Raw genomic sequence first — 72089 nt, 5'->3', positions numbered from 1 at the left:
ATAGTACAAAATTTTTTGACGCGTTCAGACATGTTGAAAAAAATTTTTATTTATTTATCAAAAAAATATTTTAACATTAGAAATATCCACATAAGTATATCCACATATAGTTTCTGGTTCCTCAATAACTGCTTATTACCGAACAGCTGATGTAATTTTCAATACGCATGTGCAGTCAAAAAAAACGTCATAGCATCGGCCAAGGATCGGCTGAGGATCGCGAATTATTTACAGTGTGTATAGTACGGCGGACGATGATAAGCCAGCCATAGGCCGTTAAAAAATGCCAATGCATTGGCCGAGCGTTAAAACCGTACTTTGGCCGATCATCGGAGAATAGTTGACCTTGTCGCGTAACCGAGAGATCTGGGTTCGATTCCCAGTCTGGGCTGTCTGATTATTTTTTCAATTACGGAAAAATTCCCACTGAGTAGGTCCCCCCTTTCCCCTATCCGTTCTTTCCCAACTCCCTTAAAATTTGCTTTAATATGGCTCTTTACCGTAAGATGGACGGTGGCGTTGTTTGCTCGGTGGGTCTTATATACGTGACTGAATAAAGTAGTCAGTACTTGTCTCGGATAGCTTAACTGGCAGAGCCCTTGGCGCGTAACCGAGAGATCTGGGTTCGATTCCCAGTCTGGGCTGTCTGATTATTTTTTCAATTACGGAAAAATTCCCACTGAGTAGGTCCCCCCCTTTCCCCTATCCGTTCTTTCCCAACTCCCTTAAAATTTGCTTTAATATGGCTTTGTATGGGAACATCAAAAGAAAGTAGGCTTTTGAGGCTCAAATTAGTGTTTTAATTTTGACTCGGGATAAAAATTTTTAACACAAAATTTTTTTGCCGCAATGAGGCGAAATTTTTTACTGTGTATAATTAATTATTAATAATTAATAAATTAAGTATAGAACTCCGTTAACTATAAGGATAAGTCATGTTTAAAATTTAAATTACTTAAACTAGTTTGAAAGGTACAGTAGAATTAAGATAGGTCATTGGGTCAACAGGTAAAGTATCAGTCTGAAGAGCGCAGCGTACATGGTTCGAATCCCCGTCGGCACCAATCTTTTTTTTTTCTTTTATGGACCTGATCGAGTCAGACATGAACATGCCTGGCCAGGTCTGATCAGACCCGGTCATTTTTCATATCTGATCAGACCTGAAGACTCATGCCTGTTCATATCTGATCAGATCTGATCATTTTTTCCCGGGATGCGTTAAGAAAATAAAAAATTGTGTCATGCGTTAAGCCTGACTTTTAGATTATGTCTAAAAAATGAATAAAAGTTGAAATTAATTTATTATTTAATATTTTCACGTCGTGCATTTGATTTCTAAATACTAAAAATTATAATATTATGTATCTGCATAACTTTAACTTGTATAGAAAATGCAAAAAACAAAAAAAAATTTTTTTTGAAATTCAAAAATTTTTTTTTGAAATTCAAAAATTCATATTTTTGAAAAAAAAAACCCTATCCAAAAATTTCAGGATCTTTTAAGATCATTACAAGGTATCATACAAAAAATATTGAGCCAAAATTTTAATGGCAGTCTTCATTTTTGACGATTTTCAAAAATTCAAAATTTGACAAATTTGGCATTTTTCAAAATTTTTTTCCAAAATATTTTTTTTTCAATAGCTCCAAATGTCCCCTTTTAAACAAACGAAAGACCATTCCTGTATCTATAATAGCATTCGAGATATTGCAAAAACAAAATTGAAAAACTGGAAAAATCGCGAAATTTTGAATTTGCATATCTTTCGAAAAAAATTTTTTTATGTTTTTTTCTTTGGCAGAACTTCGTTTTATGATAAAAGAAAACTTCTGACCAAAATTCATCCAAATCGAAAGGGGTCGATTCCAACTATTGGTCGATTTGACATGGAATGACCCAAATACATAAGTAAATGAGAGTTTTATTGTTCTCTACATTGACTAGCAGTACTGACAAGGACTTTGGAAATTTTTAACGTTTGAATAAAATAAAACTTTTAAAATAAAATATTTTTAAGAGCCGAAAATAATAATAAATATTAGAAATAAATTATTAAATAATGTTAAAATAACTAGGAAAATTATTTAACTAATTATTGAAAGAAAATAATAATTGAAACAATAGGAAATATTTGAATAATTAAAAAATAACAATAATATCGTAAGGATAGTAACTAGTTATTGAAAATGGATATTATTAACGATAAATAATTAAATAAATAAATAAATTAGTAATAACTATGGTAAAATAAAAGATTTAGTTAAATAAGGGAACCATGTGTTTGTGTGCACGTAAATGTACTTGCGAGTACACCAATACATAGATACACATATAATCTATAATTAAAAGAGAGAGGCACATCGTGCCTTCTGGGCCCAAAGAAGGGAGTTCAAGCGAACATCTTCAGAAAACTCGGAAGAGAGGGTAGAATCTAAGGGAAACAGACAGTTAATTGGATACTGTTTTCCCTCAAATAGTAATTTGGAAACGCCCGAAAATTCGAGGCCCAGAAGATCTTCGTATGAACTCGCTCTCGTCATCCTGACCCTGCTCTCTAAAATAAAAATAGTGAAAATTCACTATTTGGTAGTGAATATTCACTATTTAAAATACTTAAAAGTATACCACTACTAAATAGTGAATATTCACTAATCGAAATAGTGAACAAATCACTCTTTTGAAATAGTGACTACATTCACTTATTAAAACAGTGAATAAACCACTAATTGAAATAGTGACCTATTCAGTATTGGAATAGCTGTTTGATCACTCATTGAAATAGTAGAATTTTTATAAACAGATTAATTAAAATGACATTTTTAATGATTCAGGAATTTTAGAATATTTATTTTTGTTCAATTTATAAAAAAACCAGGTTTTATAAAAATTGTTAAATATAATTTAAAAACACACGAAAAAGCATTTACTTATGCATTATTATTCGCTTTCCAAACATAAATCAGTGCTAAAATTAAAAATATTTGTGTGAACCGAAGACACAATGTTGTACGGCTTCACATCCATGTCGTAAACATAAGATTCTAAGAAATTATAAAAGTTACGCAAGCTTTCTGGCCACTCCAAATTCATAACATAATAAAACTTGAATAATAAGTCAAAACATAATAAAGCTTGAAGTATAAGTCAAATATTCATCGAATATTTGACTTATACTGGGGTTTTCAGCCAATATCCAGTTTCTTCGATACATACGAGTCGTACCCATGTACTCCTCAATTATTTGTTTATTTTTGGCAGGAGGTAACTTGAATTTTAAGGCTGTAATCTGAAAAAAAAAAATTTTATATTTATTACCTACAATAATTCTTAGTAAAAATTTATTTAGACATACCATTCGTTCCATATTATCATCAGTAACATGTATTCCTTTGGTTAAATTGGATTTCGATGATTCATGTAGCTGTTTCTGTGTTTTTACAGTATATTTTTTTTTTTGTCGGGCTGAGTAATTTCCTGATTGTCAAAAGACGGTTCTCAATAAAACCCCGATCATTACCAGATTTTGGATTAAAATAGTGTTCCTGGAAATAATAAAGACCTACCAATTTAATATTGTTCATTTTATAGTGAATATAAATCATTAACGCTAATCCAAGATCGATTGTTTTAATAAAAATAAAAACCAATTGCTTTTTATCAAAATTTTAATTTAATTACAGACAAGGACACAATTTATTGAATTTTTTCAAGGCACATATTTTGTGAAATTGTTATTTCCAAGGGCGTTTTTTGAGCGGTAGCGTAAACGGTGGAGGTTTGGACTAACAGTTTAAAGAATACGCAACGGAGGTTTTAATTCCGTTGTTTTAATTATTTTTGTGGGACGTTTTCGATGTACGAATTTACCACGCCTTCGTTTGAGACTGTACACGGATTTCTATTAGGAGTAGATGTACTTACTGCTTGCTAGATTATTTCTTAGGGTCGGATCCGTGGTTCCGGGGCTGATCGTAGTGCCTTTTCTTTGATTGGACCCTCTGTTGGTATTTGCAGCGAATGGATGGATTCGGGCTGCTTATTCTAAGGGGTCCTTATTTTACGAAATTAACTTATTCGAAACAGATTTCACTTTTCAAGATTTATTTAACAAACACCAAAACCTTTACACTTTCACAATTTTTATTAGATCGAAATTATTTATTAATGAATTTTTATTTATTTTGAGCTAACGTCCTCCAGTCCCCCGTAGGGTAAAGTGCGCAAAACTAGCTTTTAGGAAATTTTGAATAAACTTAATGACCGAATTCTCGCCTAAGTGCAGGGCAAATTAGAACTTTGAGAATACGGTTCTCTATGATTTACTTACTGGCCGAATTCTCGCCTAAGTGCAGGGCAAATTAGAACTTTGAGAATACGACTCTCTAAGATACTTAAAATTAATACGTGGCCTGCTGGTTGAAACCGCGTCCAAACTTCCTTTAAGTGCAGTGCAAATTAAAGCAAAGGACTCTACAAGGCACGGGCCCGTCAATTAAACGCGGAAGTCGAATTAATCAACAAAGACCTGGTTTACACTTAAAACTAATACGTGGCCTGCCGGTTGAAACCGCGTCCAAACTTCCTTTAAGTGCGGAGCAAATTAAAGCAAAGGACTCTACAAGGCACGGGCCCGTCAGTTAAACGCGGAAGTCGAATTAACCAACTAAGACCTGGTTTACACTTAAAACTAATACGTGGCCTGCCGGTTGAAACCGCGTCCAAACTTCCTTTAAGTGCGGAGCAAATTAAAGCAAAGGACTCTACAAGGCACGGGCCCGTCAGTTAAACGCGGAAGTCGAATTAACCAACTAAGACATGGATTTGGCTGTTGATCACCTTTTTAAAAGCTCGCGGTGCTGAGATTGCAGAAGTCCCCGCTAGTCAACCAGCAGTCACGTAGCTTACATTTTATTGTGGCTTTCGCGCATGGAGAAGTCTTCCATCTGCGCGGGTGATTTAAATTAAGAAAAATGAGAAGAGAGAAAAAAAATTTGCGGGTGGACATAACAAAATTAACAAAAAAAATTTTTTTTTAATCGTTTTTTGTCATACTTTTTTGAGAATATCTTGAAAAATTATCGTTTACTAAAATAAAACAAGTAATTGATCGTTTCATTTTCATACTATAGGCTAAAAATAACATTGATCTTAGATAGTTTTTCATTTAATATAAATAATTTCCCGAGAGAAAATCCTAGGCTCACATGAAATGTTTGTAGAATGAAAAACTTATAGCTGACTTTTAAATTGAGATAGATATCAAAAACCTTGACAACCTTTATTTTTTAAGGCTAAACAGATCTGTTGATGTCGTCTGTAAGTCTAAATAGTGTCATTTCAAGCTCATAAAACTATTCAAGCCGAAACAAGTAAGATGTATAAACTTCTCAAAGTCATCACAGTTTGATATATGCCTAGAATTTCAATTTAAAGCAATATTTTTTTACTTACGTAGCCATTAGGTTGCTTCTTATCTTTAAGTTTTGGGAATTCTTTAATGATCGCTTTGGCCAAAGCGATTTTTGCTTCTTTTGGAGGGTAGCTAATTTAACATCAAAAAACAAAAATTTTTTTAAGAAAGAAATTCTCAAATAACCTTAATTTTTTTAGTTTGATTTATAATGGAAAATTAATATTTTACCAACTATCGTTGTGAGTCTTGACTAGTTCACCGACTAGGATTCGAACAAAACATTTTCGATCTCCTTCACTGCATGTTCCACGAATGGCTGATAGAATTTCTTTTCCTTGTTGATGCTCTTTTAATGTATTTTCAACGGTACCATGTCTCTGTAAATATAATAAGTGTAAACATTAATTTTTTTATTAAAAAATTTAATAAATTTGCGAAAAATAAAATATTTTCTGAAAAAGTATTTGACGATACGACACTTGTTGAAAGTGTACATGAAGCTGGAGTAGGTTTAGGACTGGATTGGTTTAGGACTGGATAGTGATGATGTTACGCCGGACGTTGATGCTCTTGACAAACTTACATTTATCGGAGGAGTTGAACAAACAGTCTCATTTTCTGTCTGTTTTTCCAGTACTCCACTTGAGTCAATAATGTAAGATCCTGTGATTTTTTCTTGATTCAATGAATCAATTAAAGCTAATAACTTTTTTTTGGGTCCCATTTTTATCTTTAATTGAGACAAATCTTGATTTGTTAGCTGAAAAAACGCCGCACCATCGATATCTTCATCTAAAATTTTTAATATTATTAATTTTAAGAATAAAAACACATTCGTACTGATAAAAAAATATACTGAATATTTTTATTTGCACGAACAAGTCCGTAAGATAGAAAATGGCATTTTTAAGCAAATACGTCTATTGCATTGTTTGTTTATAAAAGAATTGTTGCAATGCATACGTTTATACACAGAAAAAAAAATGTTCTTGAATCAAGTATATAATTTTGAAGAACTTAATTTTCTTAATTTGAGTAGAAAAATTCTGAACTAATAAATTAGTGCTTGAGAGTGTTTGAAAATTTGTATAAATAATTATTAAAATTTTTGAAAATTGAAGTACTCAAGCACATAACATGGATGTTCGAAAACTCTGAGTATTGAAGAATAAAGCTACATTTACAAGGAAAGAAAAAACTGATATTTCAGTTGAAAAATTAAGCCTGAACGAATTATTTTGAAGAAGGAGTAACAAAGTAATATTCAATAAAGAGTATTTGGATCTTTTAGTATATCTCACCCCAAACCAGCAGTAAGTTATTCTGAATAAATTGTCATAGAATAATAAGTCGAAGACTGATGTACAAGTTATCTGAACTTTGTTTAGTCCAACAACAGATTGGCTTGAAATGAGCAAGTATAGAGGTTTTTATAAAAATTTCATCTGCGTCATTATCATTGTGAGTAATGTGATATGCATTGACTGCTTCATCAAACTCTGTTGTCGTATATTTTGAAATAAATAAATAAACATCAGTATTCCTCAAAATAATAATTTCTTTTATGCATCCGAATGAAGGTAAGTTATCATCTCGAAGGTGTGAAGCTTCTAAGCATACTTCTAAGCATCACTTTGTTCAGATTGACATAAACGTATCAGAGTTTTAGGCAAATTTTTATGGTTGTGTACGACTTGACTACGAGCTTTGACTCCACCATGCTTAGCTTCATATCTCATGCACCAGTAATTAACTGCAGGACCAGCCCACCGAATAAATTCTTCATAATGATATAAATGGTGAAATTTATTAATTGGATTCTCATTCGAAAAAAGAGCGTGAAATTTAACATTAAAATCCCTGTTAAGATTTCTTAAACGTATCAAATAATTTTCATTAACACGTGGAGCAAAAATAATTTCCATTATTTGCAATAAATTTATTACAGGTGCCATATGTGGATCACCGATAGGAACTTCATTTGAAATCAAAAAAGGAAAAGCTCGAATCAGACACCAAATCTGCATTGCTTTTTGGCTTAATGTATGATCATTTTTGCGGAGCATTGAATCAGTGAAATTTGCAGAAGGTTTGTTCGTCATTTCTACATAACCATATTGAAAAGATGTTACTTTCCCATTAAAATCCTCACAAGTAAATTTTTTTTGTATCACAATATATTCGTGGAGTACCAGTGTTCGGTGAACAAGGCCCAGTAGCGATTAACTCGCTCCTGGGGGACTCCAAAATTCAAGAGACGCACCTGTCCACCGCTAGTTCCCGCAAAATCGAACCGCCAATGGAAAATCAGCCTCTCGATCACGCCATGAATCGACCGCTTTATTGGCTGATCGCTCCCGCTAGCCATGCGCAATAGGCTTCTTCCCCAAGTCAACGAGGAAGAAGACGAACTATTATTATTATCTTTCGCTTCCACACTTTCGTTGCAACAAGTCGCCATTAATTCCGCTTTACTTTCGCTTATTGTTAATTAACCGCATTTCGCTATTTAATAATTTAATTCGCTTAAATTAATTGTTAATAATTCGCTTTAGTTTGTTTCAGATAAGTTGTGTTATTTGTGTATTATTTTCACCGCTTTTTCAGTGCCGGTAAAGTGTTCAACCACGTGTCAACCGGCTTCGCTTTTGCAAACCACGCTGTAATTTATAAATCCGCTTTTATCTTAACAATCCGCTATTAAACATATTAAATATTGAGTGTATTTAATGTAAATAAATTCCTAGTGTTATTTTTGATAATAATTTACGCGTTTTAATTGAGATATCCAGACCTAAACCTGATCCCCGCTTTTCCGCTCTTTCAGTAATTATTCAACCAGTTTCAGTATCATCGGACATATTCCACACAAAAAATCATGCATTGGATCAAAAATTTTATTTGAAGTGATGTGAAAATATTTAGAATCATTTAAACAGCATTCTCCCCGGATCCCAGTAGCTGTTTTTGATTCAGCTGAAAAGTTAGTTTGCTTAAGATGAGCCAAATGTTGATCATAGAGAGCTTTTGTTCTTTCCTGACCTGGTTGCAAACTTCCCGAATGTAAATCATTCCTAGAATACATACCCATTCGACAAAAATAGTTAGCCGATGGAGAAAGAAAGTTGAAAACATCGTGTACCGCTAGTCCATCTCCACAAAATGCTGCTATGGATGCACGAATTACCCTCATCAGTTTCGATTACAACGCCATCATCACTTTCTAATTTTTTCAAATCTTCTAAAAATGGAGCAAGAATTTTTTTAAATCCATATTTTTTTACATCAGCATCTGAACACATAACGAGAACGTCTATTGAACTTAGTTCTGAATTTATATGAGGCGGTAAATTTTGAATCGTGTAATAAAATACTCCTAATTTGTGGACACCTGTTTTTGATCCCAGAGGATTTACTGTTTCCAATTCGTCATAATATATTTGTAATCTTAATGCATTTGGGTATTGTAAAAATAGAGGATGCACTTGAGCATGCTCTCCATCTGAAAATGAAGCTAAAATACCATCTGGTGACCTCTGTTCTGCATGAACCGCCTCTCGAACTTCTGGACTTGACATAACCAAAGTTAAAGTACTAACAATAGGTACGTATTGACAAGTTTCCATTACCATTTTTGGTTTATATGTACTGCTTTTTCGATCAAGTACACTATCAGGTCTGTACCCTAAAGGAATTTCTATAGGTTCTATAGACTAACTAAAGTACTGCTTTAAGGTATCAATTTGTTGTTCTGATGTTTTTAATCCATCGAAAGGGCCGTCAAATTTGAAAGCTTTTAAGACATTCTGTGCTTCATTATCGTCTTGCAACTCTTGCATATCAAAAAATCGCTCAACTTTATGCTTTAGAAAATTACATGTGTTCACCAGAAGTTGTTCACATTCATCTACAACTTCAGTTAATAAACTTGACGTCATTGAAGGCTTGCATTGAAATCTGGCAATCATTCGAATCGCATATTTTTTCAAGTCAAAGTCCATGTTATTATTGTCTACATCACCAGCTACTGATTCTCTATCACTGTCTTGTTAATTTTGCTTGTCATGTATACCTTCATAATTCACTTCAAGATCACCGAATTGTTGTTCTCGAATATTATTATCAACTTCAATATCCTCATTTCCAGCTTCATCGTTATCATCCACATTATTCAAATGATTTTTTTGAATATGTCTCCTCAATAAATAAAAAAATCTAAAACGACGCCGACAACCATTTTGACCACACTGGAAACCTGAATCACCCATGCCCCGATTAATCGACAAGACATGATCGTTAACTAGATGCCTACTTAAACCATTTAATGCTCCAGGAACTGATTGATTGCATAAGGAACAGTTTAATCTTTGCATATTTTTCAAATTTTTTATGCTTATAAACCTAGAAAAACATTAATTTTGTTGAATTAAATCAGTTAAAAAATATAAATAATTATCTTTATTATTTACCATCTAAAATATGGTGTTAAAAAGATAAGGTTAATTTCCTTGAGCCAATAAAAGAATATTTCAACGTTTGATAGCTACATGTAAATAAATTAATAAAATACTGCATTTAAAATCTTAAAATTTGTTGATCAATATTCACACTATTTTTTAATAGATTATGAATGTAATTCTAGCAAACATTAATTTTTAAAATAATAATAAAAATGCAAATTTTATATTTGTTAAAAAACAAAAAAAAATGCACTATTAGAAGATTAAAATATTTTCGAGTCAATTTTTTAAAATTAATAATTGTCAATTATTTATTAATTTTTTTAAGCTCTTAAAATCCATTTAATCTCAGAAAAAATTATGAAATAAGCATTTTTCGTCATGTAAGGCTTATCACATAAGTTATTTACTTCGTGACATGAACCGTTACTTGGACAAGTGAGCAGCGTTCCAGACTTCGATACGTGAGGACCCAAGTTCGAGCCCAGCATATATCAGGATTTTTTCATCAAGTATCAACATATAACTAGTGTTTCAAACTTTGTAATAAGTCCACAACACTATAATTAATTTCAAAATTGCCATCTTTTTATTTTTGAGAAATTTTTTTTTTTATATTTTTTCTGAGGTACAATTCTTACATCACTTACATCACTTTTACGTCATAATGACATCATTATCATGATATAGACATCACAGGTATGTCATATTGACGTCATAAATGTCATTGAGACATAATACTGACGTCATGACTACGTCATATTTTTACGTCAGAATCTTACGTCAAGAAGTGTGAAATAATGAGTCATATATGACTCATTCGTGACTTGTATCTTACGTAAATCCTGACATAGCCCAATGTCATTTTGACGTCACATTGACGTAAACGTGTTTACTGGGAATGGCTTCAGTAAAAAAAAAAAATTTTTTTTTCGATTTTTGGCAAAATTTCGACTGATTCATTCGAAATAGACGGAAAATAAAGGAATTTGATGGTTAAAAGCCACAAAAAGGGAAAACTGGCTTAAGGGGGCCGCTCTGCCCCACCCTCCCTTACACGTCCAACTATTGTTACAAACCTTGATAATTCAATTTTTACAAAAAATTATTAAATCGAAACAAAAAACCAAGTACAAAAAATTTTGTTGATTAAAAAAACGCTAAAGACAGTAAATATTAAGGAAAATAATTAAATGTACTTGGTGTGCATTATAATTATACTACTCGTATCAATTTGCAAAACTGCGGATAATGAAAGTATTCGAATGAATACAAGGTTTGTAACAATAGTTGGACGTGTACTTGGAGCAACGGTTTACAGTGAAACATTTTTTTGTGGTATTTTGTAATCAAAAGACTTACCTTACTGATGTTTCAGGATAAATTTTTCGCATTCTTTTACACTTTATATAAACACTTGAAACTATTTATTATCACTTTAAACTATTTAAGTTACATGCTACACACTTATTATATTTTTGCAGTGCAGTTTTAAAAACGTTTGCACATGCGTTTTGTTGTTGCTCGTTTCTTAAACCAACAATGATATCCATGAGGGTTTGTATTAATATAAATAAAATACATTACTTACAAAATTATATTCATTAATATTATTTTTTTCACGTTTAATTTTGTACTTGAAGTTTTTTTCCCAAGCCAAAAATTAATGAGGAAAAAAAAATCGACCGAAATTCATGTATAACAGTCGATTTAGAATTTTGCGACGATAATTTTTGTTGTATAATCGAAATGACTTTTTTTTTTTTTTTTTTTTAGCGTGATGTGTGAATTTTTTCAAGTGCTAAAGGTAAATTTGTGATAAAAAAAATAGTTACCGTACGCTGATAGAAGAATTTCTTTGAGAGTAAGAAATTGATTCCTTAAAAATTTTTTAAGATGGCTTTACACCGACTTGTCTATGTTTTTATGCCTTTATATATTACGATTAGTAAGGGCTGTGCGATACACATTTGGATATGCATGACCAAGTCGCCATATTAATTGTTTACTCCGCGCCAATTTACGCATTGAATTTGTATGTTTGTTATAAAAATTTATTTTATTGATTTGTAATTGATATGATATGAAAATAAAATATGGACGAGTTGTTGAGATCGTAGAAATTGAGTGATTATATGAAACTTTTTGTAGTTAAGTTTTTTAATATTTAATAAATAATTTCTCTTTAGTCAATATACAATTTTTAATATTAAACAAACTTTTTTTAATATTTAATATTCATTCATTAACATAAATAATATAAATAATTTTCAATAAAAATGATTTTTTAATTTCAGTCATATAAATTAGCCCTTGTTCACTATTACAAACTGAACCAAAATAACGAGTAAATAAGTTAAAAACAAGCTTAAAAAATGTACACCAAACCATTTCTGTATCTAACGTCATTGAAACACTCGCGTAATAAAATTGCATCCTTTATTACATTTGATACATGAAAGTTTGTAGTATATGCGGGCACAAATATTTTCTTTCTTATCGACCGTAAATCGTCAAACTATTCGTAGCAAATTATACTTTTACCTTTTGTAACTACCCTGATAGCCAAGTCGGTCGCAACTTTCCGTCGATTTACTGCCGCAACTTGTCACCAACTTGGCGGCAAGTCGTGGAAATGAACTCGGTTGTTCACCAAGTTGTCACCAAGTTGTCGGCAAAAATTGCTTTCGAAACTCTTTCGCACCAAGTTGACGACAAGTTTCTCAAGAAATTTGGCGACATATTGCGGCAGTATATTGGTCTTGTTTTTCTCAGAAACTTGTAGCCAACTTGACACCAACAGTTACAAATTCGGAAGTTGACCGCAAGTTGTCGCTAAGTTGGTGGCAACTATCTGACACCAACTTGGTTGGTCTGAAACTGTGGCTATCAGGGTATATTTCTAATCCATTATAACCCTTTGTTATCAAAACATAATATCAAGTTAAAAAAAAAAAACTACATATACATCTGTGAATTTACAGAATTTTCAATAATGGCGGAATGTTTCTTAATCCATGCAATTGATCGTTCAGCATACTTGACAGCACTTCTGGCTTGTTCCATACCATCCAAGTTACTAATATCGTTCTCCACCAATGAAGAAAACTGTAATGTTATCTGTTTATTTTATACATGCATATTAATTGTAACAAGTATCAATTTTATCTTTTACTAACCTGTGTTAGAATCTCTATTGACGTTACTCTAACTTTGACTAAATTCAGCACATCTATCAAAAATTTACTGCCTCGCATTTTGATTATTTTTTCAAAGTTTTTTGCTATAAATTCCAGCGTGTAGTTGATATTTTCTCGATTACCATTTATTATTCCACTAACTATCAATGTTCGGTACTGTTTCTGTATTTCGGGCTCATGAGTCGTTATCGAAAAATTTAAAAATCTAAAAAAACCATTCCTATAAAATAATTTTCCAATGGTGTATAAAAATAATTAGTGGAACTTTACATACTTGTCAATCAATATTTTATTATTTGAACATCCCAGTGCTTTCATCAATAGTTCCTTTTCAGTATGCAAATCAGCCTGAATGAATCTGCTAAAGACTTCTTTCCAGTCTTCATCACTCCCGAATCGAATCCCACTGCAGTAGATAGAGCTCTTTAAATCTGGATCAACACTGCGCAAATGAATAAATAAATGACCTATCTTTGTGTTTAAACGACCGAAATAAAAGTAAATTTACATTTCTGAAGAATCGTTGATCCACTTAGTAAATTTAAATCTAGCTTGCTTCAGACAATGTGGATGATTCATTTCACATGCTGCGGAAAGTATCAACTGGCGTAGAAGTTTTTCTCTCAAAGAATCTTGAGTCTTGACAAAAGAAAACGATTGGTAGATAGTTTTTAAAAGCCGGATGGTGTAACTCTGAAAGTATTTAAGAAGAATTAAAACTCTTAACAGCAGTAGCGCTACAAAATGAAGTTATCCTACAGCTTTAATCTATTGAACAAACTAAGACAATATTGAGAAACTTTGATTACTTGGAGTGAAACACGGAGAGTTGGTAAGTCTTGGAAAATCTGGTTCAGAAAATAGAGGGATTTGAGTGAAGCAAACCAAGGCTCATATTCTGTTTCTTTGCCAAGATAATTGATGAGACGGAACGAAATGTTGTAGGAAATATAACCGCCTTGGGCAAGATTGAAAGCGTCGTCGATGAGCGTGGCTCGTGTTATCGGCTTAATTGTATCAAATTCATCGGTACCCAGATGTTCAATCAACATGTTCCAGTTATAAGAGTCATAGTTTACGCGATAATACCCTATCTTGTCGATATCACAGAGGATCCAGTCTTGAGGATCACTATTTATCTTCATTAAGCCCTTATCTTTGGGCGCCAACCAGGTGGAACCAAATTGTGATGAGATTGTTGAGCTTGCTAGAGATTTAGAAACAAAGCTCAAAGGCACCCACCATAGTGGTTGCTTTGGATTGCTCCAGTTTGAATGCAGATTGAAACGTTCCTGCAAAATCTCTATCCAACCAGATGAATAATTTCTTTTGATGGTTATCAATGGGTACCCGGGTTGGTTTGCGTAACTTTCAATAACTTCACGCATATTTATGTCTTTCATCAACTTTCCTCCTCCATTTGCGTAATTTTGTAAGTGCTCGTAAAGAATTTCAGGTGTTATGTAGCTGTATAGACTGAAAAAATGTTTTGTTTTTTATTAAGGAAGTACGAGCACCAAGACAACTTTCGATAGAAGGCTTGATTTTTTTTTAATATGAAGTTTAAATATGTCTAAACAAATTCCGAAAATTTGAAAGAGATTGCCCGATTATTTAAATAAATAATTAACTTCAAAGTTGAGCAATTTAACATTGGTCTTATGGGGTAACCTTCAAACATTGATACATTTCTGTATTTTTCTCGTAAAACTGTCGGTGAATATTTTTAAAAAACTTATGGGTGAAAGTAAATATATTAGTGATAAATTTAATTAAAAAAAATTGACACTTGCCCGACTAATTAAAGTGTATTAATTAAAAGAAAAATAAATGCCGCCATTAGCCAATGTTAAATGTATATCTCTATATTGAGAAAAATCATATGGTTACTGCTCTCCCCTTACCGCGCTAGAGTCGATACCTATTCCACCCCGCCTAACGCTCATACTTCCTTAAACAAGAAGACTATTAAAGTATGCATTGAGATATAGTGAATCATCAAATGTTAAAGAGATATTTTCTTTTGAGAATTTTTCCAAAGATAATCTCAAGTATCTAACTTACTTGCTTCTTAAAAATGATGTTATTGCTTGTAAAAATGACTCAGACCCCATTAACCGAGAAATCATTCGGACTATCGATGAACCTGAGAAAATAAGACATGAAAGAAAAAATATTAAATCTATTTGATAGATGCTTCTTTAAATATATTTGATAAAATTTTGAACTAAGAAGACAGTTTTTGATTCAAGTAAAAGATAATTGTTTAGTTTAATAAACAATTATGAAATAATTAAAATAATGTTTAGAATTTTTAACTTCCCGCTAAGAAAATCGAAGATTTTCAAAAATCGGAAAGTTATTGTTTTCACCCCGTTTTGCAAAAATATAGTTTTCATCAGATCTCGATGTTTCAAGGTCATAGGAAGCTTCCCTGACTACCCCCGCGATGTTGTCACTATGTCTGTATGTGTGCGTGTGTGTGTGCGTGTGTGTGTGCGTGTGTGTGTGCGTGTGTGTGTGCGTGTGTGTGTGTGTGTGTGTGTGTGTGTGTGACTCGTTTATAACTTTTGAACGACTAAACCGATCGGAATCTATTAAACGGCGTTCTAAAGAGTTCCCTCAAACTTAGATTTCCTGTGAATTTGAACCGATTCAGACCGATAGATTTTGAGAAATTTTGAAAAATCTCAAAAAAATAAGAAAAAAATTTTTTTTTGAAAGTGGTTTTTTTGGAACAACTTTCAAACGGCTTTATCGATCAATTTCAAAAACTGATCCGCCCTTAAGCTTGAAAACCCACGTCGATCGCTACCAAGCTGGTCGAAATCGGTTGATTCGTTCGAGAGATAGGATAGTAAATTCTGCGACGAGTGTAGGGAGAATGGGTTAGGAGAAAGGGTCGACAACGTGGAGCACTTAATGCTCGAATGCCATGAGTATGAGCCTCAACGCGAGGTGCTCAAGGACATATGGGGTGGGAACGCGGAGTGAGCGAGCGTTGCGCGTGCGATTGCCACATCCCAAAGTAACTTCAAGCTTTTAAGGGGGTATTCTAGTGTAGAATTTCAAAAAAATCGATTTTTTTTTATATTTTCAAAGTTTAACTATTTAAGAATATGTCTACGAGAGGATTTTTGAAAATTTAAATTATTTTCGGAGCTATAGACATTTTACTGACCCGGCCTCCAAACTGGTTCGGTTGGGTCTAGTCAAACAAAAGACATTAGGGATTCTCCGTCTACCTGAATCTATATTTCTCAGTTAAACCTTTTGTCCTTTATATATATGTATATAAAGGATATATATATATATATATATATATATATATATATATATATATATATATATATATATATATATATATATATATATATATATATTGTGATGCCTTTTCCGGCACTGGCGTCGACAGGACCGGATCAGGTCAACAAAAATTAATTGGCCTACCTGGTTCGTAGATTTGGTTGGGCGCCAGGAACTCAATGTTCCACGGGTCGATCTCGCTGTTGATCTTCGTTGGGCGGCGAGTCGGTGTTGAAGAGATTAAAAAATCGAATAACGGCAATTGACGGACAAAGAAATCGAAATTGGACGATTACAAAGTCTTTTCTTTCAAAAAATAAAAAAAAGAAATATTAATTAATTCAACTCGCCGAATTTATTCAAAAATTTTCAAAACAAATAATTAATTCAACTCGCCAAATTTATTCAAAAATTTTCAAAACAAATAATTAATTCAACTCGCCAAATTTATTCAAAAATTTTTAAAACAAATAATTAATTCAACTCGCAAAATTTATTCCAAAATTTTCAAAACAAATAATTAATTCAACTCGCAAAATTTATTCCAAGATATTCAAAACAAATAATTAATTCAACTCGCCAAATTTATTAAAAAGGAAATAATTATTTCAATCGCAAAATTTTATCAAAACTTTCCATCGCAAAATTTTATCAAAAATTTCAATCGCCAAATTTAATAACAAAATCTCAATCGCAAAACTTTATCAAAATCGCAACCGCAAAATTTATTTACTAAGTTTTCTCTTTTTTTTTTTTTTATTAAAGAAAAATAATAATCTCAATCGCAAAATTCAACCAATAATTTTAATCGCAAAATTTTTTTTTTTTTTAATACACAAATTTCTAGAGAATATAATAAATTCAATCGCAAAAACCTAATAAAGATCTCAAAATTATCCAAAATAATTCAAATCGCCAAATGGTTCAACAGTGACAAGAAAAAAAAACAAATTATGCGAAGTATTCGAATTAGTCAACTTATTTTACAAAGCAATTTACTAAGCCGCTTTGTCGGGTATTTGAAGCTCGAGGTAGGTAAACAGTACTTATAATCCCGACCAAAAATTCCACACACACAAACACGTGACTCACCGGTACTGTGCCGCAGAGTGTCGTCACTAAGCTTCAAAAATACCGCACGGAATTTATTTAATTCCGTGCAACTCAAATTATAAACAAATTATTTTAACACGACGAAATTCGCGGTGATGACACCCTGGGGCTAATTAAGACAGCGACCAGACTTACCCTGCAGCTACCGTAGACGTCTCGGGCGATGCTGACCAAGTAGGCGAAGTTGGCGGCAAAACTGACGGAAGAGCGTCGATATCTCGGCGATGGCGTGTCCGGGGTCGTAGTGTCCAAAACAATTCGGCGAAATATTTCACAATAATGTACACAATTGTACTCACGTCAGCGACAAATTTAAAAAAAAAATTAAACAGCAAAAATAATCAAAAAGAGAACTGCACGATGCTACAGTCACGGCGTCCAGATCAGAATTCATTGTTAATAAGGCTGCCTCCTCGGCAACACATGCTCTTTTCCTTTCGGTTCGTTCCAAAAACTCGCATCCAATCAGCTCACAGCTTCTTCTAGCCGGCCGTTGTATTACGGGATGCGTCCAGTATTCCGTTGCGATCGATGATTGGTCGATACTTCGATTAGTGATCAGCCTCGTGTTCAGATGGCGCCTCGCATACTTGTTGTTGATCGCTCTCCGTCGTCATTGGTCCATTCAAATTTTCTCGTCGTTCCATCCTCGCGGCCAGATGTCGCGTTGATCGTCGATGGCTCGTAGAAATTCGCGGGTCGTCTGATCGCTATAGTCTAGTCTCACTCACTCATGCATTCAACAATAGTTCACACTCATTCCGGTATTCTTTTTATTTGAATTTTTAATTTAAATTCGGCGCGTTTTCTTTTACTAATTTTACCTCGAGCTTGTCATTCTGATCGGGAGGCTGCTTGGGGCGACACAGGCGCGTCGAATCTCTGCTTTTCCTCAGCTTAGCCAACCTAATAATTTAAAAACTCGGAATTTCAAATTTTAGAAAATCTTCTCATGTCACAATATATATATATATATATATATATATATATATATATATATATATATATATATATATATATATATATATATATATATATATATATATATATATATATATATGTGTGTGTATGTATTTAGTGTAATATAATAACCTGTTGATTTGGACTTTCGCGCCGAAACATATTCATTCTGGACCTAAGATAATTGAAATAGCAACATTTCTCGCTGTTTGCATTTTTAATGAAGGTTTCATTCCAATTTTAAAAATGATGACCCTTATGGGAATGAAAATTGGGCCGGAAGCTCATTCATTTGCTGTGAGACGAGACAACGCCCGGATTGAACGCTCCGAAATACGTACATCCAACGCTTCAAAGGAGGCCAGAACTGCTCGATTGGAAGAGAGAAACGCAGAAAATAGTTTTTTTGAAGTAGAAGAAGGTCTGATGTATGAAGCAGGAATGGCAGATTGAATAAAAGTAAGTATAATATATCATTTCATGACTTTGACAGCGAAAAACTTTACGCGAAACTTTAAATGCGTTTTTCTCAGAACAGACTTTTTCAATATATTTGTCACGATTTCTCGAGTTCTACTGGACCGATTCACTTGAAATTTCCAGAGAATCTTCTTTATAGACCTCTCAAGAATTAGAACTAGCCTCATCCCCAAATTTCAATTTTGACTATTTTTAAAAAATTCGAGAAACTCAAAAAAATGGTAAAAAAATCGTCTTTTTTTCAAACAGTCGCCATTTTGTCAAAAAATTTTTTTTTCACTCATCGCTAGTTCTGATTCTTGCAACACCATTGCAGATTATTAATCTTTTTTATTTTTTCATTTCAGATGACTAGGAGGGTTGAAATCAGGTCAAAACTCATCTGCCAATTTTTTGACGCCCCCCACTTCATCGGCTGCCAGTTTCTTAAATTTTTGACTTTTTTTATTTTTTTCTGTACTCTTGAAACATTAATAAATAACTGATAAAAAAATGGATGGTAAAAATATTGGTTGCTTTTTTTTTACGACACATTAAAAATGACCTAAAATTCATGTCTCTACACTAGAATACCCCCTTAAAAGGTTTCAGTAAAGTAGTAATGTGCTGCAAACTCTGAACCCAACTAGCTAACGAAAACGTGACTAGGGACGAGACTCAACAGACATCCACCTAGGTAGAGTCGGAGCGCCTAGGCACAAGCGATATGCTCCACACGATTGTAAGGACAGTATAAAGCTTTGGATAACTGCCGTAGAATAAGTGAGGGAAAATGACCACAAACAACACAAGTGCCCGGGCACCCCACACACGCAAACACTTACACGTAGAATCATATTTTACACACAACACATTACACAAACAATATGGTCTTCTATCGACTCCGCCTCCCCGTGGTCCCCGCTGGATACTACTCATATTCTGTGGGTACATCTCGATGTGCCCACAGGGGATGAATTGCCAAAGGAGTCGATGAGAGTTGCACACACTTACAATTGTACGCAACTCTTGCAGCTGTTCAATGAATGTGTATAAACACAAGAGAGCAGCGGTTTTTCCTTGTCCGCGATCTTGGCTGTGTTTTCGTTATGGTGAGGGTAGGACAAATATACGTGCGTGTATAGCTCTTTTGAGCCTAGGAAACGGCCTCTTTGGAGGTAGGCGAAAGCCTCGCCATATATTCTTCGTTCGAGAGATATCGTGAACGAAAGAAAACCGAAAAAAGTGTTTTTTCGGGATTACTCCGAAATTTTTGGTTCAATCAATTAAAACCTGAAAATAACTTATGAGAATAATAAAACTGGGTCGAATGCCGCCAACCGCTTGAAAATTGATTGATCTATTCAAAAGTTATTGCGGTTTGAAAATTCCAAAAATAGTGTTCTATGAAACTTCTATCGGACTTTTGAGCTGGGAGAGCTCAAATGCATAGAAATATTATTTTTTTGAACTCAACGAGCTTAAAATATCACATAAATTATATTTTGAACTCAAAAATCTCAAAAATGTCATAAGTACAATTTTAAGCGCCCAGGAATGGAATTAGCGGGAAGTTGCAGGGATGGCCTTTAGGGTGAACTGTTTTTCTAATTTTTTTTAAAGAAAATCATATTTTTTTCTGAAAATTTATCAAAAAAATAAATAACTTAAGAAAATTTTTTGGAAACGTCAACTTGTCGATAAAAAAATGTTTTTAAATAAAAATTCCGAAAATATAAAAGTTCATGCCTCATAACGCTCACTTAATTGTTAAGAGAACAAATTAAACCGTATTACTGACTAAAAATAAACTGAAAAATAAATAAATTTCTTTGTAATAATCGAAATAAAAATAAAAACAGAAAAATTATAAAGAAAAATTAGGAAAACGGTTGACCCTACAGGCCATCCCTGCAACTTCCCGCTAATTCCGTTAATACCTGGGCGCTTAAAATTGCACCTATGAAGTTTTTGAGCTCTTCGAGCTCAAAAATACAATCTATGTGTTGTTTTGAGCTCTCCAAGCTCAAAAAGATACCTTTTCTATGCTTTTGAGCTCTTTGAGCTCAAAAGTCTGATAAAAGTTTCATAGAACACTATTTTTTGAATTTTCAAACCGCAATAACTTTTGAATGAATGAACCAATTTTTACGCGGTTGACGGCATTCTACGCAGTTTTTTAAGCCTCATAAAGAATTTTTAAGTTTCAATTAGTCAAACTAGAAATTTCGGAGTAATTCCGAAAAAACACTGTAACAGGGTAAATTACCCTTAATCGATAAGTCACCAGAGATCGATAACTTTTCGACTAGCATTTGAGCGCATCGATCTTCGGGCCTAGAGAGAGAGCAGGAGGGGGTATTTTTGGGGTCGTTATATAGACGAGCCATGCGTGGTGTCCGGAGAAGTAGTAAAGTGTTGGAACGAGTAACATCAAGAAGTCCAAAGAAGGAAGCGAGTATCAACCATAGAGTTTCTTCAACCAAATTTACACCAGGTATTGGACTTTGGTAATGATGAGCCTTGGGGCCATATACCCGGCTCATCAAACACACCACTTCTCATTTTATTTATTCAAGTTTGGATAATTCAATTGTTTAATAATTTTGCTTAATAATAATTAATCATTTTAATCAATTTAATTTGTTAGCTTGTGAACAATTCCTCCTGGGGATTTTACACCCGAGGAATGTTCTAGACCTCCTGGGTTTAGGTCGTGAGTATCTAAATTGTTAATTCAGCTGGTTAATAATTATTAACATCTTAAGATTGGCTAAATTAAATTCATCTTTTGATTAATCAAATTTAATTAATTTCTGAACATCGAGAAATATTCGAGTCGGCAGCTCACGACCAGTCAAACATTAGTACCCGAGGTCAAGCCAATAACGAACAACGTCGTCCATTTTTTTGAGCGCGCAAATTCCTTGAGAATTTGATGACGCAGTAAATTTATAAAATCAATGCGTGGACTATTTTATAATTTATAGCAATTGAATTACCACGTAATTAATTATTTTTACATTAATCATTTTTTATTGATTTATATTTTTATCATTTATTGAAAATCACTTAATTATTTATTGGAAACAATTTTAATTACCGGAAATTGAATCATTGAGAAAACTGCGACGCATTTAGTAATTGAACGTCGTGGATAATTTTCTGTAATTACTTTACACCGAGGCGAATTATTCATTATCCAATCGTCATTCTCAAATTACTAGGAAATAATTATTCCACGTGTTATTAATTATTGAGAATTAATTTACTAAATTTCGGAGCAGATAAGACTGATGTACCCGTAGATAAACTTTCGGCAAATAATTTGTATATTGAGAAATTACTAATTAATTATCTAATTTGATTGCCAATTTCTACTTGGGTTGTCTTATATATTGAAGTCATGTACTGGAAAATTGTCAATAATTTAATATCATTGTTCCGGTAGAAATTGTTATGGAACTATTTATTGTGTGGATTACGTCCGAGTAAAAATTTAGTTAATTTTATAAAGAATGTTCTTCGAAAGAATTTAAGTTAATGCGCAGAGTTAAGCTCGTATTAAATTTGGAATAAAAGAAGCGTCGGTTTTAAGCCGGGATTTTAAGAAGTAAATTTTGTTAATTCGTGAGAATAATTTATGGTTTTATTGTAAGCTAATGACTGAACAATTTTAGTGAAAATTAACGTTGTAAAATTTTGGAGTAATTTTGTAATCCAGAAAATAAAGTAAAGTAGAGTCAGTGTGTGTGAGACGCGTGGGATATGTGTGTGGAGATTGTGCGGGTTAAGAGTGTGCGATTGTACGGGTTCTCTGCTTGTTGATGGTTTGCCGAATAGAGCAATTCGTACAGTCCTAGAAGCCGTTGTATAGTCGCCAAGTGGGGTACAACGGTAGTAAGATAGAAACTGCAGTATAGTCGCTCCATATGAGGGTACTGTGGGATTAAGAATTTTCTTGGACGACCCCTACTTGTTGATGGTTTGCCGAGTAGGGTAATCAAATCTTAGTGCGACGTTTTCTACTTGTTGATGGTTTGCCGAGTGGAAGACTAGCGTTAAGTCGGAGTAGCCGGTTTTAGCCCGAAATCCTCCGGTAGTTGTAAGTGAAGTAGTTGTAAGTGAGTACGTGCAAGGGCACGAGTTGTGAATTAGTTGTTAATTTTGTTGTTGAATAAAAACCGGTTAATTTGTTAAATAAAAATTTATTCATTTTCAGAACAACCTTCCTCCACTCTCTCTCCCTGTAGATTAATAGAATCAGCTCTGGTATCCGGTTCCAGGAACCGAGAAAATAATCCTGGTGGCGCCCTGGTAAATCTTAGAGTCAATTGTTGAATATATTGTTGTTGTTAAATTTTACTAAGGGCCAAATGAGCGGGAATTAAACCACCCGTTACAACACTTTTTTGGGTTTTCTTTCCTGCACGATATCTCTCGAACGAATCAACCGATTTTGACCAGATTAGCGGCAATCGACGTGGTTTTTTATGCTAAGAGCTGATTAGTTTTTGGAGTTGATTGATCAAGCCGTTTAAAAGTTATCCCAAAATGACCACTTTTAAAAAAATTTTTTTTCACAGTTTTTTTTAGATTTGTCAAAATCCATCGGTCCGAATCAGTCCAAATTTTATTCAAAATCTAAGTTTGGCCAAGCCCTTTCGAATGGCATCAACCGCGATGAAATCGGTTTAACCGTTCAAAAGTTATAAGAAGTTTACATACTTACACACACACACACACACACACACACACACACACACACACACACACACACACACACACACACACACACACACACACACACACCGCGCTGTTTCCGCAGCAACGCGAGCTTCACTACCAGCTAGCTCAAGGAGAACTGGAGGACATTCCAACTGTCACGGAAGAAGAACTGACGGAGGCTTGCAACCGCGTAGGGAATAATAAAGCACCGGGATTAGACGGAATCCCTAACATTGCCTTAAAAACAGCTATAAAGGCAGCACCGGCATTATTCCTGGATGTTTACAACACCTGCCTCAAAGAAGGGATTTTTCCTCGAAAGTGGAAACAGCAACGGTTAGTGCTGCTTCCTAAAGGGAAAAAGCCACCGGATGAACCGTCATCTTACCGCCCACTTTGCATGCTAGATACAGCGGGTAAGATATTCGAACGCATAATTCACCAGAGAATTGAAGCAGTAGTCGACCCACTCCTGGCAGACAATCAGTATGGATTCCGGAAAGGACGATCAACCCTGGACGCAATCAAACTGGTTGTTGATACGGCCAAGGAAGCAATCGCAGGAACCAGATGGAAGGGTGGAACGAAGAAGTATTGCCTGGTGGCGACCCTAGACATCAGAAATGCCTTCAACTCCGCCAATTGGGAATGCATCATGCAGGCCCTCCAAGAGAAGAATGTACCAGAATACCTTTCTTAAGATCGTAGCAAGCTACTTTGAAAACAGGGTCCTGAAGTATGACACGAAGAACGGTCCAAGGGAATATGCTATTTCTGGAGGTGTACCACAAGGTTCAGTTCTAGGCCCGCTCCTGTGGAATATTATGTATGACGGCCTATTAAGACTAACTCTGCCAAGAAACGTCAAACTCGTAGCATATGCAGACGACGTAGCCGTAGTGATCGTTGCCAAACATCTTGACGAGATAAACCATGTGTTCGATCTCACTTTCGAGCGCGTTAACCGGTGGATGGACGCAGTGAACCTGCAACTGGCGCAACACAAAACTGAGGCAGTGCTTATTACCAGCAGGAAAGTGGTAGAGACAATTAAGCTGAAAGTCGCCGAACAAGAAATCACATCACAACCTTATATTCGATATTTAGGAGTGATGCTTGATGCCCGACTCAACTTTAAGCAGCAGGTAGAACACGTCAGTGCCAAGGCGTCAGCAGTGGGAACAAGTCTAGCACGACTGATGCCGAACATCGGAGGGCCAAAGCAGAGCAGAAGGGTACTGTTATCATCTGTAGTCACATCGGTGCTTACATATGGTATATCTATTTGGACCAACGCTCTCGAGATGCAAGAATCATGGAGGAAGGCTGGACCAGTATACCGACGGTGTGCCTTAAGAGTCGCCAGCGCCTTCCGCACAATATCCGAGGAAGCAGTGTGCGTTATTTCCGGAACTCTGCCTCTCAGAGTCCTCGCTGAGGAAAGACGGAACCTTTATCATCGTAAAAGGTCAACTACACTAAGCGCTGAAGAGCTCAGAACTGAAGAACGGCAAAACAGCTTGACCGATGGCAGCTCCAGTGGGACGCTGCAGAAAAAGGAAGATGGACGTATCGTCTTATAACGAGGATCGACGACTGGCTGAACCGGAGTCATGGAGAGGTTAACTACTACCTTACGCAGATGTTGTCAGGACACGGCTGCTTCCGAGCCTATCTTCACCGCTTTAAGCACGACGATTCTCCGGAGTGCCCATCCTGCCCAGGTGTCGCTGAAGACGTGGAGCACGTGATCTTTGCATGTCCTCGTTTTAACCAACAGCGCGATGAATTAGAGAAGATTCTAAAAAGAGAATTCAACCGGAGACAATAGTAGAAGAAATGCTGTCATCAGAAGCTGTCTGGAACGCCACGAGCACCTTTGCCACTGAAGTGCTTGCTTACAGAGTTGCGGTCCATCGAGAGAAAAAGAGCAGAAAACAGAAACTAGAAGGGAGATAGAAATAAAAACATCTTAGCCACCAGAAGGAAGAGCAGCAGCTAATTCCTCCCCCGCGAAGAAATGCCTTACGGCGGTACCATGGGGGATCAGAGGATAGAAGAGAAAGGGGTTTAGGGTTTAGTGGGTAGGGGCGTTAGTGTCGAGTTAGTATGACGCTGCGTCGAGTCGCCACATATCCAGGCCAAACAGCTATGCCTAGAATCCGTAAAAGGATTCCCCTACAAAAAAACACACACACACACACACACACACACACACACACACACACACACACACACACACACACACACACACACACACACACACACACACACACACACACACACACACACACACACACACACACACACACACACACACACACACACACACACACACACACACACACACACACACACACACACACACACACACACACACACACACACACACACACACACACACACACACACACACACACACACACACACACACACACACACACACACACACACACACACTTACAGTACAGAGGATGGATACCTCAGTGCCGGCGAGGGAAGGCGTGCAAACGGGCCTAAACTCGTCGTTACCAAGCGACCGTTTGAACAGTGGAGTAGATCCCATGGCTCTGCTGTCTAGCAATGCTAGCAAGGTTACAGGGAGTACGAAATCAGCCCAGATGGCAGAGAACGGACAGCTGAGCAACATTCCTTCAAAAAATGGAGGACCTTTTGCTCCTGCCACTAATCAAACCCACCGAAGAAGAATGAACTCTCTACCGACCGTCACCGGCCAACAGTCACCAATGGAGAGGCTCGGCAACAAGATTGATGAGTTAGCCGACTTCATAAAAGACAAAAAGAATCTCCACCATGAGATCAGAAAATTGGTTTCGTCTATTAGTACGGCATATAGGCTGGCCAACAAATCACCAACGAAGTCGGCGTCAACGACTCAAACATCTCCGAGTCTGAACAAAAAATCACAGCCACCTCTGACCACTCCTAAGAAATTACCACAGCAAGGAGATGGCAACAAGAAGAGGCCGCTGTCCACGCCCAGCCCTTCCTCAGATATTGACAAGCCAGCACAGAAAACGACAGCCCGGGATGATACCTGGACCAAAGTGACTCGGCAAAACAAGAAAAAGAAAGAACAGGAGCCAGTGATTCAAGCTGTTACAGCCCAAGACCAGCCAAACAGCGGTGGCTCCAAGAAACCAAGGAGGAAGAAGACAAGAACTAAAGCTGTCCTAGTCCAACCAGCTGAAGGGCGAACATACGCCGATCTCCTGAAGGAAATCAAGGCCAAGGTAAGCCCTGTCGAGACGGGCGTAGACATAAGGTCTATTAAAAAGACGAAACACGGAGGCGTTCTCCTTGAAATGGCTCGAAAGACCGAAGACAGCAAGGCATTCACCGACGCAGTAAGGGCAGCCACTGCAAACATCGGCACAGTCAAGACGCTAACACCAACAACAACGATCGAGATCCTCGACTTAGATGAAATCTCTACCGAGAGCGAAGTCCGTGAAGCACTCAAACGTGAATTCACTGACAACCTGGAGGTCAAACGGGTAAATTTGACAAAACCCACACCACGAGGTAATCGGGCAACCTTCTGCGAACTAGACGAGCCCAGTGCGATTAAGGCTCTTGACAAGGCCCGTATACGGATCGGTTTGGTGAACTGTCGTATACGCCCAGTAGTAAAAGTAACACGTTGTTTAAAATGTCTTGGTTATGGACACCAAACACGTCAGTATGCCGAGCCATTAAAGCAAGTAAAGCGAAACTGTGGAAAGAGATCTGCAACGATCTCGACAATGACCTCTGGGGTAAAGCCTACCAAATTGTCGCCAAACGACTTGGAAAGGCTTCACCAGAGGCGCCGAAATCTCCTGACTTGATGGAGAGCATTGTAACGGAGCTTTTCCCCAAACACCCACCGCGGGAGAAGAAACACTACACTAAGAACAGCGAAGTAACACCCTTCACAACTAAGGAATTACAAGACGCGGCCAAGTCACTCAAAACAGGAAAGGCACCTGGACCTGATGGCAACCCGGCATCGTTGATCAAAACTGTAGCCCTGGAATACCCAGACATACTCCTGAACACCTACAACGCATGCTTGGCAACTGGCACGTTTCCCGTGGTCTGGAAACGCCAGAGATTGGTTCTCTTAGACAAAGGTAAGGGAACCCCCATAACACCTTCGTCGTTTAGACCACTCTGTATGCTGGACATTGCTGGAAAACTGCTCGAGAAGCTCATACAAGGGAGACTTCGCAACGACATAGACCGTGCTGGAGGTTTTGCCGCAAACCAACACGGCTTTCGGAAAGGACGTTCGACAGTCGGAGCGATCAAGAAAGTCATAAAGACAGCGAGAGAAGCATGGACTGGTAGCCTCAAAGCTCGTAAAGTATGTCTTCACGCTAGATGTCAAAAACGCATTTAACAGCGCAAATTGGGGAGACATTTTAGACGCTCTGGAGGACAAGTTTGACGCGGAGCCAGAAAATCTGGCACTAGTCGACAACTACCTTGACGATAGAAAGCTAATAGTGGAAACTACTGAAGGTCCACAAGAATACGCCATAACGGCTGGCGTGCCGCAAGGCTCAATAATGGGGCCTGATCTATGGAACGCAGACTACGACGAGTTTCTTGAAATCCCGTTGCCAGAGCAAGTAGAGCTAACAGGCTTTGCAGACGACGTTGCAGCTACTATAGTGGCGGACAGCGTCGAAGAGGCCGAACTACTAGTTCGGGAAACCATCGACACCGTCGAGACTTGGCTCGATAAGCATCACCTGAAACTCGCCAAACAGAAAACCGAGATGGTCGTTTTGACCCGTCAAAAATGGTTTCCAAAACCATTCGCTATGGACATGGGAGGAACAACGCTGACGTCAACAAGGGCCCTGCGGTATCTAGGGGTAATGATAGACGAGAAACTATCTTTCCGTGAACACCTCGACAGTGCATGCAAGAAAGCCAGCAAGACTGTGTCTAGCCTAGCACGAATTATGACCAACACCATGGGACCAAGAACAAAAAAGAGAAGAGTTCTTCTAGAAGCAGTCCACTCGGTACTGCTTTATGGAGCGGAGATATGGGCAGACATATTAATGCAGAAGACCTACCGGCGAAAGATCGCAGCAGTACAGCGGCGAGGCGCTCTCAGGGTTGCCTGCGCCTACCGCACAGTTTCCGAAGCGGCTGTATTGGTCATTGCAGGAGCCGCGCCCATCGACCTATTAGCGTTCGAAAGAGCAAAACTCTATGACTCTAAAGACAGTGATGATAACATGAAGGACGCAAAAACAAGGATGAAGGCGGAAACGCAGCAAGAGTGGCAGGACCGATGGACATCGGGAGAGACGGGCAGATGGACGGCGCGCCTGATCCCAAACATCAACGTCTGGCTCTCTCGGAAGCACGGGGATACGGACTTCTTCCTGACCCAGCTATTGACGGGACATGGGCAGTTCAATGCCTATCTTTTCAAGATGGGTTTGCACAGCACACCAACGTGCAAATACTGCCCGGATAAAATCGACGATGCCGAACACACATTCTTCGAGTGTGCTCGATGGAAGGACTACAGAAGAAGCACCGAAGAGATCATAGGCACCAGGCTCTCCCCCTCAAGCCTGGTGACCTATATGATCAAACAAGAGGAAAACTGGTCAGCTGTTGCAGTTTATGCACAGCACCTCCTGAAAGACAAAATCGCAGAAAGGGACCAGTAGCCAGGAGTAGGCGTCGTGAGACGCAGCACGACTGGATTGAAGTAATGCTAACGCGGTTCCAATCCAGTCCTCCCCGTACCATCTAGGGGAGAGGGGAAGAGGAATGTTTTTTTTAGTGGGTAAAAATCTCCACACTACCGACTATCGATATCTTCCGGAAGATGGGCGGCAGAGTTAACGATACCGGTGTCTTTTGAAGATCTTTTTTTGTACCTCTTTAAAAAAAAAAAAAAAAAAAAAAAAACACACACACACACACACACACACACACACACACACACACACACACAGACATAATGACACCCTCGCGGGAATAGTCAGGGAAGCATCCTAGGACCTCAAAACGTCGAGATCTAATGAAAACTCGATTTCCGAAAAACGGAGTAAAACCAATAACTTCCCGATTTTTGAAATTTTTCAATTTTCTTAGCGGGAAGTTAAAAATTTCAAAATGAAAATTTTAACATCCCTGAATGGATTGAAGACAAAAATATTTTTGATGTGCCCATTTTGGCTGTACAGAACTAAAAAAATGTATAACTAGCGATGCGCTCTTTATACATTAGTTACGTGATTGTTTTTAATCTAAAAAAAAAATCGTCTGCCTCAATCGATTAAATTGTTCATATAATAAAAATACTTAATAAATGCGCTTTCTATTTAAAAAGTCGGTGTGACGATTTATTTAATTCTTAAAAATCAAGTGAGTGATATGAGGCATGGACTTCTGAATTTGCCAAACTTTATCAATACTATGACCGAAGAAATGATTTCTTGAACTAAGGATATGAAAATAATCAATCAGCACCTTTTTGATAGGCATTAAAATCAGCGTAACCCATAATGTTATCAGCTTCTCCATCACCTCTACCATTCATGGTCCGATTATGTGCCGTAGAATCACTGAGAAGTGCAGACTGTAAGTTTTCAACCACAAACAAATCCATCATTCTATTATCCGGATTAATGATTGATCGAGCGATGTAAGAGAAGTAAGTAGCAAATCCTTCCTTAAGCCACGCAAAGTTCCAAAACTCTGGAGTTACAAGATTGCCAAACCACGTATGAGCGTATTCATGCCCCATCGTAGTAAGTCCGCTATGTATAACGTCTGTTGGTGTAGTTTTTTCATCGAAAATGATTCTTGACTCACGAAATGTGATCATACCCCAATTTTCCATTGCACCAAAATGAAAATCACTAATTGCTACGTGGTCAATTTTTTTAATGGGATTTTCTATGTTGAGGTATGACTCCAATGCTAAATAAATTAACCTGCCTTCTTGTAATGCTAATGAACCTTTTTCTGCCATCGTTTCTCTCGCCCACAAACCAAACCCAGGCAAATCTATTGATTCATAATGATTAAAATCGTGAACAGACCATCCAATTAAATACGTCGACATTTTTGGAGTTTTTTTCATTGACGTTATAATATAATTGGATGTATTTCTGAAACATGAAAATAAAGATTGGTCGGCAAATATTATAAAGATGTCATCAAAAGTATATTATATTTCGAGGATAAAAAAAATTTAATTATTTGATAAAACGCAATGGAGTTGTAATTAAAGTTTTTGTTTGGTTTGTAAATGCCCACAAAAAAAGTTGAGACCTGCTCAAGTCGCATTAGGTTAAATTCATGAGACCTGAAAAAGAGGCTCCGCGACTAAATAACCTGCGACCAAACAACCGCGACATTACATCTGCGATGCTATATCAGCGTCATAATGTCCGCGACAAATTTGGGAATTGGGTGAATAAAAGATGAGGGAAAGAGGGGACCTTTTTTTTTCTTTTTTTACTTAGTAGGAATTTTTTGGTAACTGAAAAGATATAATTCGGACAGCCTGGACCGGGACTCAAACCCGGATCATTCGGTTACGTGCCAAAGGCTCTACCAGTTAAGTTATCCGAGACACTGTCTGTAACTATCATTTAGTCACCTATTAAGACCTGGATGAGTAAACGCCACCGTCCATCTTACGGTAAATAACAAATAATTAATTTGTAGTTGAATTTGTCGTATAGACAAGTCAACGAGATAGTCACGGGTATAATGTCGTGGTTATTTTGTCGTGTAACCGAAAATGAAACAGTTTACTTATTGTAGTAGGGTCAACATTTAAGATTGAATAATCGGATTTGATCAAATGTGACATTTTTTGTACTTTTTTAACAATTCTACAATGGCAATTTTTTGTAATAAATCGATGAGTAGAATGCAAGATAAAATTGTTCAAAAATATATTGGTTACGACCTTCATTCTATATTCTTTACAACAGAATAACATTTTCGTCATATTTTATTCCAACCTGACTAGAATTTTAGTGAGGCATGCCGAAGAATTAGTTTGGGGCGAACTTGGCTTTATGAACTTAGACTATCCCAATTCGGATCTTATTTGTTTTAAATTAGGCAAGCCGAATATTGGTATTCCAAAAGAATTCCACATTTGGATGCCATGCATTGTCTAATGAGTATTAAATAACGGTAATCCAAGGTTTAATAAAGCTTGGTACACCAAGCTCGGTCTTTTATGGGCAAACCTGTGTCAATGCCTTAGTTCGGTATGCCATGGACTGCCAAACTAGTATGAAATAACAGTAACCAAAAGCTTACCGAAGGTTTGCTTAAGCAAATCTGTGACAATGCCTACGTTCGGCATAATATAACGTGCCTAACTGGTTATAAGTCTCCGGTAACCGAAGGTTTATTAAAGTTTAGTATACCAAGGTCGAGCTCGTATAGGAAAAACTGTGGCAATGCCTAAGTTTGTCATACCATCGACTGCCTTACTAGTATGGAATAAATTTCTTACGAGGAAGCCGAACTTAGGCCATACTACATTTAGGCTGCTACCAGTGAGTGTGGTTTTTGAATTACCGCCTAAGAAAGAAGCCGAGCTCGGACCACACTTGATCATTGCCATTACATCACACCAGTCAGACATTTCAATGGTATGCTAGACTTCGACAATGCCATAGATTTTCCTACTTTCCTAGTTAGACCCGACATCAGTAAGCCAAACTTTGGTATTATTAGAATGCCCGACTTGTATGGAGTAACGTTAACCGAAGGTTTGTCGAATTTGAATGTAACTTTGAGAATCTATGTTCTTGTCGAGAATCTATGGTTTTGCCGAAATCTGGCATACCGTTGAAATGCCTAATTGATATTAAGTAACGGTAACCAAAAATTTGCCAAACAAATTTTTTTTTTTTATTTACTCAATGTTTGAATAATTTACTTTTAAATTCAATATCTACAATTAAAATAGTAAAAGTAACAAAAAAATAAGCATTCATCATTATCAATTCTCGCTTTGTAATAAAAAAGCTAAAAACGAAGAAAGAATTAAATTTGGATTTTTTCTTGCGAATTAGGCTTCCCAATTTCTGCCTAGTTAGGTAGCCAAATTTGGACCAAATGAGGTTTTGATAGTCACCAGTAAGTGTGGTTTCCAAACTTTCACGTAATTCGGAAGCCAATCTAGGCAGCAACTCGTGACTGCGTTACTTTAGTGATGTGAGCCGACTTTGGCTTTCTGATTCAGCACGAGTTTGGAACTTGGCATGCCTAATTCGGACCAAACCACCGCCAAACTTAAATTAATAGTCGGGAACTTATTATTATGCAAAGAGTACATTCAATTCTAAAAAAATGATGAAAAAAAGTTTTATAATAGTATGTATTTTACGTAGGACTTATTTGTTCCGTTACTGTATTTGACGTAATTGTCTGATTGCGATAATGACCAAAATGGAGCTGAAAAGTGGCTTTCATATATGGCTCATCAAAACATGGAAAAGCACGGCGAGCGAACGTCTGTGAAAACTGGGTGACTCCCATCCACCTGAAAATTGAATTTAACCTTTGTTTATATTCATTATAGGTTTGTGTTTCAGGGAAAAATAATTTAACAGGTTTGATTGAAACTGAAAGATAGAAAAATTTGAGTAAATGAAGCGCTTATGTTAAAAGTATATTTATCAAAGTAAAAATATATACACTGAATTTTTACTATTTTACATGCACATTATGATTGTCAGGTATTATTTAATGACAAAACGTTGAGATCTTGACTGTTAGGCGATGATAGAACGTACCTTTATGCTTACGCTTAAGACATGCAAAAATACCATGTTCATTTCCTTTCTCATTTCAATTATATTTAAAACGAAAATCATCAACTGGTATAATTAATCATTATTGGAAGATATTTATAATAAAATTTGACACCATACCTTGTTTCATTCCTTACTTTATACGAGCTTTTGTAGAACCCAAAAAGATCATTGCGAACTTCACCATGAAAATACAAGAATAATTTATAATTTCCAATCTTCAATTTCTGATTGAACAGAATTGTAAAAAACTGTTTATCACTGTCGCATAATTGAGACAAAATGGTCAGATTATCAATTTCATAAGTCAAGAATTCCGTTTTTTCTTTTTCAATATTCAACCCATCGTAATTCAGTGTTATCACATTAGTTGGTTCAATCACAAATATATCAATAGTAACGCGCCCTTGATAAGTAAAGTCAGTGTAAAAAGAAGGCAGAAGTAGTTGTAAGTCATAGGATGTCGGAATAACACGTTTTGGAAGTCTATGAAATCGTACAGCTTCAGTTCTATTGCCGTGACAATATTTCAAACAAAGAAGTGACACGATTGAAAATAATTGAAATTTTCCAACAGAATTCCACATTTTTATTCTAATAAAAAATAACAAGATCTTTGCGACTTTTTCTTTCGATAAACCTAGAACATTACTTAAAGAATTGCACTGGAAAGTTTTTACAATTTGTTCATTTGGATTCACTAACAGATCGAAGACCTTGTCCTTACTGAGGGTCAGGATGATCCAGATAGATACTTATTAGATCTAGACGTTTAACCGGTTCTGTAACAAGTGTCAACAGAGTGAGATGAAAATACTCGTCATTATAAATTACTCGGACTAGCATTGAGCACAGACTGCATCTTGCGTGTAATTCATCCGGTCGAATAAAAAAAAAGGAAAAAGATAGAAAAGCGTTTTACACTTTGTCTCAGTATAAACGAGCACTTATATTTTATTTTCAACACAAAATTTGAATATTCAATTCTAACGTGGGATATGTCATGACGAAGCAATATAAAAAATGTATTTTAAAAATTAACCTCTCTATCAGAATATAAAAAATTGTAAGCACACAATTTGAACACTTATAATAAACTGATAAAGAGGTAAACAAACAAAAGAAATCACGTATTAGCTATCAATTGAATTATCTGTAAGATTTTCTTATCTTATCGAGATAGATGCGGCTTAAATCTCGACAATGGTATCTTACTTATTTGGCTTATAGCGGTAAACTCCCTTTAAAGTTAAGTTTCGCTTACTCTTCCACAGAACAAAGGTATCTTCCAGAACAATACAAGCTGAGTTTCGGGATGAATAATTACGAGTATTTAACGAGCGTCATAGCGACCATTTAATGAGCTGGTTTCACTTAATGACGTTTTTTTCTTCGTTTATTTTTAAAAATTCATGAGTGAAATACCATTAATTAAGTATGATACCCGAAAATGAATTAATTATTACTGAATTACTGGTATTTCAATATTAATTAATACTAACTACTTATCTAGTTAAATTGTTTTGAATCTTCCTAATTAATTAATAGATATACGGGACAAGAGACTTCTGAATTGTTAACGACAAAAGGTACCTTAATAATTGATACTCACAGTATAAGCTTACAGTTTTAAGATTCAAACTTAGGTAAAATAATACAAGGAAGTTGAAACACGATAAATTGCTTAAGGATCTTATCCTTTATTTAATGAAAGACGTTTATATACACGGTAAGAAAATTGAAAGAATTTTTACGATTTTACTGTCGTAATGTTTATTAATAAATAGAATAGTAAAGGTAAACTATACTTCTCATTTAATAATTTTTATGATCTACTATCGTAAATTTTATTTTACAAATAATACTAGCAAGATACTTAAAAAGATCAATATAATAGAGCAAATTATAAAAGATTTATTCGTAAAGTTTACAATTCTATCATCGTAAAAATGGACAATCGATTTTTTTTTTAAACTTTAGGGGGGGGGGAGAAGGATAGAACTCTGAGTTGGTAGCCAGAGACTCTCCTTCTACACCATCCGAAGTAAACTACTGATGTCCTTCATCATTTACATAAGCTCGGAGTCTAGCGCTGTGTACGGCCAACACTCACACTAATTGAAAAACATTTCAATTTAACTACTGTAAAATTTGTTACTTCTATTGGAAAGATACAGAGGTACACGGAGAAAATTTTATAGTAGATTTTATTATCTATTTATGGTAAAATCTATTAACTGAATTCGATAGTAGTAAATATTCTCCGAACAAAAACAGTTTCACTGTAAAAAAAATCGCGCCAAGTCCACGTTCATAAGACTTTAAAAAAAAAAATTTTTTTTTTGTTTACAAAAAGATATACAATCAAAACATTAAAAAATCCAAGTAACCGATATAATTGTATATAATTTTCGGAAATTAAAAAACATTTTGTTGTAAATTTAAAAATTAAAGAAATAATTTTGGAACGTATTTAGTGTGTGTGGTTGCAAAATATTTTACTTTTTATGAAATTCGTAAAATCTATCTACTAAGACTGAAAAAAAATTTGACATACACAATGACGCACACCAAGTACGTTCCAAAATTATTTCTTTAATTTTTAAATTTACAACAAAATGTTTTTTAATTTCCGAAAATTATATACAATCATATCGGTTACTTGGAATTTTTAATATTTTGATTTTATATCTTTTTGTAAAGAAAAAAAAAAGTGTGTGTGTACTTATGTACGCACATTAGAAGTTATACTTCTTTGGTGTAACAAGATAAAAATATTTCTAAATATTTTATCTATCGCGTTATCCTACGTTTGTAGAAAAAACGACACTTATAATAGAAAAAAAAAAGTATTTAATACATTGAAAGTTTTATTATAACACATTATCTAGTTAAATAAAGTTTATTTAAATATCATAAAAAAATTATTTCTACAGAATTAAAGAAATCTGGAAATCGGTTGACCGTGCAGGCCAACCCTAGAACTTCCTGCTAAGTTTGCATTTCAAGCACCTTAAAAATGTGTTTTTTGATTAATATTTGAGCTTTTCAAGCTCAAAGCACAGTTTTTCACATTTTGAGCTCTTCGAGCTCAAAATGTATTTATTAATCAACGATAACTTTTGAATGTGTTGTTCGATTTCCTTTTTAAAATAGCATTCGACGCAGTTTTTAGTCACAATAAGAAAATTTACAGGTATATATTGATTGGTTGAGAGATCTCGAAGTTATCATAAAAAAATACCGAAAAACAAAATTTTACGAATTTTTAAAGAACTATAACTTTTGAATGCGTCGTTCGATTTTTATTTTCAAAAAAGCATTCGACGCAGTTTTTTAAGAACAAAAAATGAATTTATAGTTTTTTTATGATTTTTTCGCACGCTTTGGAGTTATTTTTAAAAAACAAAAAAATTAAAATTTTTTTCAAATTTCTTCGGAATGGCTTGATGAATTAACTCTTAATTCTAATCAGATCTACGTTTTGATAGACCCTTTTGAATGATGTATCGTAGAACTCAATCGGTTGATTCGTTTTTGAGAAACCGTACCACAAAAATTTATTGACACACACACACAGTCGGACACCTCGACGGGAATAATCAGAATGGCTTCCTGGAACCTTAAATTAAAACGTGGACATCCGATGAAAACTCGATTTTTGAAAATCGGACCGAAATCAATAACTTTCCATTAAAAATTTTTAATTTTCTTAGCGGAAAGTTAAAAATATATACTTATATGAAATATCGTGAATACAGTTGGCAGTTCTCACGCAAACATACGTAGATGTACTTATTTTTATTTTGTTGGTAACTTTTTTTAAAAAACTAAAATGTTGAGTAGCTAACTTCAGGGTGTCGGTTTTTCGTGACGGTGTGCGCGCGCATCGTAAAAATTTACCCTCATCATTTTTGCCTAACGCGCCAAAAAAAGTATACACGGAAAAAAATAATCTGTGGAAATGACAGATATGGGAATGTTAAATTGACATGGTTAGATTTTGTTAGATTTACAAAGAAAAACTGTCAAATTTACAGAAATAATATGTGAAAATAACATAATCATACGATGTCAGATTTACATATAAAAACTGTCAAATTTACAGTAATAATATGTAAAAAGTTAATTAGGGGAGCCTGGGGCACGACGGTACCACTAACGGTTTTTGACGGTTTCTGTAGGTTTTCACCATCAAATTCGTTTATTTTCCGTCTATTTCAAATAAATCGGTCAAAATTTTGCAAAAAATAAAAAAAAAGTTTTTTTCTGGGGTACGACCGCCCTCTCCCCAAAAAATTATATGGAAAAAAATTTTTTTTTTTTTTGAAGCCATTATCATCAAAATCTAGATATTCTCCTCCCAGAAAACGTCATTAAGAGAAAACCACGATTCTTACGAGTCTTGAGTATCGCCGAGAACTCAAAGAAAAAAAATCAAAATAAAGCAAAAAAAAAAAGACCTCAGTTAAACAAAAAATTAAATTAAAACCAAAAATTTGAAAAGCTTACATCTTTAAAAATGTCAATAGTTCACAAGATACAAGGTCATTTCTTAATTATTGATATTTTTAAAGATGCACTGAGAAAAAAGAAATTTTTATCCAGAAAAAAGTCGTTTAAGATGAATTTTGGTTTTTTGACAAAAAATATCAATATCTATCATGATAATAATATGTTGGCATTAATTTCGATATATTAACAAATGAATGTGTTCACTTGAATTAAACAATAAATACTTTGATTAGTTCGATCAATTCTTGAGACAAGAAAATATATTCTTGAAAATTATCAAGAATATATATTCTTGTGACAAGGAAATTTTCTCAAGAGTAGTACTTTTTTTGTCAGTGTGTATGCTCATCCCGATGTTACGCTCATCAAAAGCTTTCATTTGAGTAACCACATGCATTTTGATATATTTTTCATATATACATATATATAATATATATAAATATATGAAAAATTGATGTGGATACTTAAATGAAAGGTTTTGATGAGTATAATATCGGGATGAGCTTATATCTTTAAAAATATCATTACTTGGCAAGATATCAATATCAGTTCTTAATTATTGTCATTTTTTAATATATAAGCTCTTCCCGATGTTACTTCTGGGACACCCTGTATAAATATATAAAATATATGAAAATTGATGTGGGTACTCAAATGAAAGGTCTCGATGAGTGTAATGTCGGATGAGCTTAGATTTTTAAAAATGTTAATAATTCACAAGATACAAGCTCAATTCTTAATTACTGACATTTTAAAGATGTAAGCTCATCCCGATGTTGCACTCATCAAGAGCTTTCGTTTGAGTACCCACATGCATTTTGGATATATTTTTCATATATACATATATATAATATATATAAATATACAAAATATATGAAAAATTGATGTGGCTACTCAAATGAAACGTCTTGATGAGTTTATATCTTTAAAACTGTCAATAGTTCACAAGATACAAGGTCATTTCTTAATTATGTATCTAGGGATAGAGAGAACTTTTGAATGCAGCCTAAGGACTTATCATCATAAATTGACTATTGGTGATAATGATATGAAACCATGAAAAGGCCCAACTCCAGGTCAAGACTTTTCCAACGATACCAAATTTAATCATAAAAACCCATTTTATCATATAAATACACTGGCCACAGAATTTTGCTTATTCTCTTAACAATCTAGATAAATCTAATATTCATTATTATAGTTATAGCCATAATTTATAGCTATAACTTATAGTTAAATTTGTCATTAACGACAAATTTGGGAACTGGGGAAATAAAGGATGAAGGGGGAGGGGGGGACCTTACTCAGTAGGAATTTTCGGTAACCGAAAAAATAATTTGGACAGCCCAGACCGGGACTCGAACCCGGATCGTTTGGTTACGCGCCAAAGGCTCTACCAGTTATAGCTGGTTATTATATGCATCTTTATGCTTTTTACTTTCTATGGTTTGCAGATTTGAACAATTATTTTGTGACCTAATTTTAACTTCCGCTAAGAAAATCGAAGATTTTCAAAAATCGGAAGTTATTGTTTTCACCCCGTTTTGCAAAAATCGAGTTTTCATCAGATCTCGACGTTTGAAGGTCATAGGAAGCTTCCCTGACTACTCCCGCGAGGTTGTCACGGTGTGTGTGTGTGTGTGTGTGTGTGTGTGTGTGTGTGTGTGTGTGTGTGTGTGTGTGTGTGTGAAAGTATGTGAACCGCTTATAACTTTTGAATGGCTTGACCGATTTCATCGCGGTTGGTGCCATTCGAAAGGGCTTGACCGAACTTAGATTTTAAAAACTATTTGGACTAATTCAGATCAATAAATTTTGAGAAATCTTAAAAAAACTGAAAAAAAAATTTTTTTCAAATGTGGTTTTTTTGGAATAACTTTTAAACGGCTTAAAGGTTCAATTCCAAAAACTAATCAGCTCTTAACCTCAAAAAACCACGTCGATCGCTACCAGTCCGGTCAAAATCGGTTGATTCGTTCGAGAGATATCGTGAACGAAAGAAAACCGAAAAAAGTGTTTTTTCGGAATAACTCCGAATGCTGCCAACCGCGTGAAAATCGGTTTGTTCATTCAAAAGTTATTGCGGTTTAAAAGTTCAAAAAATAGTGTCTTATCAAATCTCTATCAGACTTTTGAGCTCGAAGAGCTTCAAAGCATAGGGAAGTAATCTCTTTGAGCTCGGAGAGCTCAAAATAACCCATAAATTGTATTTTTGAGCTCCAAGAGCTCAAAAACGTCATTGGTGCAATTTTAAGCGCCTAAGTATGGAATTAGCGGAAAGTTGCAGGGATGGCCTTCAGGGTCAACCGTTTTCCTAATTTTTTCAGTTAAAACTTCAATTTTTAGAATCTTTTTTTTGTTTATTGTTTACATTTTACGAAATGTGAAATTCTTACTCACAAATAACAAGTTCAATTATTGTTTTAACATAAATTTCACTTTTTTTTTTTTTAAGTGAATTTCACATTTTTTTAATGTCATTATTACATTGAAAAACTGTAAAATTAACAGTTTTAGATTGACAGTTTTCACAATGTAAAAATAACATTTTTAACTTTGTAAAATTGACATTTTTGGGTTGACAGCGGTAAATCTGTAAATTTGACAGTTTTTTCTGTAATTTCGACAGAGTCTTTTTTCCGTGTAACTTCAAAAATTTCTTTTTTCTTAATAGTCTTATGAACGTGGACTTGGCGCGATTTTTTACAGTGAAACTGTTTTTGTTCGGATTTTAGTATTTTTTGTAATTATAGTAAAAACAAACTATCCTCTTGAAGCTACAGTTTATGTAGAAATAATTTCAGCGTACCCTGGCGGGTGTAGGTGCAAGCGGTGAAATATCTTTTTCCAATTGTAGTTTCCCATCTATAGAAGAATTACCATGCATTCTCGAATTATTCAGTATGTGGCATGTCACTTTCTCCATAAGAAAAAAGTCAGGATCTAAAAATCTGGGTCGCTATAGTTTGTGCTGGTAAATTTAATTCATTTTAAATAGAATTTATTATTTTCAAAGACCATTATTAATTAATATTGATAATATAATATATAACGTATTATTATAAAGTATCATTGAAGAAAAAAAAGGTCTGTAGAATGAATAAAATTTTGCAACCTGAAAATATTTCGGTTAACATACTCGGTAGTCTGGCGCTTAATTAAACCCCTAAATTAAAATTTTCCCTCCAACAATTGCAATTAAAGAGAGCGTACTCTTTGCTCCAGTTGATGGTATCGTATTTTGAAATGCACCAAATCAGCTTGACTACATGTAATTTTTCTTCTGCATTGAATTAAATGATATTCTTAAAGCTAGCAGATGTAATAAACTCATTGACCTGTTCAAGTTATGCATTCTGTTGAAGAAATTCAATGCACAAATTATCAAAACTAGCAACCTGCAGTCCCTATGTGACTGCCAAGAATTGCGAACTATAACAAATAAAATTTTGCTTAATTGTATAATGATTTTCGTTAAAGCGTACTTTACTTTCTTAACTATTGACATTTATAAAGATATAAGCTCATCCCGATGTTACACTTATCAAGAGCTTTTATTTGAGTACCCACATGCATTTTGATATATTTTTCATATCTACATATATATAATATATATAAATATATGAAAAATTGATGTGGGTACTCAAGTGAAAGGTCTCGATGAGTATAATGTCGGAGTGAGCTTATATCTTTAAAAATGTCAATAATTCACAAGATATAAGGTCATTTATTAATTATGAATCTAGAGAGAGTATTTTCTCTTAATAATATTCTCAATAATATAGATGATAGGATTAAAATTAATTCAATTATAATGGAACCATCAAATGATGTTTCATTTTATTATTTTATCTTGTGAAAAAATATTAATAATTGATAATAATAAGACTTTTTTAGTAACCCAAATCTTGGATGATTGCTATTTTGATAATCATAGTCAATCATTAAAAATAATCAATACCAGCTTTAATATTTGGAAATTTTTATCATATATGGATTTAAACGATTGTGTTATTACTTGTTTTGATATTTTAAAGGAAAAAATGTTCATAACTAAAATATGGATGCAAGTAAAGAATTAAATTAAATAAATTTATATTATCTTTTCTTTCAGAATTTTTACAATCTGAGATGGTTACAGTTACCATCTTCGATTATAGCAGTTATAATTTTTAATAATTACAATTATCATTTTTGATAGTAATCGTTACCATTATTAATAGTAATTAGTACAATTGTCGATGATAATACCTATCATTTTGTGACTAATTAATTTTATTACCATTTCAGATAGTAGGAGTTAGTATTTTCGTATACTATAATTAATTTTTCTCCGTGTAGAACTAGAAATTTTGAAAATGAATGCAATAATATTTTTACATCTTATTTTTTACACTATTACTCTTTGGGATAGTAGTATCGTACTTAAAAAAAAAAAAAATTAACGCGGTCTTCCGAATGTCTGTATCCCATTTTTTATATGTAGTCATGATAATTCCTGAAAACATAAATATTAAGCTCAAAAGGAACCGATAGTTTTTTTTTTTGATATTCCAATTACACAGTTGTTTCAGAATTTACAGTTCAATTTTTGTACACAGTAAAAAATTTTTCGTCATTGTGCAAAGTATAAAAATATTTGTGTAGAATATTACACTTTAGTGTGTAGAATTTCACACTTTCAGGTGTTGATTTAACACACTAGAAAGTAGAATTAACATTAGTTGGTGTAAAAACAGTCAATAACACAAATATTTGTGTTAAATTTGACGAAAATTTTTTTACTGTGTAATGGTATCGATTGTATTCTAAGTTCTACGGCATTTTACACATTTATTCTACGTCCTGCGATAATTAAAATAAGTCCGGCATTTTCAACGTCATTTTTGAACAATCCAATGTAATTTTTAATATTTTTGTATATTTTGAAATTAAAATAATAAATTTACGAAGTTTAAATAATATTGATTATTATTTTCATTGAAAAAACAAAATCCTATAAAATCGTCAAATTTAAGGTCCTTAGACGATTGTGTCCCCTTAAGACACGTATTAGCCCTCTGTTATCTGTTCAGTGGTGCGATATCGTCGTATTTTTCTTATCTGAGATGAAAATGCCGCGAAACATTTGAATATTAAATTAAAGCAAGACTTATTTTTTTATTAAAAATTAAATGACCATTATTAGGTGTGCACTTATGAATTTTCCAAATTTTGTGTTTGATTTAATATGTTAATTGACGGGTATATTTCTATAAAGAATAAATAATTAAAAAACTATTTTACTATTGTTTTATTTAGCCTGATATGGCCATATTGGAAAGGTTTTCTATGGGTTAAATTAAGAATATTTCTTTTTAATCAAGTAATTTTTTTTCATGTAGCTATAGTCTAACTGGCATATATTACAAATAAACTGTACAAAATGACTAACCAGAGGAACTAGGTCTGTACTAGAGAATAAAAAATAATAAGTTGAACATAGACTCATTTGTATGCTCCTTAATTAGAATAAAAAGATAATTAAAAAATTCATAGTATTTAATTACATTGGAGATTCTAAATGAGTCCTCATTACCGATGACTTTTGTTGATGAATAAAAAGCAAATAGTTGACTTTATTTCTTAATTTCCGAGGTGTTCTTTCATGCTTTAATATTGCTAGCTTATATTATAACTTATATTATTTCTTCTAAAAAAACTAGATGGAGTTTTTTCCAAAGAAATGAGACCAACTGAAGACAAAAATAGTAAAACCATAATACAATTGGAAACAGAAAGTAGTTGAAAATGGGTAGAAAATAAAATGAGATCCTGAAGCGGTGATAATGAATTTGATAGCACCAGGAGTGGTAGGCAGATAACCTAACTGTTCTATAATTAACAATCCTTGCGGTAGAATGAGTCCAGGAAGTTATGAACGTGATTGGTTTGCATAATGAAAAATCACCTTGGCGATGTTATGTCCCTGCAATAATGTTCAATTATCCTCATTCCTCAAAATCTCGCATGTTTGTTATCATTTTGCAAAATCACATAGTGTACCCGAGAAAAAATATTTATATATAATTATATATATTTATATATAAATTGGTTATATATGATAATATATGAAAAATGGCCAAATATAATCATATATAATTATATATAACTATATATAATTATATATAACAATATTTAATTATATATTTATTACATCTAATTAATTATTGGGTTAATTTTATGGATATAATATTTAATATGGTCCTACGCAATTCTGTGTAACCAATTAAAATGCAAAAAAAAATATCTAGATATAATTTTATAGCTATAACACCAGCGGTCACCTATCCAACTATTAACCCTGCTCAATGCTGTTTAACTTTGGTGATTTCCGCGCGTCTTGAAGTGTCTGTCTACTGTGCTGCTGTCTTAGATTATAATTATTCTATGATCTACATAATGTATCATATGTGTAAAATGCTGAAAGAGCGGAAAAAGCGGGGATCAGGTTTAGGTCTGGATATCTCAATTAAAACGCGGAAATATTATTAAAAATTAACACTATAAATTTATTTACACTAAATACAAGTTATATTTAATATGTTAAATAGCGGATTGTTTAAATAAAAGTGGATTTATAATACACAGCGTGGGTAGCACAAGCGATGCCGGTTGACACGTGGGTAAACACTCTGCCGGCACTGTAAAAGCGGTGAAATAAATGCACAAATAATACAATTTATCTATAACAAACTAAAGCGAATTATTAGCGGTTAATTTAAGCAATTTAAATTATAAAAATAGCGAAATGCGGTTAATTAACAATAAGCGAAAGTAAAGCGGAATTAATGGCGACTAGTTGCAACTAAAGCGTGGAAGCGAAAGATAATAATAATAGTTCGTCTTCTTCCTCGTTGAGTTGGAGAAGAAGGCTATTGCGCATGTCTAGTGGGAGTGATCAGCCAATAAAGCGGTCGATCCATGGCGTTATCGAGAGGCTGGTTTTCCATTGGCGGTTCGATTTTGCGGGAACTAGCGGTGGACAGGTGCGTCTCTTGAATTTGGGAGTCCCCCAGGAGCGAGTTAATCGCTACTGGGCCTTGTTCACCGAACATTCTCCCCCGGGTCGGCGGCTGCGTCGACAAGATCATCTTCTTCATGCGTTAGCGCCAGGACACAGAGCTTTGTAATTGGACGTACCAGCTCTGTGTTAACTGTCTTAACCGTTACCACGCGGATTTGTCCATCTTCACCTGGATGGACAGCAATTACTTTGGCTAATGGCCACTTGGTTGGCGGGAGATCCTCAGTGGTGATCAGTACAACTGAACCGACCTTGATCTGGTTGCGTCGATGATGCCACTTTGAAATGGCCTGGTAGCGGTGGATGCAGTCCTGGTAGTAGCGTCTCCAGAAATGTTGAACCATTTGCTGGACTTGTTCCCAGTGCGAGAGCCGAGCAGGTTGTAAATCTGTCAGCGATGGCTCTGGGATAGCGGTCAGTGACTGTCCGATTAAAAAGTGACCTGGAGTCAGTACAGCCAGGTCAGCAGGATCTTCATTCAGCGGTGTGAGCGGTCTGGAATTCAATATGGCTTCAATTTGAGCCAGTAGCGTTGAATATTGCTCAAGCGTCAACAGCGAGTCTCCGATTGTTCTTCGAAGGTGAAATTTGATAGATTTCACAGCGGCTTCCCATTTTCCTCCAAAATGTGGAGCTCCAGGCGGATTGAATTTCCAGTTCGTGCCATCTTGAGCGATCAAGGTTGATAATTCTCGTAATGTGCGGGATCCTGCAGTGAATAGTCGTTTCAGCTCTTTATCTGCTCCTACAAAATTGGTTCCACAGTCTGAATATAGCGTGTGGCAGATACCTCGGCGATTAGTGAAGCGGCGATAAGCGGCGATGAAAGCGGCAGCGGTGTAGTCAGTTACTAGCTCTAGGTGTACAGTTGAACTGAACATGCATACAGAGACTGCAATTCAGCCTTTGTATGTTTTTGCTCCACGTCCTTGAGATGATTTCAGCGTGATAGGTCCAGCGTAGTCGAGTCCTGTATGCAAGAAGGCTCGAGTTGGCTGTACTCGTGCGGCTGGTAGTTGACCCATCAACTGTTGAGCGCGTTCGCCACGGTGTCTCGTGCAGATAACGCAGCGTAAAATAAATGATCTGACTGGAACACGGCCTCCAATGATCCAGACACTCTTGCGTAAATCAGCGAGCGTAAGCTGAGTACCTCCGTGAAGCGTTTTGCGGTGTGAATCATCAATCAAAATTGATGTAAGCGGTGATTGTCGCGGTAGTATCGCTGGATGCCTCTCTTCTGGGTCCAGCAATGCGTTTTTCAAGCGGCCACCGACTCTCAGGACCCCCTGATGGTCAATGTACGGAGTCAGCTTAGTGATGCTGTTATTTTTAGGCAGACCATCACCACCTTGTAGCGTGTGAATCTCTCTAGCGAAGTGTTGTCCTTGAGTGAACTTAATCAAGGTCAATTTAGCGCGCTCCAGGTCTGATGGAGTAAGCGGGTAGGCCAGCGAAGATTGTGGATAGTTCCAGTAACACAAAACAATTTTTAAGCGGAATAATTAATTAATTTAATTGAGATAGAGCCAGCCTGATCCGGCTCGAGGGACCAAATGTAAAATGCTGAAAGAGCGGAAAAAGCGGGGATCAGGTTTAGGTCTGGATATCTCAATTAAAACGCGGAAATATTATTAAAAATTAACACTATAAATTTATTTACACTAAATAGAAGTTATATATTGAAATGAAATTTTAATTTTTACCAACAATCAAAATTTCTTATTAAGCCTTTCAGCCTTGCGGATTCGCTGAAGACCTAATAAGTTTTCTTATAATCAATGAGACAATACCGTGTAGGAAACTTATCCGCCAAATTTCTTATAACACGACCTGCGGTAACGGAGAGTTTTTTGGCGTTGATACTTGTCTTTTGCGTAGAGACCCGCGAAAGAACTCAGACTCGGCCAATATAATCAACTTTATTTACTTACATAAATTCCAGTAGTGTTTTGGAAACCTTGGGTGGCCTCTTGGTCGCAAGTTCAAGGTGGCGGGTGATAATTATGTAATAATTATACTTATTTACACTGGTATATTCAATTAACAAGTATATTCAAATAAATCAAATAGAAAATATTAACAATAATAACTACACTGATTATAATAAATTTAGTTATGAACCAGTAATGCACTTAAAATTAATGAATCGACAGCTAGTGTCTAGATACAGAGAATCGGTAGTGAATACCTAGATATTATATGTTTTATAATATTAATATAAGGATAATTAGTACGTAAGGGATCGACAGCTAGTGTCTTGTTTGTCGGTAGTAAATACCTAGTAAAAAAAAATTGTGTTGTATATACTATGACTGACGAGGTCGAAGTGCCGATCGATGCTCCAGTGCGTTGGGTATTCGGTTTTTCCCCTACTTTCCCCTTACGGCGCCTAAATATCGACCGAGTTCGATTAGGATAGTACGATTTTCAAGAGAATGTCACGCAGCTGATCAAGTGGACAATTTGCATTGTCTCAATCCCCTTCACCAAGCCGAGACATACTCTTGAAGAAAAAGATTGATTATGCATTAAATGCAAAGAAAATAATCTTTAAATATATGATAGATACAAAATAAGAAATTAAAGTATTTCGAGAGAGGCGGCACGGGGTACCGGTAACGATGAATTGGAGGTCCATCGGCACTCCGATCGCGTGACTTCGACCTCTTCTCCGAGAAAAAAATAAAAATTACTTATGATAGTAATAATAGGAACTTAACATATAATTATGTGATAATACAGCTGAAATGTAAATAAAATTAGTATATTGGCCTTTACAAGGGAAAATGAAGATGAATAGATTAATGATATCTTGGTGATAAGATGAATTATTTTCGGAGGGCACGTAGATGGTCTCGATGGAAACGCTCGATGTCTTCCTGAGTATATTTTGTAGCAATCCAATTTTTACATCCTGGGTAACGACGATTACAGCCTCTGCATTGAGGATCGAAAAATTGAACTGGTAGCCCACATCCAGGACAGCGTCCCCAGTAGAGATCTCGTTGTTCTTTAATGTGCGGCCGGAAGCACGTTTCTGTTGTCACCTTATCCTGGTAACATACGTGGCACATCTCAAGTCTCCATGGCAGTTGGCATGCTGATATCTTGTGACTTCGCTGTCTGCAATTTTGGCATCCTTCGGAAATGAACAGGGCCTGGGCTTGGCTCGTGACTGTCTGGGTCCAAGAATCCTGCCTGTTCTCATGCGACAAATATGGTTGTACTGTTGCATATGTACTTTGGATGGCCTTGCGGAACGCTGTATAGTAACTCACTCATGATGGTGGCGACTGGTGGTTTTATGAGAGCATTCTTAGTGATGGGTCCTGTCTGTCGATGCTTGAGTGATTCCTTGAGTTGGTCTTAAGTAGATGGTACACATCTTCCAGGCGGTTTGCGAAGTGTTTTACTCGCTCTGGACGTTCTGGTGACGACCAATGTTTGTTGGGAACTATTTGAGTCGAAACAGCTCGGTCGATCCGTGCATGGAGTTTTGCGAACTCACTTTTCGCCATGTCTTGCATTTTAAGGCTGCTGGCGTCAATGGAGTTGATGAGATTTTTCCAAATGACATCTGGGTGACGGTGACGGTAGCATCCGGTGGCTTGATGATCTCTGAAGATTCGTTGGTCTCCGAGGGAGGTGGTAATGAGATTGATGGTGCTTGATGAGGTGAAATGTATGAATGACTAGGAGCCTTCGTCGACGGGTTAAGCAGGCTGTCCTGACTCGCTGAATCAGACTCCTCGTCGGAGTTTGTGAAACGAATGTTTGGCATTGTACAATGCGATCTGAAATATATTGATAATAATTAGTTTTGACGTTTTGACCGTCTTGGGATCTTTAGATCATTAAGGTAGTGTGTGCCCAGGCTGTTGCCTGCTAGGTCTGTCAGCTGGATCACTAATGGGCTTATAATCTCGGTAGCGATTGCGGGGCCAGAATATTTAGGGGCTAGTTTAGCACTATAGCCGTCTACTTTCTTGCTTAATTTTTTATTTAAGTAATAAACATGGTCTCCTACTTTTAAATCAATCGGTTGAGCAGAGAATTTATTTTCGTATTGTCTACGAGTGCGTTCCCGAGCTTTGAGCATGTGACTCTCGACCAAATGTCTTAGTTCGTCAAGTCGGTTTGCTCGACTTGTCCACATAGCAAGGTCAAAGTCAATTAAGTCAGTGTGGGCGTTAATGTTTTGTATGAGAGGTGGATCTCGCCCATGATTTAAATAAAATGGGGACACCCCAAGAGCAGTGTGCACACAAGTATTATAGGCAAATTTTAAGTCAGGTAAATGTTCGTCCCAATTTTTCTGGTTTTGTCCGGTAAACGCAACGATCATCGGTTTAATTGTGCGATTGCAGCGTTCTACTGGATTTGCGCTAGGATGACCAATGGGAGTGGGAGTGAGTTGGATGTTATGTTGCTTAATAAAGTCTAGTACATCTTTATTCATGAATTCTTTGCCATTATCAGAGATAATTTGGCGGACAGGGCCCCAATGAGCTATGACTTCGTGTAGATGTTTTTTAATAGACTTCCCGGTTTGCTGTTTTAAAGGGAATATTTCAAGGTATCTGGTATAGAGGTCTTCAATTACTAACGCATACTGGTTTCCAGTTGCGGATCGGGTGTAAGGACCAATAGTATCTATCGAGATAATAGACCAAGGTTGTGTTGGGGGACGTGTGCCGATATACCCGCGGGATTTTGTCTGATCAGACTTGGTCTGAAGACAAGTTTCACACGAATTTACAAATGTGACGATGTCACGGAACATTCCGGGCCAGTAATGAGTTTCGCGGATGCGTTGATATGTTTTGTCAATACCTAAATGACCAGATGTGACTTCACAGTGAGCCTTTTCAATATGTGTTTTAATCTCGGGTTCTCGTAATACGATTTTCCACGCATTTAAATCACCTAAGATTTCTTTAATAATTGTGGGTCTAAAATAGTATAGCTGATCATTCTCATATTTCCACTCAGGGTATTGGTTCGGGAATTTACTTAATACTCGAACTTTTTCATCGTACCAGCTTATCGTGGGATCAGTGATGGCGTTTAGGTGGGGATTATTATCAGAGTTCTCATAAAGGCGCGACAAAGCGTCTGGTGCCTCATTTTGAGTACCTCTATAATGAATTATATTTAATCTGTAGGCTGAAAGATCAATTGCCCATCGAGCTAGACGACCTGCTGGATCTTTCAGGTTGTAGAGCCATTGTAGCGCAGAGTGGTCAGTATAAACGGTGACAGGTAATCCCTCTAGGTACCCACGTAACTTCCGTAAGGACCATATTACCGCAAGGCATTCCTTTTCAGTGGTCGTGTAATTGATTTCTGCTTTGTTAAGTGGTCGGCTGAGACAAACAATCAAATTTTCTTTGTCGGCTGTGGGGTCATACTGGGTCAGGATTGCGCCTAAGCCAGTATTACTGGCATCAGTATATAAACGGTACGGTCTGTCTGGTTCCGGTAATGTTAAGGTCGAAGCTTGGAGTAAAGCTTTCTTAGTTTCAATGAATGCGTTCTCTTCAGCATCGGTCCACTTCCACTCTTTGCGGACGCTGGTTAATTTATTTAGTGGACCCTGGATTTTTGCTATATTTTTTAGATGTTTGTGATACCAGTTAATGAATCCATTGAACCTACGCAGTTCCTTACGGTTTTGGGGCCTAGGATAATTCGCAATGGGTTCTAAACGTGTCGGATCTGGGCTCATACCGTTTTCATTAATTATGAAGCCTAAAAATTTGACTTCTGATCTGCCAAATTGGCTTTCTTCCTCATTCATTTTCAATTCCGCTCTTCGAAATGCCTCGAAGACGGCTCGTAAGTAAATTTTATGTTCTTCGACAGTGCTACTGATAATTATCCAATCATCTAAATATGCGAAGATCTTTTCTTCCGCAGAGGTCGCATGTGTGGCGTCTGTTTTCCACAGTAATTCGATAACCATACGGCGAACTTCATCAGTTAATTCCTGATAGGTGCTTGGTGCATTTACCAACCCGAAAGGCATACGGATCCATTCGAATAGCCCACGGCCATCAACACAGAATGCTATGTATTTTCGTGACTCAGGCGAGATTTCGATCTGATGAAACGCGTCGCTGAGATCAATGGTAGAGATAATTTTGGCTCCACGAAGGCTGGATAAGATGCGATGCATAATTGGCAATGGATATGCTGATTTCCGAGTTTTCCGGTTAAGGGGACGATAATCTATGCACATTCGCTAGATATTGTTTTTCTTCGGGACCATTACTGGTGAACAGGCCCAACTGCTATCAGAGGGTCGGATATACCCTTTTATTAACAATTCATCTACTCTCTCATGTAACGCTTGCATTACTGGAGGACTACGCCGATAAGGTTAACATCTAACTGGAGTCTCATCGCTAACTTCGATGTGATGTTGCACTAGATGGATCAGCCCTAGCTTTGCAGTTTTATTTTTATCGAATTCACTAGTGAGAAAGTTTTGAAGTGCAGTGCGCTCAGAAGAAGTTAGAGCATTTATAGAAAATACCGCGTTTTTAGTGGAACGTGAACAAAATTGGTGCCCTTTGGGGTCGTTCCCTACTCTCCAGGTTGCAGTTTTTGACTCTACTCGGATGTCTGCGAGTTTCCAGAAGTCTAAGCCTAATATAACTGGTGTTGAAAGACCTGGAAGCACACTCAGCCATGTGAGGACCGCGCGTCTGTCTATTTCAATTCGAAAGGGGGCCCCACCTTTGGTGTATGCCGACCCAGAATCTGCTAATGTAACTCCGTGAGTACTGGTGGGGTCTGGCCCTAACTTTTGGAGTTCGCTGCCTTGTATGGTGAGGTATGCTGCCTCAGATATATAGCTTCTTTCACTTCCACTATCTAACAAGGCCTCTATCGCATGAGAATTGATTATAATCCTGGCTATCATTCGGCTTACCTCGACTGGGGGTAATAAACTAGCGATAGTGGATTTGTCATGGCTGGTAGCACCGTGTATCGGCATCAAATAGTCTGTAATTTCGTTATAAGAAGCTTGAATTTTTAATTTGGGGTTCATGGGTTGGTCTGTTTCGTCATCAGATTCGTAATCTTCGAATTCTGAATCAGAAACAGGTGCATCATGTAATGCATGAACTAAATTGGAACCATAACTTCCAGGAAGATCTTCAGGAGTTGGGTTTTTAGCATTAACCATAGAGTCTGGAGGGTAAGTTGTAACGGTTACTGCCTCCGAAGGCTGTTTAGGGGGTAAATCTATTTCCGAGGCTTCGTTGGCCCTGGTTGGTGTTTGATCATCCACCAGGGCGCTTACTCGTTTTTTGACTTTGGGCTCCTTGGTGGTATGGGGAAACCCGCTCGTTTCCGCATTTCATCCGTGGTTGGCATACAACAGACGTTGGCGGTATGCCCTACTTTACCGCATCGTTGACACACTGATGGTTGTGAGATGGGTGTATCGAGTTGCAGCTTTTCGAATAATAATTGGAACATATTTTGAAAATATTCTGGAGAAAGCGAGGGAGGATTTCGAGTCGAATTACCCGAGTTAGCTGGTTTACGCTGTGAAAAATTATTATTAGTTATGAAGTCTAATGAAGTTTGGTCTGTGGCATAATCGATAACAGGACTGTCGTCTTGGATTTGTTTCTCAGAAGTAGCTTCGTCTGATTCGGTCACAGCGCTTAATTTTGTTCTCGACTTTATTGTTTTCGCAGGATAATTAGTTCGAGGTTTATCTGTTGTCTCCATTTGAGGTAACTGGGAAGAATTTACAACGGGTTGCCAGGCGCTTACGCGAGCATAAAGTTCAGGATAATTGAAAATATTAGCATCTGCGAACTTTATTAAAAAGTGATGATTAAATTTCCGAACGATGATCCTGATTTGCTTTTCTTCCGGTAACGGCTCCTCTAACTGAGAGAAAGCACACTGCATTCGATTGACAAACGATACCCCGTGCTCGTCACGGCCTTGTTGTGAAGCAAAAATTTCTTGTAATATTGACTCGTCTGACTGATGACTTTGCCAGACTTTAAAGTGAGACTTGAAAACGGGCCACGTTATGAACAAATGTTCATTTTGATAATACCATTCCAGTACATGTCCGGTTAGGGTAGTGATTATGACCGACCTAAAATTTTCAAACGGTATTTCGTGGCTTGTCATGCGTTGTTCGATAATTTTGAGATATTTTTTGGCATTAATATTTACTGTCGCGTCTCGCGATGGAAATGTGACATTCCAGGATTTAGCAATTCGGCTTATCTCATTTGGACGCATGGATGTGTTAGCTTGCCATGTGTTCGTTGGGGCAAACTGTGTGTTAAAATTAGGGTAGGAGTAGTGCATTGTAGGCATCGGAGTATTGTTGTATATATACGGAGGTATACTTGGTGGCAATGTGTGCTGTTGAGGCCCGGCTCCGCCGGCCATAGTGGGTAAGAAGGGAGTTTGTTGCGCGTACGGTAAACGCGCAGCCCCACCTTGGGTTGCACTAGTACTCGTTGTATGCATGGGCATAAACTGAGAGGGGGGATATTGCTGTCCGTACATCGTTGATGGGATTGCTGTGCTAGGAAATAGCTCTCGTGGTTGTAAAGTCGACATATGCGTGTTATGCATAGAGGTATTAGTATATGTAGCGTCTGACATGGGCATGTGTGTGGACTGCGTTACTGTAGCAGCTACAGAGGTGTGAAGGTTTTGTTGAGCCGACCTTAATGCGGCTACTTCCATTCGTAGCTGATAAACAACATTCTGTAAAGTCTGTGCAGGGTGATTTGAAATTTCTGCATCAGAGAGATTTTGTATCCCACTTACGTTAGTTACTGAACTGTCTAAACCGTCCGTTGCCGTATGAGTAGTACTGTTTAGGATTGTATTTACCGACGTGGGTATATTTGTTAAGTCTTCCGTTTGGCGAGGAATTGGTGGGAAGTCAGTCATTTGTGAGGTAGATTGTCTTGGCTCAGTTGTCATGGGTACGAGGGGCCGAGTTACAGGAGTACGAGGAAACATTATGCTCAAAGATTATTTCGTCCCGTTACCGTACCTTTTATTCGTTATACTGAGATTTTATGGAGACTAAGTTATTATCTTTAATATTACCTTTAATTTTATTTTTATAATATTACCGAAGTATTCATTCGCTTTATCGAAGGTATACTTTAATGTTAATCTTAAAGGTAAATAACAGACTTAGCAGAGAACATGACATCACTATTTTAATTTCAAGGTTACCATATAATAATTTTTCAGATATTTATATTTTGTACAATGCTAAACCTACTTAATGAATAAAGTCTGAGCTCTTGCACGATAGAGATTATCTGTTGATGATTTTTCTATTGAAGTTTTACAACTTTAGAATTAAATACTACGACACTTGTATTGGATAAGTCTTTTCAAACATAGAGATTCTATGGAATTCAATACTGAAAATAGAATTTTCAATAAAAATTTCCAAAATGAAAAATTCCTTTTTTTTTTGAAATTTTTTTTTTTTTTTTAAGAAAAGTTTTTTTTTTTTTTTTTGTAATAAAACTTTCCGTCACCGGGGCAGGTTCACAGAACACAGTGTCCCTGTTCGAGCGCCATTGAAATGAAATTTTAATTTTTACCAACAATCAAAATTTCTTATTAAGCCTATCAGCCTTGCGGATTCGCTGAAGACCTAATAAGTTTTCTTATAATCAATGAGACAATACCGTGTAGGAAACTTATCCGCCAAATTTCTTATAACACGACCTGCGGTAACGGAGAGTTTTTTGGCGTTGATACTTGTCTTTTGCGTAGAGACCCGCGAAAGAACTCAGACTCGGCCAATATAATCAACTTTATTTACTTACATAAATTCCAGTAGTGTTTTGGAAACCTTGGGTGGCCTCTTGGTCGCAAGTTCAAGGTGGCGGGTGATTATTATGTAATAATTATACTTATTTACACTGGTATATTCAATTAACAAGTATATTCAAATAAATCAAATAGAAAATATTAACAATAATAACTACACTGATTATAATAAATTTAGTTATGAACCAGTAATGCACTTAAAATTAATGAATCGACAGCTAGTGTCTAGATACAGAGAATCGGTAGTGAATACCTAGATATTATATGTTTTATAATATTAATATAAGGATAATTAGTACGTAAGGGATCGACAGCTAGTGTCTTGTTTGTCGGTAGTAAATACCTAGTAAAAAAAAATTGTGTTGTATATACTATGACTGACGAGGTCGAAGTGCCGGTCGATGCTCCAGTGCGTCGGGTATTCGGTTTTTCCCCTACTTTCCCCTTACGGCGCCTAAATATCGACCGAGTTCGATTAGGATAGTACGATTTTTAAGAGAATATCGCGCAGCTGATCAAGTGGACAATTTGCATTGTCTCATTATAATATGTTAAATAGCGGATTGTTTAAATAAAAGCGGATTTATAATACACAGCGTGGGTAGCACAAGCGATGCTGGTTGAAACGTGGGTGAACACTCTGCCGGCACTGTAAAAGCGGTGAAATAAATGCACAAATAATACAATTTATCTATAACAAACTAAAGCGAATTATTAGCGGTTAATTTAAGCAATTTAAATTATAAAAATAGCGAAATGCGGTTAATTAACAATAAGCGAAAGTAAAGCGGAATTAATGGCGACTAGTTGCAACTAAAGCGTGGAAGCGAAAGATAATAATAATAGTTCGTCTTCTTCCTCGTTGAGTTGGGGAAGAAGGCTATTGCGCATGTCTAGCGGGAGCGATCAGCCAATAAAGCGGTCGATCCATGGCGTTATCGAAAGGCTGATTTTCCATTGGCGGTTCGATTTTGCGGGAACTAGCGGTGGACAGGTGCGTCTCTTGAATTTTGGAGTCCCCCAGGAGCGAATTAATCGCTACTGGGCCTTGTTCACCGAACAATATGAGTTTATCATAAATGGAATATAAAAATTGATTTTAATATATATTTGGATAGTCATTATTCATAATTTATTTATTTTACCGAATTTCATTATAATATAACACTTATTTAAATTATAAAATAAATAATGATTTTACTATTAGGTAGTAGCTGAGCAGACCAAAACATCTCATAGGAAATGTGACAAATTTCGTATTTCAGAATTATTGAAACGTAATTATAAACATCATTTTACACTTTTTGTGATTACCAAAATAAAATTTTTTTTCAAAGAAAAAATTTTTATGTCTGTTAATTATATATAAGCATATATAATTATATATACTTATATATGGGACTATATACAATCTTGCATGGCTGTATATTGCTCTATATATAGTCATATATAATTATATATGATTATATATAACCTCATATACAATTCCATATATAATCGTGTATGATTAGATATAATTCTATATACTTATATATATATATATATATATATATATATATATATATATTAGAGTGTTTCAAAAACAAACTATTTTTTTTTTTTTCGAAGAACTTTGAAAATTCTTCAGAGTATCCCTAATCGAAGACATTGTGAAAATCTCAGCCCTTAATATTAATGTATAGAGGTGGCTGTAATTAATTTTTTATTTCCATTTAAATAACATAGAAAAAAATTTTTTTTTACTTTTGAATTTTGCTAGTCAACAACGAAGCATTTTATAGCTATGATCGATACATATTCTTGTAGAAAATTTAACGATCTACAAAAATTGTTTGAATGAATATATGCGTACGGAGAACCATTTCGGAGTTATCAGGCCTTAAACATCGAACTGTTTAAAAAAATAATAATATTTATTTATAAATACGAAAAATCGACTTAAATAAACAATATTATATATCAAAAAATTAAAATGATAAATTTCTAAGAGGTTTTTGATGAAAAGTTTTTATTAATTATTGATTACTGACTAATTTCACTGAACAGCGCTAAAAAAATACAGATGTATTACGAATTTATGGTCAATATACCTTCAATAGTACAATTTACATAAAGTTTTTTTTAGAACAGCTCGGAACAGTCTTCTCTATGTTTTTTTACCGTTTGTAGCAAACCTTGAAATTGTTCTTCACTGTTAGTTAAATGCTGATTATATTTAGTAATTAATGCGACATTCCTCTCAGCAACGTCATTCACTACATTTAATGTACTAAAAAATTGAATATTTTCTTGAAAGCTTCTGTGACTAGCCCATAAAGTGATGTTGACATCAAGAAACTCAGTAGACAATCCAAATCGTTCAAATAATACCAATGATCTTTTAGAAACGAAATGACTTAGATCTTTTATTAATAACGTATTCAACTTATTCTTATTGATTATGAAGCGCTTTTTATTTAATATACTACTATCTCGGGACTTTATAGCAGTTACCATTCTAATTTTTATTTCCGGTGAAACTCTCGAATCAAATAAAGCCAAAGCTGCTAATTCTTCAGAAAGGTACCACAGATGATTAGCCATTTTCTCAGATGTCTTTTTTGAAACAGCTGAATTAATTTTTTTGTCGAGAAGCAAATTTTTTATCAGCATTAAATCATTACTTGGCGCTGTTATCGCTGACGTTGCTGAAAACCACGCTTTTATGTGAAATTTTATCACAAAAATACAAATTTGACGGACTCCTACAATTTCGGTCTTTGTTAGCTTTAACTGATTTCTAATCATGAATATTTTTAAGTTATAAATCGCTTTTGCCATCCGCCTTGCATGATGAACAGCTCCAGGATATTTAAAAACTACTCCGTCAGATGGCAAAGCTCCCAAAAAAATCAGAGCTAAGTCCAGAAGCTCCTTATAATCTCCTCTTGGTTGCGAAATCTACAACAACAATAATAATGATTATTTATATTATGACACATACGAAACGCAATTGAAGATAATTAAGAACCATAATCAACATTACTTGTAAGTAATTAGCAATAAGTATTAGGATTTCATCTTTTATATCTGCAAGGGCTTCTTGAACTTCTCTGTCTGAAATCCCAGTAGTATATTTTTGTTGATCAATATCACTCCATTTGTTTTTGAACCGAGTAAAAATCGAAACATTTGGACCTGAAGATGTAGGCCAATAAGTTTCAAATGCGGATCTTAAAACTAGCTCAATAATGTGATGACGGCATGGTAAATAAGTCAACTCTCTTCTTAGTGCTTGTTCAACGAGAACACATGCACCACTGTGAATTCCTTAAAAAAACTATGAATTACAAATTTAAATGTAAGTACTGATAAATAACAAAATAAATAACCAATACATTATCTGAAACAATGAAAATCAAAAAAAATTATTATTTGAGTTAAGGGGGTATTCTGGTTTGAGTTCCGATTTTTGTGCACTTTTTTGGGATTTTTTTGTAAAGACCAATGAGAAGATAGAACTTAGAACCTTTAAACATTTATTTATAGATATTTCAAGCGTATACAGTTAAAATTTGAACTAAAAACATTCACTAGAATTAAAGTTATAGTGGTCTGAAGACACCCGCCACGACAAAATTGACGCTCACTTCCTCCATGATATCAGCTGATTGGCTTATCTGAAACAAACTGCCGGGTTTTAATCTGTATACTTAAATACATCGATTGACCACGATCGAAAAAAAATTTTTGATTTCTATTTTTGTATCAAAAGTTGACAAAAAATGAAATTCGAATTTTTTTGTTCCGAAGTCTGTCAAAAATCCAATTTTAAAAAATTTTTTTTGATCGTAGTCCACCCGGTGTATTTGAGTATACAAATTAAAACCCCGCCGGGTTTTTTTATTTCAGATATGCTAATCAGCTGATATCATGGAAGAAGTAAGCATCAATTTTTTTCGAAGCGGGTATCTTCAAGCCACTTAACTTTAATTCAACTAAATGTTTTTAGCTAAATATTACTGTAAACTGTATACTCTTGAAATATATATAAATAAATAGTAAAAGTTCAAAGTTCTATCTCTTCATTGGTCTTTACAAAAAAATCCCAAAAAAATGCACAAAAATCAGGACGTCAAACCAGAAGACCCGCTTAAGCAAATAAAGTAGAGGAAAAAAAGTTTCAGATATATCTAAATTTATAGCATAGAATTTGTTCGACTTCGATTTTTCGTCAATAGAGATATATTATAATTTTATAAAAACCTGTATTTACAGCCGCAGTATCAAAACATAATGCTGTAATACTGTTAGCGATAGACCATTCACTCCGGACAGAAATAATTGCTGAGGCTTGATTTTCCCCAGTTCCAGAGTCAATTTTGGGAGCACCAAGTAGTATTTCTTGTCCCGAAGCTGATAATACGATTGGTAATCTGTCCACGTCTTGGCGCGTTTCAATGTCAGGCATTATCTTCCCATCCTAGTGTAAAACGCATTTATCAACTTTTAAATTTTGTTGTAAATTTGCCATTGTACTTTTTCTCGCTAATTCACGCTGACGATGGATGGTTGAGTGACTCAAATTATATTGACTTATATCTAGTCCCGCGCTGATTAAAGTAGCAGCTACAATGTAAGTAGCATTTCTGCTACTTACATTTGCACGATCCAATGCACTGACAAGCTTAGGCGTGATTATTTCAAGTTTTTTTCACTGCCGTGAAACCTCTATATCATCTTCGAAATCAGATGCTGCATTTGAAGTTCGACTTAAACTTAAATTTGTTTTTTGACTTAATAATAATCCAGTATTATTCTCATCACTTTGAATTTCGTTTGCAAAATATAAAAAGTTTAACTTTTGAATCCTCGGAGATTGAAAGAAAACCAAAAATTTTAAAATATATCAGACACAGTATAAGTTACGCACAGAAAATAAGTGTGAGACATTCAAGTTAGTCAGGATTTGTAATTAATTTTATAAAAATAAAAAAGAAAAATGTTAAATATTTAACTTGTAATCAAGAATAACTGAAAATATTCAAAATAATTATTGACCAATTTAAGAAAAGGTAATACTGAAAAAAAAACGTTTAAAAACATAATTTATTCAATTGTTAGAATTCAATAAATACTTCGTGCATAAAAAATCAGTAAGAAGATACGTAATTTTTTTGCTGATAATAAAATTATCTTTAAAAAATTTTGTGGAAATGAAATAATGCTAGGTTTATAAATGACTATTTTTTGAGGATTTTTGTGCTATTTACCCTAGGTGACAATTAAAAATAAAAACCACTCACTAATTCTATCTTCATCAATATTATTAGCTACCGTTTTTACTGGAGGATTAATATGGAGAAAACCTTGTCGATTTGACTGTCTTTGGCCTTGCAAAAATAACTTTTGACTTTCATTAATGAGTTTCATTACTTTGTGATGTGATATGTCGAATAATTTCTCAATATTGGCACAAAAAATAGAAACTTTTTTTTTTTTTGAGTAGATGACAGCTTTTGATTTTTATTTTTTAGCAAATTTTTCTAAACAGTGTGATGGCGAATGAGTTTTCTTACTGCAGAATTTTTCGCACAAGTCGGAATTCCAGCTTCAGACCATAAATCAAATACGTTCTCAACCGTAATTAATGCACTTTTCTTAATAGTCAAGCTTTGAGAACAATGATAATGAAAGAAAAGAGACATAACCTCTTTTAAGCTCGGCAGTTTGCTTCCTACAAATTTTGTAATTTGATAACCAATTAAATAAATTTGCTTCTCCATCTTAAGCTTAACAATGAGATTTTATAAACACAATTATAAATAATTATAAATAAATTAAATATAATATTAAACTAATTTTAGTTTAAAACATTAACAATTACGTTGTTTTACTACGAAGTAATGTAAGATAAAAAAGCTCTGAGAGAGACAGGTTTGTGACGGCAGAAAGCGGAAATAATTAATGTATTATCATTTCTATAAAAATCATACTAACAATTCAATAAAAATTGATTGTTCAATTGAAGTACTATGTAACTATATAGCACTGAGTTAAATTACATAACCTAGAATTTTTAAAACTATTTCGTTAATAACAGTACATGACAATTTAAAAAATATGATAATTCATAAATTTTATCAATTAATAAATAATTTTCTTTTTCATGTTTATAATTTATTTTTAAAAAAGCAAAAAATTTTTTAAAAATAGTGAAAAATTATAACTTCGTAATTCATGAAATTTTATCATAAATTTATCATTTTAATTTTTTGATATATAATATTGTTTATTTAAGTGATTTAAGTCGATTTTTCGTATTTATAAATAAATATTATTATTTTTTTAAACACTTCGATGTTTAAGGCCTGATAACTCCGAAATGGTTCTCCGTACGCATATATTCATTCAAACAATTTTTGTAGATCGTTAAATTTTCTACAAGAATATGTATCGATCATATCTATAAAATGCTTCGTTGTTGACTAGCAAAATTCAAAAGTAAAAAAAAATTTTTTTCTATGTTATTTAAATGGAAATAAAAAATTAATTACAGCCACCTCTATACATTAATATTAAGGGCTGAGATTTTCACAATGTCTTCGATTAGGGATACTCTGAAGAATTTTCAAAGTTCTTCGAAAAAAAAAAAAATAGTTTGTTTTTTTGAAACACTCTAATATATATATATGTATAAATATATATATATATATATATATATATATATATATATATATATATATATATATATACTAGCCGTTTTCCGCCCGCTTCGCTGGGCGAATTGAAAAAGGAAATAAATTAAATCTTATGTTTCATTTTTATATTTTTATTATTCTCTTTTTTTTCATTTTTGTATGAACATAAATATGCCCCGCGGATAGAACTGTAAGCATCGATATTGTTTAGACTTTCACAATTTCCAAATTCCATTGAATTAGCCTGTGTCTTTCATCCATGTGATTTTTCTGGCTAATATTCATTGTAACTTTCAATGTGCAATCATTATAACATTTTCGTGGCTTTCTTCCAAAAATTAATAATAATTGACACGAAGAAAAAAATTTGAAATGAGCATTGAAAGTTTTAGTTAAAGTCATTGCAAGTCTCATATGTGAAGTTGAAATCTGTCTAGGTTCAAGTGCGACGAATTTTCTGTTAACTAAAATTTCCTCCGTGACATCAATTTTTTATAGATAATTAATTGTTCATGCTTTTTATTAATTCTATTGAAATAAGTAGCTAAATTTCTTTTCCACACCTCAAGTGCTTGGAAAATGCATTCATTTTAATCTGTTACATTTCCGCGATCCCACAATAAAAGAATTCATCGGTTATGTGATCTGCAAAAGTAAAATAAATGTAAAATTCTTAGTCCGTTGATTGGATAGCTACATGTAAAGTTAAGTTTTGGAAACCTCTCAATGACTTTTTCTCCGCTGCCAAAGAGCCGATTGCAGTAAGAAAATACACGAATATCCCCACCCGTGAAAAAACTTTCTGATCAGACTATATCAAGCCTGATATAAACCCTCCATATCAGGCCTGATATGGAAATTGGCCATATCAGACTATATATGCCTTGATATAAGTATATCAGACTATATACCCGCCCGGGTAAAAAAAAATTATATATTATTATATTATATAATTATATATGAAAAATGGCCATATATAATTAAATAGAATTAGGTATAATTATAAATAATTAGTTCCATAGAAAAAAAAAATCGGTGTGAGTTGGAATTGAACCGTTGACCTGGCGCTTGAAAGGCTAATTCACTACCTGCTTACCTAAGAGACTTACTTGAAGAGCAGAATTTTTTATAACTACAAGTAATGCAAATCGTATACATGATCGGTTCGTAGTGAACAAAATTTTTTATCTAATTTATTAATTATTAAATATCAATATTTATATATAATAATTGTATCTATATGTAGATTTATCAAATTATCTATGTATACCTGAAATCGCAAAATGATTCTACGATATTGTTAAGGTACTTCGTTGCTTTAGAATTTATAATTTCTTTTAAATTAAAAAAATAATCGAAGTAAAATCAGAATTGAAAGCTTAAAGTTTGATGCAATTATTTGTTTAGTATATGGAACTATAAATTGCTGCAGGGTCTGGCTAACAATTTTTGAACTTGACAAAACTAATAATTTTGTGAAATTAAATTTTTTTTTAAGTTTCTATCATTTCATCCGCAAAATACTATATATTAAAAGATTGTTAATCATTGGAGTAATAGACTCTTAGATAGAAAAAGAAAATGTTTTATGGTAATCACAACATACCCACTGGAGTAAAAAAAATTATATAGAATTCTATATGATTCATATATAATTGTATATGAATCATGTATACATCTATATAATTATAAATGAATTACATATGCCTCTATATAATTATGTGTGAATCATATATAATGCTATATAGTTTTTTTTACTCGGGTATGTCTTTATATGAGTATATAAGACTACTGATGTGCTGATAAGGGTATGAGTATATCAGACTATATTAATCCATATATAGTATATATATATAGATCAAAGTATATATAACTTTATAAGGTTATATCAGGCCATATCAGGACCTATTAAGAAATAATGTAAAATTATATATGAGCATATCAAGCTATATCAAGTCTGATATAGACATATCAAATTGATAAGGCTTGATCAAGCCTGATATGGCCAATTTTCATATCAGGCCATATCAGGACATAACAAAAATAAAATATGGACACATCAGATCATATCAGGCCAGATATGAACATATCAAAAAATTTTATATGGCCTTATCAGCTCATATCAAGCCTGATCAGAATATTTTTTTACGGGCACATACACGAAGATCGTCACAAAATTTGAAGTCTGAAGAAGTTACAGGTTGGAAATTAAAATTTTAGATTTTAACACCCACCCCGCAATTCCTGTCGAAAGTAGACTTTATTGAAATCCATTTTGAGATGATCTTTACATGAATAATAAAAGATTCCTACTATATTTAGAATTTTTAGAAGCTACATTTTGAAATTAAAATTTTTTATTAACCCCCACCCCCGCGAACCTTATTGGAGGTCATTCATTGTAAAATCCGCTCTTAGATCATTTTTATGTTATATATAGAAGACTCTTACTAAATTTGGAGTCTATAGGAGCTATAGTTTGAAAATTAAAAATTTTCATTGTTAACGCCCCCGCAATCTTCTTTGGGGTGGGATATCGTAAAATTCGTTCATAAATCATTTTTACATCTCTTACAGAAGATTCCTACCAAATTTAAAGTCTATAGGGGATCAATCTATAGGGGATCAATCCCCTTTAGGGGATAAATTTCTTAAAATCCGTTCTTAGCTGACCTCTACATAGCAAAAGTAATATTTCTACCAAGTTTCACATTTCTAAATCCTATGGTTCCCGAGATTTCGTGATGAGGACTATATAGATGGAAATCCTTCGATTATCATCGAAATTTTTAACTTCTTAGCGGACATTTTTAAAATTTTCTTACATACAAAACTTTCTCCTGACAATTCTAAAGATAACAAAAAAAATGTAGCCCAATCAATCCAGCCGTTCGCAAGTAAATTAAAAAAAAATTAACAAAATTTCGAATCTAAAAATAAAAATATTTATTTAATGCTATAAGATGGACGGTGGAGCTCATAAGAAAATTTGTTTTTCACCAGTTATTCCATTGGGTATAGGTGGGAGTGGGTGAGTGGGAGTGAGCGGGTGGGTGCGCCAGAGTGTATGAGTAGATTCTTAGCTGAATGTAAAAGAACATAATCCGTTTAATATACTCCGTTGAAATCCATGAAAAAAAAAGAATCAAGAGAAAATGCTTGTCTTTTGTTTTTACTAGCGGGATAAATGTTCATAAAAGTAAAACAGCAATAAAAAAATGAAGGAACGTTGGAATTCGAAAAATAAATAGCCATAAACCATCTAGGAAAAATTTCGCATCGAATTGTCGTAGTTTTATGTCGATATGATCAGTGGTTTAGGCGTGATTGAGCCTCAAACATAGACCATTGTCATTATATATATATATATATATATATATACTAGCTGTTACCCGCCCGCTTCGCTGGGCGCTTTATAAAATTGCATTTTTAGATCTAGACTTGAAATTTAATTAGAGTATTGTTTTGATTTGTACAGATTCCAAATGAGTATTGAAATTTTAGTTAAAGTCACTGCAAGTCTCATAAGTAAAGTTGAAATCTGTCTAGCTTCAATTGCAAAGAATTTTTTTGTTATTTAAAATTTTCTCAGTGACATCAATATTTTATAGAAGATAAATTTAGCATGTTTTTTACGAATTCTATTTAAATAAGTAGCCAAATTTATTTTTCACATACCCAGTGTTTGGAAAATGCATTCATTTTAATCAGATACATTCCCGCGATCCCGCAATAAGAACAATTTATAAGTTATGTAATCAGCAAAAATAATATGTATATAAAATTTTTAATCCGTTGACCGAATTACTACATGTAATGTTAAGTTTTGGAAACCTAGCAATTACTTTTTTCCCGCTGCTAAAGAGACGTTTGCTGTAAGGAAATTTTTAGTAAATGTTATTAAATCTCAATAGATATGGTTGAAGTTTCATGTTTCAAAAAGTTCTAGTTTATAAACAACAACATTTTCAGTAGATTTCATAGATATCTAACTATTTTATTTCATGAAACCAATTAATTTTCAGATAATTATCATAACCAAACATACGATCAGCATATAAACATAAATTTTCGACACTTAGTTCACCAAAAATAATAAGCTTCTTTTTCTTAAACTTTTTTTAAATGACGTTAAATCAATCAAATATCAAGGTTATGTAATAAAAACAAAAGAAAATCGTATTAAAAACAAATGAATAAAAAATGAGAGTCTTTTGTTTTTCTTAGCGGGAAAAAATGTATGTAAAAGTAAATCGTAAGAAAAATGACAAATGGTTGATGAAATCCAAAAAATAAGTAGCCCATAACCATCTACGGAAAATTCTGCGTTGAATGGTAGCAGTCCCATCCCGATAGCTTCAGTAGTTTTGACGTCAACTTTAGTCAAATAAACTCTATTTCGCTTATATATATTACACTCACGCATCCGCCCACGCATCTGCCCACGCATCTGCCCACGCGTTGGTAGATGGAACTAAATTCTCAAAAAAACGTAATACCCTTCATGCCTAAATGAAATAATTAGTGAAATTTTCCACCCACGCATCCGCCCATGCATCTGCCCACGCATCCGCCCACGCGATGGTAGATGGAACTAAATTCTCAAAAACGTAATACCCTTCCGATAAAAAAACAAATGAATTGAAGAAAAATGCTCGTCTTTTGTTTTTATGGGCGGGAAAAATGTTTATCTAAGTTAAATAGAAATGAAATGGTAAAAGATTGATGGAATTCGAAAAATAAGTAGCCTATAACCATCTACAATTCATTCCGCGTCGAATGGTCCTAGTCCCATGTCAATATGTTCAGTAGTTTTTGCGTGGTTGACGGTCTACGAAACCCACTTTCCCTATATATATATATATATATATAGATATATATATGACAATGGTCTTCGTTTGAGGCTACATTCAAAGTAGCTGGGTCAAAAGCTTTCACTTTCCATCCAACTGCGTTAGTTTGTCTGGTTGCTCTTCGAGGGTTCTGGCCAGTTGATACTTCCCAAAGAACGGCGTAGTGGTCGCTGGCAGTGTAGGTGTTCATAACTACCCAAGAATAGCTTTCTCTCGTAAGACTGCTGCTGACGAACGTAAGATCCACTATAGAGCTTGCCTCTCCTTTTGAATATATTGGTGTCTCACCAGTGTTAAGGAGGACAACATCTAGTGTGGCCATCGCTTCAAGTAGAGCCTTTCCTCGTGCATTGGTGAACTTGCTGCCCCAGTCTACTGCCCAGGAATTGAAGTCACCTGCTATTGCTACGGGAAAGTGTTGCCTTGCATCTTCGATTAGACGATCAATAAAATCGATGAATTGTTCCAAAGAAAGACTCAGCGGGGCATAGCAGCTGTAGAAACGAATTCCGTCTGCCCATGCTGCTACAAATCCGGCTTCTCTGTTGTTTACTGTCTTCTGGAATGGTACTTTGTCACAGGACCAAATGACAGCTTTGTTGGTACTGTCCGATTCCCAGGGTTAGGTACTCAGATGTTTATATGGTTCTGCTATCAGTACTAAGTCTAGCTCTAGTTCGCGCACGGTTTGTATAAGCAAATCATGCCAGCATGGTGGGCAGCGTCTTGCGCACTTTGATCGTCAACGTATAATACACATTTGGCTAGGTTTTAGCGATCAGCAATCTTGTGTCCTTCTCTTCCGCACCTTATGCAGTGCTTAGATCGGTCGATTTCACTTTGGCACTGTGATCCAAAGTGCCCAAAGTGCCAGCATTTTGAGTATTGTATCGGTCTCTTTGTTGCTCTCATTGAGCAGTTGACCCAGCCAATCCTTATTTTTCCGTTTCCTTCCAATAGCTGTTGTGTTGCAGCTGCTGGTAGTGTCACTTTAGCCGTTTGCGTACCTCTGTAGGCCTTACGGATCTTGATAGCCTCTAGTGGTATTTGGCAAGTTTCCCCGGTTTCCGTTTTCAGGGCAGTCTGAATGTGCTCCTTCGTCGTGTCATCATCAATGTCTCGGATCTCGATGGTCTCCTGCGGTCCTTTGCAGATTACTTCGGCCTCTTTTTGAAGAATGTCCGTGATAGCTTTTTGCAAAGCTTGGCCTTTGTCAGTACTCTTCTTTGGAAGCGTAATCAGCATGTCCCCGGTTTTGTTTTTGTGGGTCTTTTCCACGGTTGTGCGGACCTGTTCGTCAGGGACGGCCTGCTTTGTACGAGGCAATATTTCGGCGTACTTCTCCTTCTCAACCGGACGGATGATCAGAACGTCAGGCCTGATCCACTTTCGCGGTTTCTTCAGCTTAGGTTCCGGCCGGGGCTCTTTCAGCGGTTGCTTTGGGAGCTGCCCTTTCTTTTGCGTTTTCTGTTCTTTTTTAGACTGAACTCGTTGCCAAGCTGACGCTTTCATCTGTCCGTTGTTTTGCAGTGTTGTTCTTTGCAGAGGGCTTTTCTTCAGGTCCTTCTTCTTTGTTGCTTGGCTGAATGTTGGGTCTGGAGAGGTTCTTTCTTTTCTCTTACCAGGCTTGCCGAAAGTTTCACGCCTGTCTTCAGCGACTGATTCACAGTCACCTTCGGCTCCGGTGTCCATTGCTTCGTCACGACGACAGCTTGACAGGTTTTCTCCGGTGTAGCACGGGAAATGCGCTGCAATGATGAGCACCATTCATCGTCCAGTTTCTTAAACCTTTGAAGGGCGTTAGCTACACTAGTCGTCTTGGACTTTATCTCCTTGTGAATGTTGACCTTTAATTGGACGAAATCATTCAACTCACTGGTAAGCTTTTCAAGGCGTTCGAGCGCTTGCGACCGCTTCATTTTAACGCTTGCGTCAATCGCTGCTTGTTAGGCATAAAGCCCGTTTCCACTCTTGTTCATTTCCTGTAAATTACTCATACTTTTTTGATTTACCAGCGCATCGTACGGAGTGAAGCGGGTTGTCATAACTAGAAACGGGTGTACCCTCGGAGATAGTACTCCTACCCCAGTTCCCTGAGGCCTAGTCAACACTTAGCCAGTCCCGAAACACACAGACGGACTAGACTCGCTCGGGGCGGTGAAGATTCCGATTTCTAACACTCACTGCGTACTTCCTGATCAAGGCCCGAAGTGGCTGGCTCCTGATCCACTGCTGCAACTTACACCTCGGCAGAGCAAGCTCACATCAGCCGTGGCCCGCATCGTCGGAAATAATCGACACGGGTTCTGGACACTCCCAGTAAGTCACAGCAGGGAACGATCGTCTTGCTAGGTCAGTTGGTGTGACCAACCCATTATAAGGGAGTTTTGTCCACGGGAGCGTTTTTTATTTGGCTCCTCCTCCCTTTACCTCATCAACTAAGAGACTTAGCGTGTGTGTGTGTGTGTGTGTTTTTTTTTTTTTATTTTTTTTTTTCTCCCTTAGGGGGGGAAATCCTTTTTACGGATTCTAGGCATAGTTGTTTGGCCTGGATATGTGGCGACTCGACGCAGCGTCATACTAAAACTCGACACTAACGCCCCTACCCACTAAACCCTAAACCCCTTTTCCTTCTTTCCTCTAATCCCTCATGGAAACCGCCGTCAGGCATTACTTCGTGAAGGGAGGATCTAGCTACTGCTCTTCCTTCTGGTGGCTAAGGTGTTAACTACCTTCCTTCTATCTTCTGATATTTGCTCTTCTTCTTTCGGTGGAACGCAAGTCTTTAAAGACTTCTGTTGCAAACGTGTTGGTAGCGTTCCAGGCAGCTTCTGATGACAACATTGCTTTCACTAGTGAATCTGGTTGCATTCTCTGGTTCAGGATCCTCTCCAGTTCTTCACGTTGTGGATCGAAACGAGGACATACAAAGAAGACGTGCTCCGCGTCTTCAGCAGCTCCTGGGCAGGACGGGCACTCCGAAGAGTCATCGTGCTTAAAGCGGTGTAGATACTCTCGAAAACACCCATGTCCCGACAACATCTGCGTAAGATAGTAATTGACCTCACCGTGATTCCGATTAAGCCAAATGTCGATCCGAGGTATGAGACGGTGCGTCCACCTACCCTTCTCTGCAGCATCCCATTGTAGTTGCCATCGGCCTATGCTCTTCTGCCGTTCTTCAATTCTAAGTTCTTCCGGGCTCAGTGCAGTTGACCTTTTTCGTTGGTAAAGGGCCCGTCTTTCCTCTGCTAGAACTCTAAGAGTTAGGGTTCCAGCAATGACGCACACTGCTTCTTCTAATATAGTGCGGAAGGCACTAGCTACTCGTAGGGCACTCAGTCGGTATATTGGTCCAGCTTTTCTCCATGATTCTTGGGTTTCCAGTGCATCAGCCCAAATGGATATTCCGTAAGTGAGCACTGATGTGACTACTGATGACAATAGTAGCCTCCTGCTCTGCATTGGGCCTCCGATGTTAGGCATCAGCCGTGCGAGACTAGCCCTCACTACTGACGCTTTGGCACTGACATGTTCCACCTGTTGTTTGAAGTTGAGTCGTGCATCCAGCATCACTCCCAGATAACGGATAAATGGTTGTGATGTGATTTCTTGTTCTCCGACTCTCAACTTGATGGTTTCTACCGTTTTTCTGCTGGTGATGAGCACTGCCTCGGTTTTATGCTTGGCTAGTTGCAAGTTCATCATGTCCATCCACAAATTGACTCGTCTGAATGTAATATCAAATGCCATTTCTATCTCTTCGAGGTGCTTTGCGACAATCACGACAGCTACGTCATCCGCATATGCTACAAGTTTGACTCCCGTAGGCAATGCTATTCTCAGGAGGCCATCATACATGATGTTCCATAGCAGAGGACCTAAGACTGATCCCTGTGGCACTCCTCCGGAGATTTCGTACACTTCCGTACCATTCGTCGTGTCATATTTCAGGAGCCTGTTCGTGAAGTAGCTCGCTACTATTCTGCGAAGGTATCCTGGTATGTTTTTCTCTTCTAGAGCCCGCATAACGCAGTCCCAGTTAGCGGAGTTGAAGGCATTCTTGATGTCCAAAGCAGCCACCAAGCAGTATTTCTTCTTTCCACCTTTCCATCTCGTTCCGGCGATTGCATCCTTGGCTATATCAACAACCAATTTGATAGCATCCAGAGTTGACCGTCCTTTTCGGAAACCAAACTGGTTCTCTGCTAGGAGTGGATCGAGTAAAGCCTCTATTCTCTGATGAATTATGCGCTCGAATATCTTGCCGGCCGTGTCTAACATGCAGAGTGGTCGGTAGGATGACGGTTCTTCCGGCGGCTTTTTCCCCTTCGGAAGTAACACTAGCCGTTGCTGTTTCCACTTCTGGGGAAAAGTCCCTTCCTTCAGGCATGTATCGTAAACGTCCAGGAATAATGTTGGTGCTGCCCTAAGGATTGATTTCAGAGCAATATTAGGAATTCCGTCCAATCCCGGCGCCTTATTATTTCCTACTCGATTTCCTGCCTCTATTAACTCGTCCAACGTGATAGTTGGGATGTCTTCAGAATTGAGCTGCTCCAACTTGCAGGTGAATACCAGCTGTTGGGGAAACAACGTAGTAACAATCTTCTCTAGGAGTTGTGGACACGTAGGTGATGGCATTGGTTGGCATTTCAAGTGGGTCATAACCACCTTATACGGTCTGCCCCATGGATCTTTCTCAACTTCTGCGACCAGTTCCTTCCAGCAACGTCTTTTGCTTTCTTTGATGGCTCTGTTCAGTTCTCGACGGGCCTTTTTATACTCTGCCAACAGCTCTGCGGAGTTAGATCGTCTGTAGCCACGCTGAGACTTTCTTCTTTTTTTAAGACACTTTGAGCGTAGAATGCTAATGTGATCGTTCCACCAGTGCATTGAAGGTCTTGAATTTATGCGACGTTTCCGAGACATACTAGCGTCGCAAGCCTGGGTGACTCTTCTCATTAGGTCCTTGGTCTTCTCTTCAGCAGTTTCTACGATGATCGGATTGCAGTCTAAGGCTACTACTAAAGCAGTGGGGTCGAGAGACTTAACTTTCCACCCAACCGCGCTAGCGCTCCTGTTGTCTCTTGTTAGTTTCTGGCCAGTTGATATCTCCTATAGTATCGCACTATGGTCGCTGGCTGTATAGATGTTCAATACTTTCGAAGAAAAACCTCTTCGAGCTAAGCAACTGCTGACAAATGTAAGGTCGACAGTTGAGTTTGCCTCTCCTTTAGTATACGTTGGCGTGTCACCGGTATTAAGAAGGATCACGTCCAGAGTGGCCATTGCCTCGAGAAGTGCTTTTCCACGTGTATTAGTGAACTTGCTGCCCCAGTCTGTTGCCCAGGAATTGAAGTCACCAGCTATTGCCACGGGAAAGTGTTTTCTTGCGTCCTCAGTTAGCCGATCAAGGAAGTCTTCAAAATGGTCATTAGAGAGACTAGGTGGTTTATAGCAACTGTAGAAGCGGATGCCATCTACCCATGCTGCTACGAAGCCAGCTTCTTCATTGTTGACTGTTCTCTGAAAAGGACATTTACCGCAGGACCAGATGACGGCTTTGTTAGTGCTGTCAGATTCCCAGGGTTGGTTACTCAGATGTCTATAAGGCTCACTTATAAGTGCTACATCTGCCTCTAATTCG

At 35.8% G+C, this 72089-nt stretch overlaps 2 protein-coding genes across 2 annotated transcripts; both read right to left on the bottom strand.

Moving 5' to 3' along the window:
* Window positions 1–12702: 12702 nt before the first annotated feature.
* On the bottom strand, window positions 12703–34440 carry LOC123265268 (aminopeptidase N-like). Its single transcript, XM_044728956.1, has 9 exons — window positions 33591–34440; window positions 33044–33199; window positions 30151–30794; window positions 15139–15220; window positions 13884–14550; window positions 13583–13767; window positions 13349–13516; window positions 13054–13279; window positions 12703–12982 (listed from the first exon to the last, which is right to left on the bottom strand). The coding sequence occupies exons 1-9, from the start codon at window positions 34055–34057 to the stop codon at window positions 12833–12835; spliced, it is 2745 nt and encodes a 914-aa protein (XP_044584891.1). The 5' UTR covers window positions 34058–34440; the 3' UTR covers window positions 12703–12832.
* A 10631-nt stretch (window positions 34441–45071) lies between these two features.
* LOC123266112 lies at window positions 45072–45932 on the bottom strand. Its single transcript, XM_044730143.1, has one exon. The coding sequence runs from the start codon at window positions 45930–45932 to the stop codon at window positions 45072–45074; it is 861 nt and encodes a 286-aa protein (XP_044586078.1).
* Between the last annotated feature and the right edge of the window lie 26157 nt (window positions 45933–72089).

Source organism: Cotesia glomerata, linkage group LG5, assembly GCF_020080835.1.
Source record: "Cotesia glomerata isolate CgM1 linkage group LG5, MPM_Cglom_v2.3, whole genome shotgun sequence".
Taxonomy (NCBI): Eukaryota; Metazoa; Arthropoda; class Insecta; order Hymenoptera; family Braconidae; genus Cotesia; species Cotesia glomerata.
Note: the sequence above shows the minus strand (reverse complement) of the source record. Positions and strands in the feature narration are given on the sequence as shown.

Excerpts from the sequence above, each read along its gene's own strand:
- LOC123266112 (XM_044730143.1), bottom strand. The coding sequence starts at position 45,932 with ATGTTCAGTTCAACTGTACACCTAGAGCTAGTAACTGACTACACCGCT.
- LOC123265268 (XM_044728956.1), bottom strand. The coding sequence starts at position 34,057 with ATGTGGAATTCTGTTGGAAAATTTCAATTATTTTCAATCGTGTCACTT. Across the intron at positions 30,795-33,043 it reads ACGGAACAAATAAGTCCTAC|AAATACATCCAATTATATTA; the intron begins GTAAAATACATA and ends TTCATGTTTCAG. Across the intron at positions 13,768-13,883 it reads CTCTCCGTGTTTCACTCCAA|AGTTACACCATCCGGCTTTT; the intron begins GTAATCAAAGTT and ends AAATACTTTCAG.